General features: G+C 46.7%; 2 protein-coding genes across 2 annotated transcripts in view; one reads left to right on the forward strand and one right to left on the reverse strand.

The window, feature by feature from the left end:
* Positions 1–21,416: 21,416 nt before the first annotated feature.
* LOC133359514 (chitin synthase chs-2-like) lies at positions 21,417–36,457 on the forward strand. Its single transcript, XM_061577930.1, has 12 exons — positions 21,417–21,574; positions 21,782–21,923; positions 22,873–23,073; positions 25,213–25,497; positions 26,415–26,530; positions 29,249–29,557; positions 30,273–30,406; positions 31,171–31,337; positions 31,906–32,009; positions 33,658–33,768; positions 34,118–34,320; positions 35,335–36,457. The coding sequence occupies exons 2-12, from the start codon at positions 21,851–21,853 to the stop codon at positions 35,567–35,569; spliced, it is 1,938 nt and encodes a 645-aa protein (XP_061433914.1). The 5' UTR covers positions 21,417–21,574; positions 21,782–21,850; the 3' UTR covers positions 35,570–36,457.
* Positions 36,458–65,663: 29,206 nt separating this feature from the next.
* Positions 65,664–72,089, reverse strand: part of LOC133359724 (E3 ubiquitin/ISG15 ligase TRIM25-like) — a 16,033-nt gene continuing 9,607 nt past the window's right edge. Inside the window, exons 4-6 of the mRNA XM_061578246.1 lie at positions 72,019–72,041; positions 67,554–67,669; positions 65,664–66,619 (exon numbers count right to left, since the gene is read on the reverse strand). Of these exons, the coding sequence (XP_061434230.1) occupies positions 66,069–66,619; positions 67,554–67,669; positions 72,019–72,041 (690 nt within the window). The 3' untranslated portion in view covers positions 65,664–66,068. The remainder of the gene's footprint in view (positions 66,620–67,553; positions 67,670–72,018; positions 72,042–72,089) is intronic.

Raw genomic sequence — 72,089 nt, forward strand, 5'->3', positions numbered from 1 at the left:
ATTCCTTTGCGTGATTCAGATAATAGATTCTTGGTGCGGTCGGGTTTAAAACTTTAATTACACGGTTGTATATTCATTGGTATGTTATGTTTAAAAATTTGCAGAATATTTTACATTTATTTTTTTCCCGGGCAACGCTGGGTATATCGAGTTTATAGCACAAAGTCTTCGCCTGACAAGTGTGGGGTGTTGAGGCCTAGTAACGTGCAGAGCCTCCGGCCTCGCCTAGATTGCCCACCCAGCCGAGGCTGGGTGCTGGGGCCGCTACCCCCCCCCCCCCCCGCGCGAGAATAATACTGTCTAATCGCTATGATTTTATTATCTACCGACCCTATAATAGTAATTGCACACATTGGGGTGGGGGGGACGTGAAACTTTGATGAATTTACCTCAGCGTCGCGTGTTAATGCGTGTGCATATTTTTTACGGGAATTAAAAATGGCGTCCACCCCGCAGCGACGGCGTTGCTGCCCGTTGCCAGGGGCAACCGCCCTGGTCGGCGTCTCGCACTTTATCGATAATCGGACCACTTTAAAGGCGACGGACGAAAAAACGGAAACGCCTATTCCCACCGCGGGGCACGGAATGTGCCTCCCGGCAAAATTTTTTCGTCCTAAACCCCACGGCCCGAGCACCAAATCCCTCACAAGCGAGCGTACACAGACAGACAGATGGACAGACGGACAGACAGACAGACGGACAGACAGACAAAAAGTGACGTTTATAGGTAAGAAGAATAAGAATATTATTATTATTGACAGCTCTTGTTTAACATATTGCTGGACGAGGGGCTATTCATGGTTTGCCGATATTGGGGTTTGTTTAACCATACACGATCATGTTCGTCAGGGCGGGTTGGTAAATTTGTATAAATGTGTTTTGGGTGAACATCTTTAGCACTGTACGTAACCAATCGTGATAATCGGAGGTGGATGATGGAGATGGGGATGACTAATTTAAAGGATCACCATCCTGTATGATACAAGGTTTTTATTTGATCAAAACATTTATCATCTGAAAGGAAATAAAGTATTTGGCTACAATAAATGTTTGCGATAGCCACTTCGTTGAGCTACCATTTATGGCCAGATCGCTTCTGAAACAGAACTATATGGCTGAGTGGACCTTGCCTGGTAAAATTCACGTAGTTTTGTCTAGAAACATTGACCTTCCGTAACCCCTCACCAAGATCGATGGCGTTAAACTCACGGCTTTTAAATTGCAAACTGGCGTCCAGTTGGTGCTCACGGTGTTTTAGATTAAATATCAAAAGCAGCCTGGCTGGGCACTGGAATAGCAGTGTCCCGAATAGTTTGAGGACCATTCATAAGATTTTAAGATTTTCTATTATTATTATTCTAATCATTTATTTGATGTCACTTGTCGTTTAACTGTGATTCTTCAATATGTTTTGTTTATGTTACGTCAGAAACTCTAATTCCGTGCTGCTGTCTAGTGTCCTGGGTGTTAAGTGAGCTAGATTTTTTTTCCCAACCCTGGCCAGCTGGCTCAAAAGCAGTGATGTTGGTCGTGACCAAATAGTTGTGAGATTATCTGGTTCATAGCGCAGTTACATGAGTGCTGTTCCACACCTACCTCTACTGATCCGAACATTAACTTTCAAATTGTATCATTCAGATGTTTTCTGCAATCATGTATTTTTGTCACGTTCCTGAAAATCATGAACGTTAATATTTTACACATTATTGTTTGTTTTTGGCAATGCAGAGATATATATGATAAAAATAATATATCAGGTCCTGGTCTACATTATACCTATTACTGTATTGTGTACGGTTACTCCGTCCAGTTATAATGAAAGCGTGTTGGCTGAAGCAGTTTTAATGCCACATTGAAAATATCTAAGAAATCCAAGTAATAAATCTAACTTTTATTTATAGTGTGCTTTAATCTGGCGAGGTAGGTCTATGTTGAGGAAATCACATAGCTCACAATCGGAAAGTTTTAATCTCCAGATGAGGGGGGCATTTTAATGTTTCTACAATTAATCAAACGAGAACCACTTAGGACGAGGGTTCGAGTCGCACAAACACTGCCAGCTATGTTAAGGGACCAACTTTACGTGCGTTCCGCAGTACACAGCTCAATGTGAAGCACCAGCAATGATAATATGTCAGGAATCCTTCCATGTAATTGGAGAAGATGCAACACGTGCTACCTTCACGTCAACGGTCGCCCCTGGCCAATAAAGCGATGGGAGCAAAGCAAATGGACCACCCCTCGAGGACATACTAGCCGTCCGATTAGTCCATCGACACAAATCGTGGCGATATCCATCCACAACGTGGATGGATAATTGTCAAGCGTCAAATGCGACTATCTTGTGAATGTTTTGAGGACAGAAAACATTGATGTCCTGACGCTGCAGGATAGTGCACTTGAGAAGTCAAGGCTCCTGCTGGAAGATTCGCGGATACTGCCTCGTGACAGCAAACCACCAAACCCGAAACGCTGGCTGTGCATCCTGCTTCACAAACGACATCAGAGACACCATTCATGTGCTGGACTTCCCCGCTTTCCTGAACTATCGCCATCCAGATCAGCAAATTGGTGAACGCACATCAGTCACGACCCACAGAATGGTCACGGCCAACGCTACCATAAATAGTGTACTGCATATCGGAAGGCACAATTTTTATTATTATTAAACCATTGGACCCGAAGAAAAATATACACGACCATGGGGAGAGAGACATGTAAACTCCATATATATACAGGCATCTGCGTCGGAATCGAACCGACGACCTCCTGCATACCAGGCGAGGGGGATAACATCTCTCCACCGCAGAGTGGTGGCGAGATGCTAAAGGATGCCACTAATGCATCCTTTGGGATAAAATCCAAAGAATGTATTGGCAGGAAGAGAGAGGGTTTAAAAAGAGGTGCGAGACAGGCTGGGATACCCTGTCCTACGCGCGATCGTGTTCGTGTTGAGAACAATACAAATTCCGTGATCAGGATGATATGTATGGACTTTTCACCATTGGATTTAGATTTGAAACCAGGAATCCTTCACTCAGAGGATTAGGAGAAAACTACTCATCAGTAAAAACGACATATATAATGTAACTAGCAGCCCGCGCGTCCTGTCGACGTGACCCTCCAGTCAGCCAGCCAGCAAAACATTTGTCTTTATCTTCGCTTAAAGCTTTTGTGACTGCAGGAAGTCATATTCTTTGGGTCTTTCGGTAAAGTCACGTAGATAAGTTCAAAGAAATAACAATAATAACAAAAAAACTACGACATTTCGATCGCAGCACAAGCGGTCATCATCAGGAAACGTTTGTGTTGCGATCGAAACGTCATAGTTTTTTGTTATTTTTGTTATTTGTTTGAACCTATCTACGTGACTTTACCTAAAGACCCAAATAACCTTTGTCTTAATATTCTGCCGGGGTGGATATTCGGGGGATGGGGGAGGCGTGATGACGTTACTACGTATGAACCCGCTCAATACCCTGGGATGAGGGGTAACAATCACGCACGTCAGGATGCCAGGGAGAATTTTTTTATTATGATGTAGTATAATTCTTATGAGGCCCACGTTGTATAAACTGCTGACTGCAACTCTTATCCGCTCTATTTCTCTGGCTTCTAGATGTTCTGTGAATGAAGGCAATTGTTTAAAACGTCACCTATTGTGTGTTTTATTTTTACGGAAGCGTCATTGACCAAAGATATTCATTTGTTTTTTGTGCTTGTGCACCACTGCCAACCCGATAATACCAAATAATACGATGAAACAATCAGTATAATTGATAATTATCAAAGCAAGTTTATATACATGTTTTGGCACGAGTAAATGTAGTTAATGCAGCCTTGAACTATCTGTAAACCTCCTGTTTTATTGCCAGAAAGGGTCAAACCTATTCTGATTTTTTTAATAATTTCGAAACTGGCAAAAATGTCCCAAAATACCAAAAAATCTGGCTCACGCACTTGGGGCGATTCTTTCCATATACCCTGCCACGGACAGTAAACTTTGTATGATAGTCATACCCACTTTTTTGTGTCTCTATAGAACAGGAATGTGGGGAAATTAAGTCGAGAACTAAACTTAATAAGACCGATTGTTCGTAGAGTCATTAGCGGCTAGGCTAAAACTCTCCGAGTCCTTACACTTATGAACTCGGCTTCATCACAAGTGGCTCTTTGGATTCGAACCCAAGATCTGAGCGGTGCAACACTTTGACCTCTGCTCAACCCGACCACCTGGAGTTCAAACAAATTCAACATGAAGGCTATATTTAGTTGTGCTATCAATGTTGACCATGGCCACACAACCAACTTCCTCATCTCAAGGTCGTTTTTGGATGTGGGGATTCACTGAGCCCACGGCGTCATCGTGACAGGTAACATGCATTACACGGAAGTGTCAAAGTGCCACGAGGTTATTTTAGGAAACTTTTGTTGTTTTGATACTAACAATGTATGTATGTTGAATTTCTTTCGCACCGGACGTAGCAACTTTGCTAATCGGAGGTGCGGAAGGACAACGAATTAAACGCAAAAAAACATTTGAAAAACAAATGAGTTCTCAATCTAGATTTGAAAGTGAATAGCTCTGATGGCTTCTAAATGTCGGAGGAAGAGCATTCCAGACAGACGCAGAAGTGCATCCGAAAGCGCACAATGCAGTGACCGTCTTTGTTTTATGGCCAGCCAAAAAAAAACAATAGGTTCCTCTAAAGTGAGAACGACTCAGAGTTGCGAGGAATTACAAACATCTCGCCACAGTGGCGAGTTGTTAACTGCCTCGCTAGGTATGGAGCAGGTAGTAATTTTGATCCCGACCCTGAAGCCTGTATATTTGGAGTTTGCATGTTCTCCCCGTGGCCGCGTGGATTTTTCTCTGGGTCATCCGTTGTTTCTCTCCACATTAGAATGAACATGCGATTAGAGTATTTGGCTGCAATACATTTTCACGTGATAAGCCACTTCGTTGAGCTGTCATTTGTGAGAGCCAGGTCGCTTCTGAAAAGAGCTACATAGCTTAGTGTGTCTTACGTGGTGAAATAAAAAAAAGTTTATAGTTGTATACTTCATAGATAGTGCGACAGGACCAACAATCTGCCAATTCTTTATTTACTGAGATCATTCAGCCACTTAATTAGTGCGAGGTACGAGGTTTTTCTGTAGAAAACTCACACTTGCTGTACTTCTATATTCTTGTATGTATATTATTTGGTTATTCCGCTAAAGTCGATCGCAACACAAGCGGTCGTCATCCTGTATGACGACCGCTTGTGTTGTGATCGAAACGTCGTGATATTTTACTCACTTTATTATTACTTTTTATCTACGTGACTTTACCGAAAGATCAAAAGAATATAAATTCCTGCAGTCACGAAAGTTTTAAGTAAAAATGTATTCTATGTATGTTGAACTTCATTCGCACCAAACGTAGCCAACCATGCTAATCGTAGGTGCGGGGGAAGGACAACACACTAAACACAACAAACAAACATTAAAAACAAACTAAACATAAAAAATGGAAGGATTATCAAGCACCAAATGCAACGATCTCGCCTTTGATGACAGACTTTGAGGAGAGAAGTCGCCGATGCCCTTGCACTGCAGGATACTCCACTTGAGAAGTCAAGGCTCTTGCTGTAAGATTCATGGATGTTGCCTCGTGACAGCAAAACCACCAAACCCTTAACACGTGCCACCCAGGGTATGACGAGCTCAACGCTCAACGACCACGGGAAGGGAGTTTCACGACAATTGAGTGATCCACCAACCCACGCCTCCATAGCGTTGGATGATAGGCCACGTGCATAGCCACCTCCGCCTCTCTTGCTCGTCTCAGTGTTTGGCTACTCTCTCTGTAGCTACGCAGCGCGATCCACAAACAACACTGAAAGGATTATTTCGCTGAAGTAAATGCTGGCTGAACGGGCTTCCTCTTCAGGGGGTTATTTTCAACGTTTGTCGACGCCGCGTTGTGTTTGCTAGGTACGCGGCACATTGTACCCTGGGCACTCTTGCAAATGAGATCTTTAATCTCCAGGGATAATCCAGGTAAAATATTTCAACGAATAAAAAATATATACAAAGTAGAGAGGGATAATTTGGAGCCTACCCTTCCACACCGGTCAGACGTCTTGCGTCATGGAAGAGGTGGGGGTACCCACACTTTGCCCCACCACACGTGACCTGCCGAGCGACATAACTCTGGGGCACACAGTTGCATCGCTTGGTGGACGGAGGCGAGGGGCGGGTTCATCAACTGCCGCGTAGGGAGATCGAATAAACCTGTCGATCTGTGAATTACGAGTCAAGTCTGAGAAACGTTACACTCCAGCAGCATCGCTCGAGTATACCTTGTGGGTTCCTTTAATAAGTAATTAAGTTTACATGTATAATATATAACTGCGATTACAAGAGGCATATCATAACAAACACCAAATGAAACTTTTCCCATCTCCACTGGCTGCATGGTTTTCCTTCCGGCATTAGGAAGCCACTGGAGCGATGCACTTTTAAATTACCTACATTGAAACTGACTTCTTGAGAACGTCTTTTTGTGTATAGTTTGTTCACCCTTCCCCCACACCTCCGATTATCACGGTTTGCTACGTGCGGTGCGACAAGTTCAACATACATGCTGGACCATAGGTAGAAATTCCACATTCCTATGGCAGGGACCAGTCTTTTCATCCAGTGGGCACTGCCTCCTCTGCAGGTGCCACTCATCCGTCGACGGGTCGCATGCAGGGGAGCGGTGCTCAAGTGGATTGCGCACTGAGCAGCGATACAGGAGTGAATGTGCATAGTTGTTTGGAAGATCATATTGTTATCATTACCTTGTGTTTACTTATTGATTTGTAATACTTTCTGCGTGTTTGTCTGCTGGCCGAGTCACCCTTGGTAAGGAGCTGTCGTGCTCATTGTGTTATTGATTCGGCTAGTCAATTTTTTATTCTATTTCTGATGCTTCCACCCCTCCTCCGCCCCTTCTCCCACCCTCCAAATATAAAGACCCCCCGTGTAGCCTAAATAGACCTGTTGAGGTAAGTGATGTTAGCAAATAGCACCTATGAAGGCTGGCACGGCACACAAGGGGGTGGGTAGCCAGCACAAAGCCCGGCCGAATTGGTCTCCCTCGTGGCGATGTTTACAACACACTGCACCAGGTACTCATTTGAGGCTGAATCGACCTAGGGGATCCCCAGAACCGGTTCTGTTAATCGTCACTGGTGCTGGCCGTGAGCGGGAGTCGAACTCAGGTGGCCGATTTTGTAGCACAATGCGCTAACCGCTGCACCACCGCTCCCCACCCCTCCATCCTTCTCGTCAGGAACATTGACCAAGCGTGGTGGTTAAATATGGTCGAAATAACTTCCACGACCAACGTGGCATCGGCATTCCTTCATATTATGGTTTATTGAGAATGGTTGAGATATTTGGTTTTTTTTATTTAGGGATACAATTGATCGGTGGTAATGATCCTGATGGGTGATGCTAATTGATGCTGATGTTAATCATGATTATGATGATGACAATGATGATGGTGGTGATTATAATGAATTATGATTATGATAACTGTAAATTATATTCATTATGGCGAAGGCGCTGTTGTTGATGTTTGATGACTCAATGTCAATGATGATGACGTGTTTGATTGTGTTCATGACAAACAATGATGACAATGATGATGACGGCCCCACGCTGCTTTGAATATCAATTCACGACATCGCGACTGTGAATGTTAAGCCGCAGAGAATATCAGCTTCCTCGTTGTAAATGTATGCCCCGTGGCTCAGCTGGTCTTTCCCTCCCTCAGCTCTGTCTTTGACCGCTTGCAAATTAGGGTATCAAACTGAACCCGGGGTCATCTTTCCCTCTCGATATATAATCAGTGCTGCTACCACGCTATCTGAGACTAGTACCCCGCTCCCTAGAGGGCTCAGTGCTGATGCCTCTGTAGAAGTCTGCAGACAATATTGTTTTCAGTGTTAGATGTTTTCTTTCTTCACCAGTTGGAGTCTAATATTGCCAATTTTATAATCATTATTATAGCTAGTTATGTTACAATTATAATACACGTTGTAACAGTATATCATATGAACGCGATCGCATCTCAAAGACAAAACTATCAGTCTGATTGCCTGAACAACTCTGAGTTTAGCTGATTAGATGAGCTAAGTCTGTTAACCACACCACTGCTTATCGCGGACAGGTAGGGGTATTAATGTTTATTGAAGGGAGACGCTAGAGGGAGAATATCTGCCAACGCCGACATCTGAGCTCCCAAACGCGTAGGCGGCACGATGACGAAGCCTCAAGCAACGTCCAGGTTCTCAACGTCACTAGAGAAAGGAGAGGCAGGAGCTGTTGAAAGGAAATGCGACTGCCCGTGCGGGGATGAGCGCAGCAGGGACGTGCAGAGGAACACACAATCAGAAGTGGAGCCCCAATCCCAATGCGAGAAGTAAGTCAGCGTTTCACCACCACCAATAGAACCACCATCACCAATACAACCACCACAACCAACACCATAACCACCACCAAAATCACCACTACCAATAACACCAATACCAACAACACTACCAAGAAGACCACCACCATAACCACCACAACGATATTTACATTATCTGCATAGCTTTAACAAACTGTTGGGGGCAAGAAGCCGAAACGGCACACAAGGGGTGGGTGGCCAGCGCCACGCTCGGCCGTCTTTGTCTCCCTAGTGGCGATGTTTACAAAAATGTACTAATTTGAGGTTGATTTGCCCTAGGGAAGGCCTAGGACGGGTACAGATAATCGTTAGTGGTGTTGGCCGTGAGCTGAAATCGATATCGGGTCACCGGGCTCATTTGCTCCATCTCCCAGACGGACGATAGGTCCGTGAGGATTTTTTGACCGTCGGTCACCATCAAGGATTCGCGACGGTGCACTCCCCAAACCCGCGAACCACTCATGCACGCTTCGACGTGTCAGAGAGCGACGCAGGGTAACTCGCGCTGTGAAATGTGCGACTTGAACTCGTGCGTGCGTTCTCTGATCCGTGTGTTAGGTGTATTTTTTGTCTCTCGATGCAATTCAAACCGCGCATTGGTTCCCATCACTCTGGGCTCGGTGACTGAATACGTCAAGTTCCCTTTTGGCATGGGCGAGCATCGGTCACAAAGTGGAATCTTCCCCAGCCCACGTTGACCAGAATGGTCACGCATGGTCTTCCTCTCCATGCATCTTAGTGCAATGCCCAGCGTCCACCGATCCAGTCTTCTTTGCGCAATAATCAGAGGGTTTTTTTTCCTCCTCTCCATTTGCTTCGTCAACGTCTTCTTCCTCTTGGCAACGAATATTGTCGATTAAAGCTCTAAAGTTATTCGACTGAATCTAGCACGTGTAGACGTTTACGAATACTTATCGTCATTCGTAATAGATTTTCGGGTCAGATCGCATGTGTAAGATGTCGTGTCACAAAGCCTCCTCCATCCAACGCAACAAATTGTTGTTACGTGAACAAATGTTCCAATGCATTACTGCAGCTTCAACAGCAGCTAATGTCGGAGAGCAATGTCGCAACACAACATTCACTGTGACTCGACCGAACGTCTGTGTCCACCGTAGATCCTGGGACAGGTTCAACATTCGCCCAGACATCGATGAGGAGGAGTCCTCGACTCGGTGGCTTCGGGTCCTCAGGTTGATCCCCCTGACGCTGCTCTTCCTCGCCGTGTTCGGAACGGCGGTGCTCAGCAAGGTGAGGAGGAAGGAGGAGGCATCCTCAACCTCTCTCCCCAGCCTCACCTCACAGCTGCACCATCACCCGATTCGTTTCTCACACCTCCGATTAACACGGTTTTCTACGTACAGTGCAAAATAAGTCCAACATACATACACACATTCCCTCGATATATAAAAAAACAAAAAAATTACCAGGCAAATCCCACTGAGCTATAGACATTTTTTTTTCAGAAGTGACCTGGCCAAAAATGATAGCTCAACTTAATTACTTATCACCATCACATGGACATGTAAAGCAGCCAAATACGCGTTTAGCTATCATTTGTGGCCAAGTGGCTTCTAAAAAATAGCTACATAGCTAAGTGGGCCTTACCTGGTAAAAAAATAATTGTTTAGTTGAGTAGTTAGTTAGTCCAGACACGCGTCCCTCATTGCCAATGCCTCTGAGCCGAGTTCTCTCGCTCCGAATTGAGCTTCGAAGCGAGCTAAGACTGTCAACTCGCTTCACTGGTCAACGCCGTTCACTCGTAGTCGAGAAGATAATGGGAGGCCTTAATCCAACAGTGGATTGACCATGGCTGCTGATGACCATGATGGCATCCACATTGTGATTAATAATTTAGTTTTGGGTCAAATCGCGTGAGCAAAATGTTGTGTCGTGCACCCTCCTTCACCTGACACAGCCAATTAATGAAGTTGCCACTAAACAAACGTGCAGCCAATCAATGTGTATTACCGCTTCGGCAGTAGCAGGAGCGTTAATCTATTGATTGACTTTGAGCACCACCGGTGTTGTCGTTGCTGGAGGGCAATCCACACGCGTTTACCAACTGGGTACGAATGTCTCGCTGGGAGTCACATCCAGCATCATCAGGCAGTCGTCAGGAATCTGACGAGAGTTAACGGTACATTTATAGCTCGCAGTGTGCCACACGCTAGATTCGTGTTATTGCGGGGGCGCCGTGTGCGCTAAAGCGAAAAACGTTCCATAAACGAAAAATCCGCGTTTGGGTTTAAAATGCGGAGTAGGAACGCCGCACATTCAAAGGGGATACCCTCTCTTCTTGGTTCTTTCGGTAAAGTCACGTAGAAGGGAAGTAATAAAATAATAAAAATAAAACATAATAAAATAATTATCACGACGTTTCGGCCACAACGCAAGCAGCTGTCCTCAGGTGAAACCAGGTCTGTCGAGGCGACAGCGTCTGAATGAAACAGCACACGTGCTTGGAGCATATATATAAGCTGGGTTGGAAGGGGGGGGGAAGGGCGCCTTGACAAAATAATTTGCATATCAAGAGGAATTTAGCATATTTATGGGAAATGCAGGTATGTGATTAGTACTACTTATGTCCGTGCATTATGCAGGAATAACAGCATCCAAGGGAGGGGATATGGGAAATGCAGGTATGTGATTAGTACTACTTATGCCCGTGCATTATGCAGGATTAGCAGCATCCAAGGGAGGGAATATGGGAAATGCAGGTATGTGAATAGTACTACTTATGTCCGTGCATTATGCAGGATTAGCAGCATCCAAGGGAGGGGGTATGGGAAATGCATCACTTCCCTTCTACGTGACTTTACCGAAAGAACCAAGAAGATGAATCCCTGCAGTCACGAAAGCTTTAAATCGGGATACCCTCTATTGATAGGATCCACATAGTGTCGTGACGCTTCCCTCCATCTGGCGTGCGCAATGTGGTGGAACGCAGCTGAGCCTGGTGTACTTGGCCGAGATGAAGAAGGTCGCCAGACAGGCTGGCGAGCTCGGCCAGAACCAGTTCTATTCCTGGGTCCTCGCCTTCGTTCTCGTCATCCCCAACATCTTCAGCTCCATCCGCTGCGGCCTCCGGCTCGCCTTCAAGAATTCCGATGTCTCCAATCGGAAGATGATCGCTCTGGTAAGGGTCAGAGAGAGACACAGAGATTGACAGAGGTTGAAGCAAAGTGCAGTCTTTAATTTGCTCTGTCCATGCCTCCAGCAGAGGGAGCGTGACTCTAAGAGAGTTCCTTCTCATGGGTGTGTTGGCTGTGGGGGCCGACCTCCACCTCCCCGCTCCCCGTGAGTGGACAGGGTGCAACGTCCACCCCCTCCACCCCCCCTCCTCATCTTCGGCCGCCTCTCGCCGGGCCCCCGCCGATCGGGTGATCGCCCCCCCCCCCCGCCAGCGCCCTCTCTGACGGACATAGCTGAACGGCTGGCTTACCACCGTTGAGTTTATCCCCCACCCGCCGAGCGCTAATCAACAGAAACGGCGGCGGTATGAATACACCCCCCCCCCCCCGCAGGTGGATAAAAGCCTTTATCCGCTGTGCAAACAGAGGCTAATGCTAGCGGAAAAGGAAAAGCGGGGATAGGACAATGGGGCACGCCTCACCGTTAACGCTATTTCTACTGTACAAACGTGCTGCGTAAAGCGCGCACGCGCCTCACGCCGGGTACACCGTCTCTCCACGCAGACGCGCCACAAACAGAAATCACAGGCGCTACGCTGAGGTTCTGCCCACACACACAGAAATCACACTTCACCAATATTCTGTACTAGTGTTTATTTATGGCGCCAATACGCATTATCCGGAGGAGAAATATTTCGCGAGGAGAGCCTAGCGTAACTCTGCCTAGGAACACAGCTACTCAAACGTCCTAACATGGATCTTGAAACTGGACTCGTGGCGTCCCACGGATGCTGAGAGAGTCGGAGGGAGAAGGACGAGAGAACCCTTGCCCAATCACTGTCTCACATCAGCACTCGCTGGCATCACACGGATGCTGTGAGCGGCTTGAAGAGGCAGGACGGCAGACGGGGAGTGGGTCTTGACGGCCCGGAGGTTGTAGACAACTGACCCAATCGTCCCGGGGCTTCCACCTTGATACTCTCGCTGCCGCTTCACCCACCAATTGTCCTCCCGTGCCCAGTCGTCCTAGCTTTCGGTCTTGCTCTTTTTTCTAGTCTTCGGATCTGCTCTCTATGCCTCCCACCCATTGTTCTCCCGTGCCCAGTAGTTCGAGCCCTCAGTTTTTTTACACTCTTTTAGCTTCTTACCCATTGTTCCTTGTTCAGGATGCCTTGCTCAGGGTGGCTTGCGCAGGGTGCCTAATATTCCACGCTCTTTTCGATTTAAAGCTTTCGTGACTGCATGGATTCATATTCTTGGTTCTTTCGGTAAAGTCACGTAGAAGGGAAATAATAAAATAATAAAAATAAAATAAAACATAATAAGATAAGATTTTATCTTATTATGTTTTATTATTATTATTTTATTATTTCCCTTCTACGTGACTTTACCGAAAGAACCAAGAATATGATTCCACGCTCTGTCCTCCCCCCAATGTTGTGTGTAACTCATTGCCGTTGGCCCAGGGAAACCTTATCTTTTTGCGCCCTACAATTTTAAGCCAATTTCGGGGCACCGCAATGTAACCTGTCCTGTGGGGGTCGGCCAATCTCCTGGCATCGGGAAACCGTGGGACTCTCCCCCTAGGGGCCCTTCAGATTAAAACCCAATGTGCCAGGCAACTTCCCGCCAGGACACTATGTGGGTGCGCTTCTTGCGGAGTTGCTCCGCGCGGTCGTGGCACCACATGGCCTACTTTTCTACGCTGCAAGGCCATGTCTCTAGCCCCTGCGTTTATTTGGCATGTTTCACCATTCCAACAATTCTCAATTTATTTCTGTCTCTCAATGTCCTTGCGTTCGTTTGGCTGTCACCCAGAACTGCCTGCTGGAAGGCTTCATCGGCCTCGGCTCAGCACTTATGGCCATCGTCGTCCTCCCGGCGAATTCGGCGAACCTTCTCAGCAGCATCCTCCTCCTGAATGGTGTCACCCTCGTGCCGAGCGTGCTGCAGTTCGCTGGCAGGTGGACGAGACGCAGGAAGCCGCACCGGACGTCCAAGCTCCTCAGCCTGGCCTCCATCTGCTGCTGTCTCGTCGCCTTCGCCCTGTCGGTCGCTAAGGCGGCGTTGGTGGCGCCCGGCGACGGCTCCACGGAGGTGGGAAAGTTTGCTTATCTGGCGCTGCTGCTGGTGAGCTTGCTGCTCGTGTCCCTGTCATGGTGGGAGAATTTCCTGCCCGCCGGCTGGCTCCAGGGATTCCGCAGCGCCGTCGACGAATCGCGGAACCTCGCCGAGTTCTACGGCTCGCTCGTGCGCACGTTCATCATTGTGGCGGTTGTGCTGCTGGACGTGGGCATCGAAGGCGAGTGGAAGAGCTTCAGCGCCATCAGCGGCATCACGGAACACCGCGAGAGCGTGGCGCTCGCCCTGGCTCTGTTGGGCGTGCAGGCGGGCGCCTCCATCCTCTGCAAGTGGCTCGCGAACGCCGCCTGTAAGATCCGCCAGCAGAGGAGCTGCTTTGCCGGGCCGCTCTGCCTCGCCACTCCCGCCGCTCTGGCGGTCGTCGTCGCCCTCCACTTCGCGCTCGACGCTTCGGGTGACTCTCGCTACAACTGCGAGTCGGTCCGACGGTCGAACGGCTCCGAGTGGATGACGTCCGCAACCGCCTCATTCTTCTATAACCGCACGGCCGCTGCCGTCTGCTCGTTCGTGGGTGCCGGCAAGTATTCCATGGTGGACGCCGTGGCCACGTTCGGCGCCGGGGCGCTGTGGTTTGCGGCGCTGCTGCTGGCGGCGGCGCCCGCGTTGCGCACGGGCGGTGCGACGCGCATGGAGCGCACACGCGAGCTCTTCATACGCCGCACCCCGCAGCCCGCGTGTCTCGTCGCGGGACTGCTGCTCAACCGGCGGCAGCAGCAGGAGGAGGAGGAGGTGGAGGAGGAGGAGGAGATGAGGTCCGTCTGTTGGTGTTGGTGCGGCGTGATGTGTCGCGTGTGTGACTAGGTTTGTGTGTGACACGGTGTGTCTGTGAGTAGGTTTGTTTGTCTGAGCGGTAGTGTAGCGGTTAGCGCGCTGCGCTATGAACCTGGCCACCCGGGTTCGATTCCCGCTCACGGCCAACACCAGTGACGATTATCTGAACCGGTCCTGGGCCTCCCCTAGGTCGACTCAGCCTGAAATGAGTACCTGGTGCCGTGTGTAAACATCGCCACTAGGGAGACAAAGGCGGTCGGGCGTGGTGCTGGCCACCCACCCCCTCGTATACCATTCCGGCCTTCATAGGTGCTCGCTAACAGCACTTGCCCCAACAGCCTGCCAAAGGCTATACGGGGGGATCTTTTTTGTCTGAATAGATGCGTTTGTTACTCGGTGTGTCTGTATGTGACTAGGTGTCGCTGTGAGTAGGTGTGTGTGTTTGTGTGTAGGTGTCCCTGTGAGTAGGTGTGTGTGTTTGTGCGTGTCTAGGTAGGGAGTGGCAGTGTCGCGGTTAGCGCCCTGTGCTACGAACCCGGCAACCCGAAATCGATTCCTGCTCACGGGCCAACATCCGTGACAATTATCTAAACCGGTCATGGGCCTCCTCTCGGTCGAATCAGCCTCAAATGAGCACCTGGTGTGGTGTGTAAACATCACCACTAGGGAGACAAAGACGGCCGGGCGTGGTATTGGCTCCTTATCCCCTTGTGTGCTGTGCCGGCCTTCGTAGGTGCTCGCTAACAGCACATGCCCCAATAGTCTGATCAGGCTATACGGGGGAACTTTTTTGTTTGCTTGTTGTATCTATGTGACTGGGTGTCTGTGTGGCTAGGTGTCTGTCTGAATAGGTGTCTGTGTGACTAGGTGTCTGTCTGTGTGAATGGCCACAAATCCGCTGAAGTCTCGTTCTGGGATTCATAGGTACTAGTCACTAACAGCCCTTGCCCCAACAGTCTGTCAAGGCTATATGAGCGATCTTTGTTTTTAGTGTGTGTGGTTGTCTGGTCGATGCATTTGTCTATTTCTCGTGTTTTGGGTGTAGGAGGTAAAGTATGATCAAATAATCCAAGCATGTTTTTTTTTCAAATTGACGACAATTTGTGACGTTTGCCCCTCTATCCAAAAGACTAAAATATGTCCACCCACATTGTCCAATGCATAAAACAGAGAACCGCGCTCTGCGATTCCCTCTCTCAATCCGAATACGATGTCATGTTCTCGTTGTATCCTGTAGCAGCCAAGAGCAAGAGAGGGTGAAGATCTACCTGTGCGCGACCATGTGGCACGAGACCAAGGAGGAGATGACGAAGATCATCTCGTCCATCCTGAGGTAGTATATTCCCTACCGCCAGTTCCCATCAAGCGGCCGGATCCCAAGGACCAGTGGAGGTCCCTCGTGAATATGCAGATGGGTGTGGCCCAATCCATTAATTTTGTTAGCTCACGGCACCGCGCGCTTTCAGATGCGCTTCTGCGGCCATCTGGAACGCTTTTCCCTCCGATATTATTAAGCCACTGGGGCTATGGACGTTTAAATTATTTAGATTGACAACTCATTTATTCAGAACTGCTTTTTGTGTTTATTGTTCTTCCCCTCCACATCCGAATAGCACGGTTGGGAATGTCGAGAACATTTGGCCTCCTAACGTGACAGACAATCAGCTGATCGTATTTAACGTTAGTTCGTTCTTTGTATGTGACCATTGAGCGATGTTTATGAATAGTGCAAGCTGTAATCTTCTCTTGATTTAACACATATAGGCTGCAAATATTATTATGATGCATAATAATATTGAGAGCCTAAACAAGTTGATAGCTTGGACAGGTGAGAGCCTGGACAGGTGAGAGTCTCCTTCTTGAATGTGGATAATGGTGCTTGGTTGCTGCTGCGTGTGCAGCAGTGGGAGATAAATAGAGAGAGAGAGAGTTCCAGACGACTGCTGACTGGTGCAGCTACAGAGAAACGCCACTCACCCAGAAGCTGGTCCCAGCTGTGGGTAGAAGTCGTTGTGAGTTGAACTCCGTAGGATGCGGTGGAAGTTTGCTGTGATCAGTGGGATGAGAAAGGTGGAGGAAACGTTTCGGCGGGAGATCTTGGTAGAGCGCTCGATTGCAGAGGACAGCGATACTGTACCGTGACTTTGACTCGATGGGGAGCCAGTAGCGGAATAACATAACCGCCCTTCCCCCTTGCCGCTGCCAGGCTGGACAGGAGTCAGCCGAAGGATCTGAACGTCGGCTCTGCCGGCAGAGGGAAGATGAAAAATAATGGCAAGAAGGAAGAGGAGAAGGAGAAGAAGACGGAGAAGAAGGAGATAAGGAACGAAAAAAAGGTGAAGAAGGAAGAGGAAAAGAAGCAGAAGGAGGGAGAAAATGAGGAGGAGGAAAATGATAAAAAGGAGAAGGAAGAAAAGAAGGGGAAGAAGGAGAAGACGGTGAAGCGGGAACCATACGACTTCTCGGCTCACATTTACTTCGATGACGCCTTCGAGATGAAGGGAGATCACATGGTGGTCAACCAGTTCGTGACCAGCCTCATGGACGTCATCGCCGAAGTCTGCCGGTCAGTGCACCGGATGTTATTCTGTGGTCGCGATGAGCTGGGTGGAGGGAGGGAAGGATGGATAGAGTCACTGGTCTTCTAATAACAAAGCAAGTGACAGCATAGGGAAGTAAAGCTCAGCTCGTGGTGTGCGCGAAAACAAGAAAAGAATGGGAATAGCCTGCGCAGATGACTTCGTTCAGAAGTGGATAGATCACGGTTAACGATGACAAAGATTGGTGATGGTCACGCAGATGACCGACGTGAGCGTGGATGATCGCAGGCCTAGCAAGGCCTTCCTTGCGTCACCATCACCGTTGTTGAGTGCAGATTCGAAGGTGCACAAACTGAAAATTGGCTGGCAAACAGAAACACTGTGGTGGGCGGTGTGATAGATGAGCGTTCACGCTCGTGTTGAATTGAGCAGGCTGCCACATATTTTTATGTACGTCCGTATGTACGTTGGTCTTCTTTCACACCATGCATAACCAACCTTGCTCTAGAGTGCACGAGTCGCATGACATAATTTACAAAATACGGTGCAGCACTGGGGAGATACAAGCAGGCGGGCATAGTGCTGGCCACCCACCCCCTCGTGTGCCGGGCCGTCCTTCATAGGTGCTACTGGCTAATAGTCCTTGCCCCAACACTCTGTTGAAGGCTATACGGGGGATCATTGTCTTTTGTTCGTGCGTTGGTAAGAATGTTGGCAACGAGACGACTCAGTCCGGGCGACCGAGGCCCTCGACGGGGGTGGAGGAATCGAGCAGCGAAGTTCGTGTGAACAGTAACGATGGTTGTAGGAGCAGTAGCAATAGAAGAGCGATACGAAGGCGACTGACCGCCGGTGAGCCAGCGAGCGACTAGGAGATAATATTTGAGTGCTGGATCATTGGTCACCCACAATTGCTGCTGCTTTATTCAATTCAGAATCAGAATTTTTATTTATACTGCAGGTGGAATTCGATGAGCTGCAAAGCTCTATTTCACAGATGTCCAGCAGGGGCGGGTCAGAACATTACATCAACAAACAATACAAAAACACGATAGGAGTGCCACGTACAGGACAGGTAAGCATATCACAAAAGACACAAATTTAACTAAACTATTTTTAATTTTACCAGGTAAGACCCACTAAGGTATTTGATTTTTTTCAAGAAGCGTCCACAAATGATAGCGCAATGAATTGGCTTATCACGTGGAAATGTATAGCAGCCAAATAACCTAAATAATCTACATTTTGTCGTGTGCAGCTGTGAGGTAACAACTGTAGACTTCATCCCAGATATGACAGCAGTAGCAGCAACAATGCAACATAGTCATTAGAGCGCGTCTTCTCTGTCGCTTGCGCTGCTGCTGATGTGAAGGTATTTTGAGAAAAACTCGAAAAATCCACAAGAGGCGCCCTCAATGGAGAGGACTCAGACGCCGTACGGAGCGCGACTCTCCTACAAACTCCCGCACGGCAACTCGCTGTGCGTGCACCTCAAGGACAAGGAGATGATCCGCCACCGCAAGCGCTGGTCCCAGGTATGTGCTGCATCCCTGGGCTTCAGATCTTCTGCCCCAAAGCTCATTGGGCCACAAGCCCTACAACCACATCCACACACAGAGCATAGTAGCAACAATAACAGCTGATGTGCTATTACATGACGATGACGATTATGCACAATTGGAAAAGTAAATATCTCCGGTCAGTGTCCGGCGATGATACGTATGTATGTTTAACTTTTTTCACACCATACCTTACCAACCGTACTAATCGGAGGTACAGGGAAGGATAAAACATTTAACACAGAAAGCAGTTCTAAAGAAATTAGTTTACAATCTAGATTTAAAAGTGCATAGCTCCTATGCATTCCTAACAACTCAACGTCTGATTCACAACACGAACGAAGGGAGAGGCATCATCACAGCAGCGATGATTCTCCACTCCGCTAATCCTGACGCAATAATCTGGCTCGTCAACCACCTCGATGTAAAGTTACAACTCTCGCTCAACGAGTTGTTACCAGCATCTGCCGTACAGAGGAAATGGCAATTGCTCACGTCTATTGAAGCCATCTGTATGCTACCTCGAGTCATCCCCTCATATGAAAATTAAATCACGTGATGATCAATAATTCGTTTCATGTGCGCTGTTGAGTTACACTTGGGCAGCACGCGCGGTCGTGGCCATTGGGTCGAGAATAATAACCGAGTGGCAGCCAAAGAATGGAACTTATCCAGGAGGGTTGGCTGCCGAGGAGATGGAGCGATGGAATCAGTCGGTAATGGAGGTGCTGGGTGGATAACGACTCAGGATCTCGTGAGATATCGCGACGACTTGGGGAGGTCTTAATCCAGTAGTCGATTGATCACGGCTGCTGCTGGTGATGGTGATTGTTGTTATTAAACCCCTTGACGTGTTCTGTGCAGGTGATGTACTTGTACTACCTCCTTGGCTGGAAGATCTACCGCAAGATCCACACAGTGAAGAAAGAAAAACAAGAGGAATGGGTGGAGGTAAGTGTCTTGTAAACTGCAAAGACAACGATCCCTCATATATCCATTAACAGACTGTTGAGGCAAGTGCTGTTAGCGAGCACCTGTTAAGGGTGGCACGGCACACGAGCGGGTCGTGTGTCCAACACCATGCCCATTCGCCTTTGTCTCCCCAGTGCTAATGTTTACTCATTTAAGGCTAAGCCGGCCTTGTGGAGGCCGCTTTCCACTTCCACTTGCCAGTATAAATGGGTAAGCCCTGCACATTCTGTGGATGGGCAGTTCGCGTGCGGTGGGGTAGAGTGTGAGTACTCTCCTCTCTCCCCCAAGACGTGGGAGCAGTGTGGAAGTGTAGGCCAAATACACCCTGCTAGTGCGCCGCCGTGGCAAGATGTTAACTACCTCACTTAGTATGAAGGAGGCACTGAGATCGATCCCGGCCCTGACGCCTGCATATTTGAAGCTTGAGTGTCTCTCTCCCCTTGGTCGTATGGATTTTACCAGGGCCCTCCGGATTTTCCCTCCACATTTAGAATCAACATCACACATTTAGTGTATTTGCTATAAATATCCAAGTGAAAATCCACTTTGTTGAGCTATCATTTTTGATAGCCAGGTCACTTCTGAAAAAAAGCTAATACCTCTCTCTCTCGTGCTCTCTGCCTCCGGGTGGTGACACAGTCGTAGCGTGTACTACGCGTGTCTGTGCACGGAGAGTCGGTACATTTAGAAGTCTATCTTTGGTTACCTCTCTGGCAGAAATTTGTCACTCAACGCGCCATCATCACGTTGGTATTAAAAATTGCAATCGAACTTTATATACATTAAGAAATATCTATATACATACACTTATTACAGTTGTTTAAAATATGAGCAAAATAGGTTTGCGACTGAGAGTTAGTTGTATGTATGTTTAACTTCTTTCACACCGTACGTAGCCAACTGTGCTTATCAGAAGTAGGGGGGAAGAACAACAAACCAAACACAAAACGCAGTTATAGAGAAATGAGTGTTCAATCTAATTGATGATTTAAAAGTGCATAGCTCCAGTTGCTTCCTAATATCGGAAGGAAGAGCGTTCCAGACGACCATAGAAGCGCATCTGAAAGCGCGATATGCAGTGCCCATCTTTGTTCAATGGCTCACCAAAAGCCACTGCTGTGAGGATGGCTGGAGTTAGTTGTTGTTGTACGCAAGCAAAAAGAGCCGCGTTGTTGCTGTTGAGTTGTCACTGTTAATGAAGTTATTATGGAGTCGAGTGTGCGCACCGCTTCGGGGAGATTGTTTCCAGAGGTTGGAGCGCTGCAGATGACAATGATATCTCGACCCGCGTGGTTGTTATTAGGAATCTACTGTAACTATGCACTTTTAAATAATCTATTTTGAACACTCTTCTATTTTGAAATGCGGTTTGTGTTTAGTTTGTTGTCCTTCCCCGACTAACACGGTTGGCTACGTACGCTACGAAAGAAGTTCAACATACATACAATATACATATGTCGGGGTAATCGTCACCCACCACTCTGTGGGCTGGTAGCTTCCCTTTATCGTCAATAGGGGGCGGAAGCGCTATCACTCCAGGGCTAATGTCCATGGCCAAAAAAGGGGCCAACAACAAACCCTAGCAAACGGATCCTGGGACACATTCCCCGGGGCCCCGGGAGGGGGGAACCGGGGGATGATGTCACCTTCCAGAAAGTTCTGGAAGGGATGCATGGCTAGGGCGGAGCAAGCCACGAATCAGTATATAAGCCGGACCTCTCAGAGGTCTGGCTCAGTCATCTGCAAGCTGAAGAACAAAGACCTGGGCTGAAGATAGGACCCTGGACCCCAAGCTCCGTTGTCCTTCTAAGGGTCGGAGCTCAGTGAGGCCAGTGGTCAGGACCCACGGACCGGGTATGGTCGGGTCAGATAGCCTCCCCTAGGGCCCCAGCCGGAGGATGAAGGGGAACGGGGTACCCAGTGATAGGGCCCGTATAGTCCGGAGGCCATACCTCCCAATGGCTACGTACGGTACGAAAGAAGTTCAACATACATACAATATACATACAACATACATACATACATTGTGTGTTTGGTTGCTGGAGGTTGGAGAAGGAGCGTTGGGGTTGACGAGCGAAGTGAGCGGTTGCTTTGCTTGCTCTGTACGAGGTCGCGGCTGTAATGCCAACGCTGTTGCTGAACTGTCTCCGTGCCACTACTCCCCGTTCACCACTACAGAGGAAAAAGCGCAACACCTACGTGCTGGCATTGGACGGAGACACGGACTTCTACCCCTCGGCGCTCTCCATGCTGGTCGACCGACTCAGGAGGGATCCCACCGTTGGCGCCGCCTGTGGGAGAATTCACCCGACGGGCGTCGGTGCGTAGACAGCTGCCGTGTGTGTGGTGCAGGATGTGTGTGTGGTGTACATCCTCGTGATGCTGGACGGGCAACGTTGTCGTGGACAGTTCCGTGGGGGGAGGACCAATTCCGATTGGCCTTTCCCCTCAGGGCATTTGTAGCCACCACAGCGGCTAAATGGGGGCTCTGGACGGGTGGGAAGGGCTGGTAACTCCTGCACCTTCAATAAATTACCACTAAACCACGTCCAAAATATATAATGACTAAGCTTGTGCCAGAGGCCCCGGGGGGGGGGGGGGACAGGCGTCTATCTATTTATGAACACACAATTTAAAATTAACAAATAACAAATACACAATTAAAATAGAGGAATAATTTAAAGAGCTTGTGTCGTTTTTACTTGACCCCACCGATCCCTTTGCTCCCTGCACTCCCGCTCTCCCACTGTGGCCTCCCGGATTGCTCTTTCCGGCTTGCTTCTCTCCTTCACCTCCTCCCCTCTCTCATCACCCCCTACTCTCGTTTCCCCAGCATTCCCTTCCCTACCCTCTAGCCATCCACTTTTCCTCCAAACCCTCCCTCTACACCCCCCAAATGTATCCGATCCTCCCCTCCAGTGTCCCCCTGCCTATTCTCTCTCCATCCTCTTGTACTTCCCTGCCCCTCCTCTTGACCCATCTTTGATCCCCCTTAATCAACAATTACATTTCCTCCCAATCTCGGAATTCAAAGCTCTAACCTAGCTCTCCACGCTTTCAAAAAAAAAAACTTCCTCTCGTGGTGGTTCCAATGCAAAAACCACAGTAGTTTTTTCAACATATATACATACAACATGCATACAACATACAACCCACAAACAACATATATTTATCCAGGAAAATCACACCTGAATTGTAGGACAGCTGCATTGGGTTGTCACTATGAGTTGCGTTAAGCCAATTAACCACGATTGTTTATATACCGACAGGGCCGCTGATCTGGTACCAGAAGTTCGAGTACGCGGTAGGCCACTGGCTGCAGAAGACGGCCGAGCACGTGCTGGGCTGCGTTCTCTGCAGCCCTGGCTGCTTCAGCCTCTTCCGGGCCAAGGCCATCATGGACGACAACGTCCTCAAGACCTACACCACGGTGGCCACCGAGGCCCTGCAGTACATCCAGTACGACCAAGGTAAGTGTCGACGTGTGTTTGGATCTCGCACCTCCGATTAGCACGGTTGGCTACTGCGGTGTGAAAGAAGTTCAACATGTGTACATGTCACGGTGGCGAGATGTTAATTCCCCTGCCTAGTATACAAGAGGTCGTGGGTTCCATCCCGACCCTGACAAGTGTATATTGGATTTTGCGTCTCTCTCTCTGTGGTTGCGTGAAATTTTCTCCGGGTCTTCCAGTTTTTCCCTACGCATTTAGAATCAACAGCATGCGCTTAGAACATTTGGATTAATTTCCACATGATGAGTCACTTCGATGCACTGGTGGAGCAAGTGGGGGGTGGGGGGTGGAGGGGCGGGGTGGCATGTGCCCCCCCAATGATCTGATCGAAATCCCTAATTCAATCGGATCATTGGGGTTTATTAGTAATGCATCGGCATTTTGCAACCCCCAATGCCACTGTGTAGCATATGATTACGTGCCAGGGAATCAATGAGATGATAGGACAATAGTATGAGTCCATAATTGGCAATAAGTAACGGCAAAGCAGTTATAAGTGACTCACAGAATTGTGCGAAGCTGCGTATACAGTACACGACTTCCCTGAAGGCATACCTTCAGCGAGCGTGATGCCGAACACACGCAGTTCGAATTAGACCCTCTATCGATGGCTGCACCATCGCCGCATACGCGTCAAATAAAAATAAAGGGACAAGTCCTTTATACTTACTAAGAACTCCTATCATTTTTCATTGCTGGAGGGGTTGCTCCCCCTACCTGAAAATCCTGGCTCCGCCATTGCTTCGATGACCTTTTATTTGTTGCCAGGTCGCTTTTGAAAAAGGGCTACATGCCACACTGGGGCCTTACCTGGTAAAATAATATTTTTTAAAAATTATTTTAGACAAATCGTGGAAGTAATTGCAACATTTTCTTCAGCCACACTACGATCTGATTGTTAATTTCCTTCCCAACCCTTTTGGCTGGTGTAGGAAATGCAGATTTGTCGCATTGGTGAAAAAAAAATACAATTCTATGAACATCCCGTCGACAAAAGTGGACGTTGTATGTATTTAGAACGTCTTTCGCACCATACATCACGGTAATACATGGGTCGAGACCCCGCAACATCAATTTCATACGTAGGCTTTCACGACCAATATTCATGATTCACAATTCGTTCATGCTGGGTTAGATTATCGTGTAGGTATAGTGTTAATTTGTTTTAACTATAAGCGTCCACCAACCGACAAAGCCAATCGAGTAAAGTTGTTCGGTCATGTGGCAACTACGTCAATTGTTTTGGTTTAATTATCAAAACCCGAATATTGAAAGGACAGCAAAATATTGAGAATGTTTACATAAATATGAATATATAATATTTATTTACATTTAACTTTTTTAGAAAAAAAACTATCTGTTCACATTTGCCCAATTGACAACTTGAATTATTCCGATATTATACCTACACGATGATCGGACCCACAATGAACGAATAATGAATCATTAGAATGTTGGCCTCTGCCTTCAGAGTCTGATTTTTATGCACCGCTCCCCTCCCCACCACGCCCTCTGTATGAATGGGTTTCCCACACAGTTGGTCGGGAGGTCGCGTGTGGCGACTCTAAGGTGTGGGTATCCAGATCTTTGTCCAAAACGTCTGGCGAACTTGCAGAAAGGAGGCCAAAAATACCACGAGAGAGGGAATGTTGCCGAGCTCCTCTGCCACCAGTGGAGTGAGCAAGATGGGGAAGAGACGAACCTCCTGCAGCATTCACGATGAATATAACATGCGCACTACGCGAATTTGACGAAATGTGCCATTGAGAAATCAGAGGTGAAAGGTCAAAGTCCCTCATATACCACTCTGAACCAGGTGGGAGCCTGGACAGGTGAGATCCTGGGCGGGTGAGACCCGTGACAGGTGAGAGCATTGACAGGTGAAAGTCGGCTTCTTGAAGGCAGATGATGGTGCTTGTTGCTGCTGCTCCTGCGTGTGCAGCAGTGGGAGATACAAAAAAACGATACAAAGGGAGATAATTGCAGACGGCTACTGCTGGTGCAGCTACAGAGAAACGCCACTCGGCCAGGCTGTGGGTACAATGAGCCGGTTACCCTCTCACTCGCGGTCGTCCCCTCTCCCATTTGTGGGTGCAGGCGAGGACCGCTGGCTGTGCACGCTGATGCTGCAGCAGGGCTGGCGCGTCGAGTACTGCGCCGGATCGGATGCCTACACCAACGCCCCGCAGGAATTCAAGGAGTTCTTCAACCAACGGAGGCGCTGGGGTCCCTCCACGTTGGCGAACACCTTCAGCATCCTGGAGAACGGCATCCGCACGGCCAAGAAGAACCCGTCCATCTCTCGGCTCTACATTCTCTATCAGATCATCTACACGGCCACTTCCATCATGGGTCCGGCTACTGTCTGTCTCATGATTGCAGGTGACTTCGGGTTGTCACATGTCCTGGGTTTTTATTTATTTATCCGGGTTCATCCTTTTGATGCAAGGACTGTATCAAAAGAGAGGGCGCCATGGTGGAGAGGTGTTAACTCCCTCGCCTGGTATACAGGAGGTCGTGGGTTCTATTCTGACACCTGTATATTGGAATTGGTATTTCTCTCCTCGTGGTCGTGTTGATTTTTCTCCGGGTCCTCCGGTTCTTCTCTCCACATTTAGAATCAACATCACGCGTTTTGACTATTTGGCTGCTATAAATTTCCACGTGAAAAGCCACTTTGTTGAGTTATCATTTGTGGCCAAGTTGCGTCTGAAAAAAGAGTTACATAGCTCAGTGGGTTTATCTGGTATGATAAAACGTTTGGTTTAAAAAAAAGTTTACTTGAAACACATCTGCTCACAGTCGTGCATGGCTTCATGTCATTATTCACAGTTGTTCCTGCAACAATATTTTTGATTGATATATTTTCCGATAACAATCGTCTATCATTATCTGTTTAACGCACACAGCCTCAAAGTGATTGCTCGTGTTAATCCTCTCATCATAACGTATGCGCACTGCTTGCATGTTAATAATATTGTGAGTAGAATTGCTTGTGTGTCGGGGTATTCAAACTGCTGCATGTTTCTTTCAGAAATATATTATTTACACACAGGCTGCACGACTGTTAATCTGAGTACACTCTTTACTTTACTGCTGGTTGAACGGTTGTCGTTGTCAATCGTGGTGGTGATGATGATGGTTATGATGATGGTGGTGGTGATAAGGATGGTAATGATGGTGATTATGACGGTGATGATGATGCCTATGATGGTGGTGATAATGATGATGGTGGTTGTGGTGAAAATGATGATGATGATATACAGCTCATGTGGTATTTGTCTCGTGCCGGTGCGCAGGTTGCTTCACCTTCGTTTTCCAAATCGACCAAAGCTGGGCACTCCTCATCGCCATCGTTCCGCCCGCTCTGTACATCGCCGTCTGCTTCAAGACAAAGCCCGACACGCAGATCAAGGTGGGCGCCCACGCTTCTCCTGCAGCAGCACGCGGCACTCATTACACACAACGTGCTTTCTACAAATGAACCACAATGTATGTTGAACTTGCAATACCCATCACAACACGTGCCAACGTCCAATAGAGCAGTATGTTGCAAGAATCGTGCCTTTTTGATACAATGCTACACGTCACTGTGGTGATTATGTCACGACTCAATAGTTGTCGAATGTATCGTAGAGCCCTGATATGAAAATTACAGGACTTGACTACATTTGACACGCGGTGATCACACGACATATTCTGAATACGATGCTGAGGCTATTTAGATTAATCGAAAACTGAATCCTGGAGTCTGCAACTGCCAAATCTGATCCTCCCACAATTACATTTCTTGCAAACCACACGTGCACTGCTCGCATGCAATCTTCGAGGTTGCCGAGGCTCTCAATATTTAACGTGGCCTTCATTGCGGTTAAAAATTGTGAGTTATCGGCATATTTATATAACTTAATGTTACGCGATCAGAGAGACGTATATTGAAAATTGGAAGGGCCCGAGGATGGACCCCTGTGGTACGCTGACTAGGCACGGCATAGGAGATTACTTTTTGTCACCCAGCTTGACAAACTGTAATCCATCATACAGGTATGACTCAATCTACTCTAGTGCCATACCCGATGCAGCGAACCTTGACCTTATCTGCTCAATGAGTATCTCATGGTCAATGGTGTCGAAGGTGGGTGTGAGATTGAGACCAAACAACGCTGCGACGCACTGGTCATCCATGATCTTTTAGAGATCAACACTGACCTCTAGTAGAGTCTTCTCAGGGCTGTGGAATTGTCGGTACGCCGATTACAACGGGTTGAATTTGCTCATCGCAGTGATGTGGGGAAGTAACCGCTTCAGACACAGGCACTCTATGACCTCGGAAATCATATTCAGGTTTCAGATCGGGTGATAGTCTGGGTGGTCACTATGGCTCAAGCCAACTTTTTTTAGGAGCGGTGCTACCTGCGCCATTTTGCAATGGTCTGGGAAACAGTCCTCGCTGATTTAAATATTTTCCATGTGGACAATCAGCAGCAAAGGTACGCCCAAGCATACTTTGAGAATCAATATCGGGATGTAGTCGAGTGACCGACGATAGTTCCAGGGTCTCGAGTTTTGCATTGGTTTCAGGTTGATCAAACTCAGATGACAGAGTGGGAGAATGTGTTGCCTGCAAGTTAAAAACTTCCGTCTTAATCATCACTTTATTGGCGAAGAACGTCACAAGTACTGTGAGTCTGACAGTCTTGTAAACAGTTTTCTTCCAAAGATACCCTAGCCTCCTCCGCATCTGTTTCACAGCGATCACCTCCAGTGACAGTAAGTCACTTTGCGCTTTCCCCAATCTCTTAGTGCTTTTTTGGATGGACACGAGTTCATCAACAACAGTGGTAATGTCATTTTCTAATTGAGCTGCAAATTAATCGACCGTTGATGCAGTATTCAGACGTGCCGATGATGAGCGGATCGTGGTCCAGTCCTTTCCAGTCTCTCTGTGATGTCGTTGTGATGGGTAGGCGAATAATCGGTAATGCCACTTTGCACGTCACAAGACTGTGATCCGAATAGCCACGTTTTTGATAAGAACGTTGGTCAACGTTACGACATCTCTAAATGTGAAGATGTATTTCAGTATATTTCCCGAGCGACGTATTGTGCGGCTGACGTGCTGGGTTAAACTGACTGTTGAATATCTCGGCGAAATCACTGTTGATTTTACTACAATGACCAGTCGGTCCAGCACAGTTCATTTCACCACAGATAATGTAGCGATAGCCAAGTGACCCATAATCTACCAGACCAGAAAGCTAGGCAAATTATTTGACAGCGGTGAAGACGATGGTCGTAGACGACAGCGATTGTAAGCCCCCGCTTGCTGTTCGTTATTTTCATAAGCAGCAGCTTGAATGACATGATTGTTAAAGAGTCACTCAGGGCTTTCACACAGATTTCTTCATGGTGAATCAGTACGATGCCATCACCATGTGGGCTGCTGATACCAGGCTTCCCGCGACACTGCATATCCATTAGGTGCAGCCTCATGCTTAATTACATCGTCATATATCCAGGTATTTGGTAATGACCAATATGTCGAGTCTACAATCCTTGATCAGATCCTGGATCAGCACCGTCTTGTTAACTATGAAGCGTGTGTTGATCAATCTAGCTGCGGTGTTCTGACCACACCTGGACGCGTGTTCATTCACTTGCTTTCACTTCTTTCAATGAGCTCCCAAACCTCTTGGGTCTTCCTTCCCTTGACCAATGAGCTATCATTATTTTGTTGTTGTTTTTAAAGTGCAGTGCCTTCAGAACATTGTGGAAAAGTGTGGAATACATATAAAGTAACTCCCTAGAAGTGGTGGTGGTTGGACACAGAGGACGATGGTGACGCTGATGGCCAATATCTCCTCCATCGTCCTGCAGCGGCGCTGCGATGGCGAGATGTTAACTCGCTCGCCTGGTATACAGGAGGTCATGGGTTTGATCCCGACCCTAACGCATGTTGTATATTTGGAGTCTGTGTGTTCTCTTTCTCTTCCCTGCACGTTTAATCTGCGTTTAGAGTTTTTGGCTGCTGCTATACATTTCCACGTGATAATCCACTTCGTTGAGCTATAATTTGGGCCAGGTGGCTTCTGGGCCTTACCTGGTAAAGTAAATACATTTAATTTTTTTTAAGGTGGCCATGGTGCTCACCGTGGTCTACATGTTCCTCATGACGGGCACGCTGCTCGCTATGGTCGGCGACATTGTCAAGAACGGCTTCTTCACACCCAGCGGCATCTTCTTAATCACGCTCATGGGCATACACATCATAGCCGCGGCACTGCACCCTCGTGAGTTCTCCTGCATCGTGCACGGATTCTTGTACCTCATCTGCATCCCCACGGGATACCTGCTACTGCTCATCTACTCGCTGGTGAACATGTACAACGTGTCATGGGGCACGCGTGAGACCAAGGCGCCTTCTGAGCCCACCCCAAAAAAGGTGAGTTACTTTGCTTGTTATCGTTATTCTTGTTGTTGTTGTTTTTGTGTCCAACGCTATTTGGAGTGTTGCTCCATTCTCCTCTATTGCTCTGTCCCGCACCTCCGATAAACACGATTAGCTACGTACACTTCGAAAGAAGTGTAACATGTCCCCCACCCCTCCCAAGAGAAAGATCCCCCATGTAGCCTTGAACCAACTGTTGAGGCAAGTGCTGTTAGCGAGAAGCACCTATGAAGGCTGGAATGGCACACACGGAGGTGGCTGGCCAGCACCACGCCGGCCGCCTTTGTCTCCCTTGTGTAGATGTTAACTAACCACCGCATTAGGTACTCATTTTTGAGGCTGAGTCAATCTAGGGGAGCCCAAGGACTGGTCCAGATGTATGTTGTGGGTGTCGAGGAGGAAGTCGTACCGTGGCTCGCCAGGAGAATGCAGTACGACTATTGTGGACGCTGTCTGTTCCATCTGTATTGGACGGAATGTTTCTCCCTCACATTTTTGGGTTTTCTCCATGGTGCTCTGGTTTCTTCTTACTAGTAGACACAATGATTGCCCAATAAAACCTTCATACATGGAGGACCGCAGAGGTCGTACAGTTATTGCTGCTGGTTCACCGATCAGCTGCAGCTACCTTCCAGTTTGTTTGCAACTCCTGCTGGATTGATATCGTTGAAGGACCCTACCATCACAATGCCCCCCCCCCCCCCAGCAGAAGAAGACACGCAAGCATCGTTGCAATGGTGCGAAATGCTGTGTGCTGCCACTCGATTGGGACTGCTTCCAGTGGAGGATCAGCGTCTATCCGAAGGAATATGCGGCGATGAGTCAGGAGGATGACATTTCAAGGTACCACCACCTCAATCAGCTCCTGTAGCCATGCTTTTTACTTTGATCCTTACCTCTCGTGTATCGATAGTTCAATGTTTGTGCCATGTTATTGAGGGACTGTGTTATCTTGGTGTGGTTTGGGACTGTTGTTGTTTTTCTGCCTTGCCCCAAGCTTACATGTAGTATTGATGTACTTATGCAATTTGAACTCATATACTTTATTTAAAAAAAAATCGTAATTTGCTTACCTTCCTATACTTGGCACTCATATCGTTTTTTATCCTCTTTTTGTTGTTTTAACTTTCTGACCCATGCCCCTACTGGACATCTGTGAAAAAATATTAATTACTCATCGGATGCTTCCTGCATTGTACATACTTATTCTTATTATTGATTGGCTATGTCGGGTGGAGAAGGGTTCACAATACAACATTGTTCTCAAAAGTAAATGATGAGTCTTGTCTCAACGTATAGAATGTGATTCTGGTTGTGCTCGTATCTGAGGCGGCGTGGTGGTGAGATGTTAACTACCTCGCCTGGTATACAGGAGGTCGTGGCTTCAATCCCAACCCTGACGATGCCTGTTGCCTATGTGGAGTCTCCGTCTATTCATTTCTCTCCTTATTTAAAATCATCATGCGATTAGAGTATTGGCTGCTGGAATTTTCCACGTGATAAGCCACTTAATTGAGTTATAATTTGTGATAGCAAGGTTGATTCTGATAAAGAACTGTAGAGCTCAAAAATGGTTTAGTTTAACGGTTTGTCATCATCCCTCCCAGCCGAGTAGAGTCGTGCGCGGTGGAACTCGAAGGAGAGACGACGCTACTTCCACTCGAGGCGAGACAAGAGGACACCACGAGCACTCAGATGGAGCATCTAGAAGGAGAAGAGAGCGAAAGTCGACCTCCAGATGAATCAGACACGGACCTCGCCCCCCATGCCAAAGGTAATATTTTCATGAAACAAAGGCAAAGTTTTTGCTTGTCAGTTAAACAAGACCATGCATTTTAATCGTGCGATGCGGTGACCGTCTTTGTTCAATAAGCGGATGAACGAAGTTCGTGTGGTTGTTTATGCTCCTTGACGAGATCAGCAATGTATTGTGGTTCATTTGTGGCAAGCACTGTGTGTGTAATGAGTGCATGTCGCTGCTGCTGCTGCAGTAGAAGCGTGGGTGACTGTATTCTCTTCCCCTGTTCTGCATGGGCATCTTCCGGGTTCTCAAGTTTCCTCCCATGTGTAATTGGTATTGACCAAAATATAACAATCCTGAAAAATAAATACCTGCAAATCACTTAATTGGGACCACACTCAGATGCAACATTACCCCTCTACTACGGTAACTTGTTAAGATCCTCATGAAGACCGTGCCTTGTGACTCAGCCAGGCTTTCTTGCAGGCTACACCAGCCTAACGATAATAATAATAATCAACGTGTAATCATCGTTGATATCAATGCAGCTCTCTCCACTGGGAGCGCACCGCACATCGCTGTCCTCCTTTGTTCCTTGCAGGGCGCCATGACCACGTGTGGCAGCGCCACCACAAGATGCAGGTCATGTTTGAGAACGTCCTGCCTCAGGGTTACACTATCACGCAGAGGTGCTCCCTCGATCAGGTGGGTCCTTGTGTCTTTGTGTTTTTATGGTTGTGTCTTTGTGTCTGTGTCTGTGCGTCCGTGTGTCTGTGTGTCACTCTCTGCACGTGTGTTATGTATACATTGTGGGGTGCAGTGGTGCAGTGGTTAACGTACTGCACTTAGAATCTGGTGACCCGAGTTCAATTCCCGCTAACGGCCACCAATACCAGTGACGATTATCGGAACCAGTCCTAGGCCTCCCCTAGGTCGACTCAGGCTCAAATGAGTACCTGATGCTGTGTATAAATATCTCAACTGGGGAGACAAATGTGGTCGGGCGTGATACTCGCCACTCACCTCCTCGTGCGCTGTGTTGGCGTTCAGAGGTGGTCGCTTCAAGCACTTTCTCCAACAGTCTGTTAAGGCTACACGGGGATCTTTGTCTTTGTTGTGTATAAGTGCCCAGAAGATAAAGACAAACATTGATAGAGACGGTAGTCAGGCTACTGCACTGCAGTGGTTGTGGAGGAAAGGTAATCGTCAGATCTCAGCTTAGAAAGTACAGCAGAAGGTGTTATTGGAATAGATGGTAGCAATGGCAGCGTGTGTTGTGTTCCGGGTTGTGTGTTTAATAGCCCTAAACATGCACTTTATATGCTTGCTTTACTTTGATAAAGAAAATATCTCGTAAAAAAAAGCCTGACAGCTAATTGGGCCTTTCCCGTTGAAATACATTTACCAAAATAATATCGAGATGTTTACCCTTTAAATTTTATATGAATATTGGGGTTGTTGTACTAAGCAATGCAATGGATTTAGAAGTCATCATCTTAACCCCCCCCCCCCACCGTGGTCTGGCTCTTAATTGTTCAACGCGTTGCCCAGTTGTCCAAATTTCGCTGACCAGTCACTTGGCTGAGTGTCGTTTTCTGTGAAGATTAAACAAGTGGCGCGGTCCTTCTAATTTGTGGCTTTGAGACAGTTTGAAAAAAGGGGACCTTAGCACTAGTTCTGTGATATCCGCTTCCGTTGGGCCATTCTTGATCGTGTCGGGCTTCACTGCATTGCTCTGCGAGAGATCCACTTGCAGTTTTTATCTCATGCCAGGACACTGATAGCGCATTCCGGATAACAATTTTGGGCAAAGGGGAGGAAGTGATGTTAATATTTTGGAGGTGGTGGTGGCTACGCTGCTGCTAGACGTGGTTGGTGGATCACACACTGAGATGATGTCGTGAAGCTCCCTTCCCGTGGGCGTCAGAAAAGAGCCGTACCCTGGCTCGCCAGGAGAGGGCGGTACAGCAAATGTGGACTCCACTGTTCCGTCTCTATGGGATGGAGTGTTGCCTCCTCACATGCGTGTGTTTTCTCCAGTTGCTCCGATTTCCTGCCACATGTGAACCCTCATTGATTGGCCGAGAACACGTTTATATACAGAGGACTGCATCGCGTGGGCAGTTGTTGGCAGCACTATCACATGGTGTGCATGGCTGCGGCCTTCCCATCTATCTGTGATTCCTCCTCGGTTTATTAAGTCGGTCCCTATATCTCTCTTCGACAGCGAGCAAATAACTGTGCAGTGGTGGGGAATTACATCTTAATTTTAATATTATTCATCGGAATAAGTTGTTATTATTTGGACAATCGCACAAAGTGAACCTTCTGTCCCGTGATCGGGAATGGATAGGAGGAAGACGACTTCTGGAAGAGCATGATCAGTGACTATCTCAAGCCTCTGGAGGAAGACAACGCTCACAAGAAACGTGTGAATCAGGAACTCTTCGATATAAGAAACAAGGTACTGTCGACGCATCATCGTGAGTACCGGAGATGCTTAAATAACAGAAGAATTGCGTTCCACCGACTTACCATACTTGGTATGTGCTAGAAAAAGATTAATAGGACATTGTATTATGTATGACTTATTATTCCTACTAATTGATTGCAAATTATTTTAATCATTATTCTAAAATGTATAAACCATGAAACAATAACAACACAAGTTACAATTTGGTGTTGGGCATGGACAGTAGGGGAGGGAATTGAACTCACAAAGAGGGGGTCCCAAAACAGCCTCGGGTCACCCCCCCCCCCCCCCGGGCCAATGCAATGTAAAGCAAGCCAGGGCTGTCTGTCCCAACGTGCAGGGCACGTTCATCTACTTCATGATCAATGCGCTGTGGCTGGTGGCGACCCTGGCGCTGCAGTTCGTGGGAGCTGGCCTCTACATCGAGATCCCGAGCATGAAAGACAAAGGGAAGTTCATCGACGTGCCGCCCCTCGCCTTCATGTTCCTCATCACCTCTGCCAGCATGCTCATCGTCCAGTTCCTGGCCATGCTGTACCACAGGTGAGGGGGTGGGGGGTAGACCCACGCGTGGCCATAGGAGGTGTGTGTGCGTGTCGACTCAGTGAACAACAACAGTGACGATTATCTTAACTGGTCCTGGACCTCCCCCTCATGTGCCGTGCTGACCTTCATAGGTGCTACTCGCTGACAGGACTTGCCCAAACAGTATCTTAAGGCTATACTGGGGATCCTTATCTTTGCCTTTGTGTGAGTGTGGGCAGTGTGCTTATTACCAGCTCCTGTTTGGCAGCCGAGGTCTCACTCCGAATCACTCGGGCAGCATTATCTTTTCATTTGGCTGCGTAACGCTGTCTGAAAGTTACTTGGTCTGTCACTCGAAGCTCCAGGTTTTCTCGGCGACAGTAATGCCCTCCCTTCTCTATGCTTTTGAGAATGATGTGGAGGCCTCTAAAGGAACATCTTTGCCAGTTAGAAACATTCAGGCTGACCCTGCCTACAAAACAATCCCGAGTTTAATCAGACTGGATTGTGTGACGAGCTCGCATATCCTTGAAAGATCTGGACACATTCCCATCGGTGGACTCCTCTGGCTAGCGCGGCTGTGTTGGCTGAATCAAGTAGCCCCTATGCCCAGCCACCACATGGTAAAGCTGCTTCTGGTTGGCTGCATAGAGGGGGCTAAACGGGCACGACATAGACTGGAGAAGAGATGAACTGATGCGGTATGGTAGGATGTGGAGCTGTGTGGACTTGCCAACGACTGGAACCAGTGGTGTCAAGATCGGCCTCTATGGAGAAGGCTCGTGAAGGACGCTTCTGGGCAGTTGGAGGCAGTCACCCTCTAGCAACAACGGAAGGCAGAGGAGCAATGCTCACAACAACAGGCAGAACACCGGGCGGCTAAAACTCAACAAGTTGGCACAGTAGGGGGCACAGCTGGTGCATCTGCCAGTCATCTCAGTCAGTTAACCATTGGCCCCGTGGTCTGTCGAGTGACCTGCCGTCTCGCCACCATGGCGCCCCCGTGCCCCCACCCCCTCCAACCCCATGCAGGTTGTTCACGCTGCTGCACGTGCTCTCCTACGGGGAGTCGTCGTCATCGTCGTCATCATCGTCGCGGCAGCAATCGAGGAGTGGTGCTGTGGACCGAGACAACAAAGCGTTCGTCAATAACGGAGACAATGATGATGATCTCAGCAGTGCCGCCTCAGAGAGATCGTCTAACAGATCCCTGGACCTCGACTCGCACGCCGTACATGGACCCACACACGTCGTGGTTGATCAATGATGGTGCGGTCAGTAAAGGTGCAGCCCTGCAAGTTGCTTCCATTGTTGCCACCCCCGGATGACGGGCCTCTTGCTACATGGAGATCGAGAGAGAGCCCCTCTCGAGTGGTGTCTTTGGCTTACTCTTCCACGCTGGGCACAGACGTCTTGAAAGACGTGAGAGTTGCCCATGCTTTACATCACCACCGCCCGCGACCTGCCGATCGACCAACTGTGCTGTGTCCATTTACCTGGCTGAGTTGACAGAGGTGGCGGGATTTAAGAAGCTTGCAGCAACATGGGACCTTTCAGTGTCGCGACAACTTCAGCGGCACCGCAAGTGTATTGCCGTGTTAATTGCAGCATAGCAGCCTTTCATTACAATGGAATTCAGTCAAAAGAGCTGCTGCTCAACAATTGTGGACATCTCTCGTAACATCATGGGCTGAAGTAAATGTAGGTGCGTTGAAGTTGCTCCTGGTCACAGACAGGGAGTGAAGATGCACGCGCAGCTGGGAGAAGGGAATTTAGGTTTTGAGAATGAGCGACCTCCCTGCTGAGCGGAGATTGACCGGAGGCTTCAGCATGAGGACTTTGCTGCTGGAGCAGAGAGAGTGCAGATGGAAGAGGAGAGGCAGGTATATAATGGTCAAGTCCCTTGAAGAGTGTGAAGAGTATCAGTGGGACCTTGAGGTTGACTTGGAATAGGGTGGGGAGCCATTTGAGAAATTCGTGATGTGCGCTCGTTTACGCGTGGGGTGGAGATGTCTTAGGAGGCATCAGCGACCATTGCCAGTGACGACTATTCTATTTTCAATGTATAAAAGCCTGAGTGGTATTCTCCAATAGAAATTGATATCCGATATATAATGCATGTGATGATTTATTTGCTCACAATTATGTTTCCATTTCGACATCAGATAGAGATGGCGATTCTATGTAGCAGTGGTTAGAAGAAGGATATGTCATGTTCTTGTATGTATGTATGTTGAACTTATTTTGCACCGCACTTAGCAAACCATGCTAATCGGGGATGTAAACATCACGCACACCTAGATTGGTCCGTTAACCATAGCAGTTAATGCAATCACATTTGTATGCCTGATTTATTTAGATGCTGAGCAACCAACATTGGCAAACTTGTTTCTAGAAAGATTTCTCTACCAGACAACACTAAACAAGACCCCTCGTATAGCTTTAATAGACTTATCGGGCTGTTAGTGAGCACCTATAACGGCCAGCATGACACACGAGGAGGTGGGTGGCCAGCACCAAGTCAAACTGCCTTACTGCACCAGGTACTCATTTGAGGCTGATTCGACCTAGGGGAGGCCCAGAACCGGTTCAGATAATTAATTAATCGCTACTGTTGGTGGCGATGAGTGGGAATCAAACTCGGGTCGCCAAGTTCTTAGAGCAAAAGACAATGATTGGCACATACTATTTTGAAAACTTGTGCAGGGCTATGAAGATGCGTTTTATTGCAATAAATTGTTGGCCGTATATATCTATATACCTAAGTATATTTTTGGTATTCATAGTGTTTTTTCATTACAGAGATGTAGAGTTACATTGAGACTGTATGGATACATAAAACAAGATACAGAGAAGAAGCAGTCAGGCAAAGGGACATTCATTCAACAATGCCATTCATTCAGAGCACCACTTTCAGATGGTTTCCCCAAAATATTGGATTAGAGAAGTGAATGCATGATTGTAATACCAAGGCAATGATTATCTGCTAATTGCCACCAAGAACATGTTATCTCCCTTGCCCGGTACACAGGAGGTCATGGGTTTAATTGTTGGACCCTGGCGATGCCTGCTGTTGCACATTTGGAGTCTGCGTGTTCTCTCTCCCTGTGGTGGTCGGAGCTTGGGTTTTTCTCCGCGTTCCTTGGTTCACATGATTTGGCTGCTGCTATAAATGTCCACGTGTGGTGATATCAGTCAGTGCAGTCATGAGCTATGGCTAGGTCACCTATGAATAAGAGCACATAGTGCAGTGGACTTTAACTGGTAACTGGTAAATAAACTGTTGATTCCCTTGCAGGTTTGGATAGTTAATCCAAACGCTTAGCGATCCAAACCTTTGAGGTCCACACTTCAATGGGCGCTTGTAACGCTTACGCACACGCCAAGCTCTCTGTGTCGCTCTGATGGATGCGTTGTCGGGCTCTTCCCGTGGCACAGAAGACATTCGTAGTGAGCGGCTAAACGTACACTCCTCCCCCATCCCCCCTACTGGAATGTAGGTTACACTCCACTGCTTAATAATAAATCCTGATAGGTTCTTTTTAATTTTCGTCGCGATTTATAGCTTTTGTATAACGTGACCAGATAATGTTTTAGTTTATGGCAATGAGAATAGGGCTCGTTTGTCGTAGAACACATTTGCACAATGCTATTTAAGTATATTACATGCAACGTGCTAACACGGCACATACTGATTATATACATATTCTGGGTTCTTTCGGTAAAGTCACGTAGATAGAAAATACTAATAAAATGTATTTAAAATAAATTAATAGAAAAATAAAAGCAAAAAAACACGACATTTTGATCGCAACACAAGTGGTCTTCATCAGGTGGAGAGAAAAGAAGGGGCAAGCCTCTAAATCCAACTGCTTCTAATGGTTTTCAAAGTGAGCAAAGCTGTGCGGCGTCAACAGCATGGGCAGGGCAGCCAGTGCTAATGTGGGAGTAAAGCACTTGTAGTAAAGTGAGTGTGTTAGACAATGTGGAAGGGAGGGGGTAGAGATAGGGGGAGATATATATATATACAAAGTGTGTATATATTAGAGGCCAACCGAAACTGAATTTTTGGTTTCGGCCGAAACAGAAAACCAGACCGAAAGTTAAATATTGACTTTCGGCCGAAACCGAAGCCGAAACCTAAAGTTTAACTACATTTTCGACCGAGACCGAAACAGAAAAGTATATAACCGAAGTTACCGAATACTAGATTTATCAATATGTCATGATGCAATGCTACTTTAATTCAACATAAATCTAGAACTAATCATTCAGAGCCTGCAGTAAGAGTCGCTAAACATCAAATATTTAGGTGTTACTTAGTAATTATATCCAAACAAACGAATGTTGTAGTTAAGAAATACCAGTTTTTTCCGCATTCTCGCCCAGCAAGTTGCTGCGTCTTGCTTTGATCAGAATCGACTTTAGTGAAGGAATCCCACACGGCATGTTTCGACATTCTTCACGGTGATTAACTGCTCCGTTTATTAACTTTAATTTTCTACTTCACTCAGATTCGTAATTTCGTTATCATTAATTCGCTATGGAACTATTAACTAACTGAATATCAATATTGTCAGACTTAGAATCTTGGTATCAACACCAGGGGCGGTTTCTTCATTAGGGCGATTGGGCGACGCACCACCAATGTCATTCAACCACAGAGTCACGCTAGCCGTCACTGCAGCCTCTGGATATAGTCCAATCAGCGTCATGTCACGTTCTGTGGAGTACCGCCTCTTTTTGGGCGATTTCACTACGGCTGAGAATCGCCCCGAGTGGCCCCATAGACTTACATTCAAAGATGTTTTTTTTCGAACGGGGGCGCTGCAATGCATTCTCTATGGCTTCCGGGAGGGCTCGCCCTAGCGTGCTTACGTCATCATACGTGCTTGCGTCATCATACGTAAGCACGTTTCATCCAACAATATGATTTGTGGCCACCTAGTGGAATCTTTAATAAAATAAACTTGAGTGGTTTGTTTTAATAGTGAGTATAGAAACAAACAAGATGTATTGTAAAAGTCACTTTATTTTTCATTAATATTAAAGAAGTGAAGTTGCCTTTACATGCTTAAGCTGTTAATTTATCCATTGCATGGGTGGACCTTATCCTTATCAATCATCCAGACATTTGCCCCCCCTGAGAGATTTTGCAGGAGCCGCCACTGATCAACACGCGTGTACACTTAAGCGAACGCAACACACAAGCCAAGGCGGACAGGCGGCTGGGAACAGACAACAGAAGCACTTTGTTGTCATCCCGCCAAAGAGACTCCACCCGCGGATGCAGATGCAGGCTGCCATCTGTTGACATTAGCAGACTATCGTTGCGGCTGTAACCTTGCTCCCAAGCTGCTGCTGTTGACGTGTGTGTGTTTGCAGCCTATCGCATAGGATTGCCTAGCGCCGACTGACCGGCCGATAGGCAGAAATAGGCGTAGAACTAGCGTTATATTCTAAAAATAGATCTTGACGACCGAAAGTCAATATCAGTTTCGGCCGAAACCGAAACCAGACCGAAAGTAAAAAATTTACTTTCGGCCGAAACCGAAAGTAAACCGACAGTTAAAAAATTACTTTCGGCGCCGAAAAAGAAACCGAATTTCGGTCGGCCTCTAGTATATATACACTTTATTGCCTGTTTTTGTTTTATTTTTCACTAATAAAGTTTACTGAACCTCTGTTGTGCCGTTATCAGTCATGTGTTCTCGACTGCTTGCAAAGAGATAATGGCACAGCCCTTCAATGAATCACCCCTCTGGGCGATTGAAACAGCCTGCCACCTACAGATTGCGCAACAGTGCCCCACACGACTTACAGCGGCGTTTTGAACTCTTTCGTTGGTGTAATTTGCATTATTACCTGTAACCACCCACCGCTAAATTTACATATCGCTTGGTTCACAGTTTAGTGCAATAATCAATACCCCAACCACTTTAGCATTACCACATCCAAATACGTAAATAATTGCGTATGCATCACCCACTTGAAATAATGCCACTTTGCATAGTTGTCGAGATTTATGGAGGTGGACGGGTTAATCAGAAAACAACGCTGGGCTGTCACCAGTGAGAAACTGGGTTCAGCTACCGAAACTACCTTTTATTTTACCCAGGTAAAACAATGTCGTGGAAGGAACAACTGCGAGTGACGACATGAGGCCATGCACGACTGTGAGCAGAAGTCTTCCAAGTCAACTATTTTGTTCATTTAATAAAAGCAAGTATTTTATTATACCACATAAGGCTCACTAAGCTATATATATTGTTACATAAACGACCTGGCCATAAATAATAGCTCGAGGAATTAGATTATCACGTGTACATTTATAGCAGCAGACAAATTCTCTGAAGGCACGTTGATTCTAAATGTGGAGGGAAAAACCGGAGGACCTGAAGAAAATCTACGCGACCACGGAGAGAGAGACATTCTATCCTACAATGGAAGCCCACGGGCGGTATACAAGGGACAAAAGGAGAGCAACGGGTGGGGTGGAGCGGCTGTCAGTAAGGGAGGTGATGGAATGGATGGAGAGACAGGGGCTGGGAATTGAGCAAATGTTGCTGTGGTAGGGAAGGAGGAATACGGTGGAATGTGATGGTGAGTGAGGGTGACAGATGGGTGCAACGTGGATGAGAGGCAGTGGGGTATGGGGCACATACGTGAAGTGGTAATAATTGGGATGGATGACAATAGGTAAAGGGTGGTAGGGACAGAGGTCTGGTGGCGAGAGAGTTGAGCTGATTGAGAAGCACAGCGGGGGGCTGGGGGAGATATGTTTAGGTGCACATAAAAAGCAAGACGTGGGAGCCAGGTCATGAATTAGGGTCATTGGAGGAAAAAGACCCGGGGACTGGGAGTGGGTTAGGGATACTTGTAGGCAAACTCCAAATATACAACAAGCGTCAGGGTCGGGATCGAACCCACGGACTCCTGCATAGCAGTCGAGGTAGTTAACATCTCCTAGCCACCTGCCTGTGACTGACAGGGCTCTCCCGGTGTAGCGAGCTGAAGGCCTCACCAAAGCAATTGGAATTGGTTCCCACGTGACCACTTGATTTGATTAGCTCTGACAGATGGTGGAGATTATATCTTTATACCCACTCGCGGAGCCAGTGGGGGTGGGTGGCACGTGCCCCCCCAAAGATTCGATGGAAATCCCTAATTTCGATCGGATCATTGGGGTTTATTAGTAATAAATCGGCATTTTGCGACCCCCACTGCCACTGTGTAGCATATTATTATGTGCCAGGGACTCTATGAGATGATAGGACAATAGTCTGAGTCCATAATTGGCAATAAGTAACGGCAAAGCTGTTATAAGTGACTCACGAATTGTGCACAGTTGCGTATATACAGTACACGACTTCCCTGAAGGCAAACACCTTAAGCGAGCGCGATGCTGATCACACACGGTTTGAATTCGACCCTCGATCGATGGCTGTGCCATCGCCACACACGCGTCGAATAAAAAGCAAGGGACAAGTCCTTGCTAACAACTCCTATGATTTTTCATTGCTGTAGGGGTTACCCTCCCTACCTGAAAATCCTGGTTTCGCCATTGTTTATTCCCACACCATTTAACCGAAAGTATACAGACAGTCCTCGACTTACGAACGCCCGACTTACGAACGCCCGATCCCATGAAATATGAAAAAACAATTACTTAAAATGCATACGGGACTCAGGAACGTACTAGGATCATAACCCGAAGACTGTCCGTAACCAATTACGAATGATAACTAATTGATTTTTTTCTAAATAGGTTAGTGGACATATATAGTTACTAATAGTTGTTAACATGAGCATAGTAAATTCGTGTGATGCAGGTGTGGGATGTGGTCATAGCTGGGATCTTATCTTGTTTTATTTTTATAGAGCGCCTTCGATCAAGGCACGCTTTACAAAGTTTAAAAGCTATAACAAACACTAAGGGATTAAGATGGCAAGGGCAATGCAAGGGCCGAGGAATGACGCCACCATGTTTCGCTCCATTGAATGAGTCATGCACATACTCCTGCCTCTCTTCCATGAGTTCCTCAGTCTTGTACCCGCGTATCCCACTCTGTTGCACTGCAGTTCTGTGCTCTCCTCCTTCATCAACGTTTAATTATTATTTTTTAAGCAGGTAAGACCCGCTGAGCTATGAAGATATTTTGTCAGAAGTGACCTGGCCACACGTAATGATAGCTCAACGAAGTGGCTTATTACGTGTAAATTTATATCAGCAGCCAAATAGTCTAAACGCGTGACGTTGATTCTAAATGGGGAATAAAAAACCGGAGGACTTGAGAAAAATACACGCGACCACGCGTAAAGAGAGAGAGAGATGCAGGCTCCAAATATAGAGGGGTCAGGGTCGGTACCGAACCCACCACCTCCTCTATACCAGGCCAGGGAGATAACATCAGGCGGATCTAAAATAGGCACTGGAGCAGAGAGTAAAAACTGTAAATACAGTACTTGTAAAGACAAAAATCCCCCATATAGCATTACCAGACTGTTGGGGCAAGTACTGTTTGCGAGCAGCACCTATGTAGTGTCCTCCTTCATCTCGGCGTGTGTGTGTGTGTTGTGTGCGGCGCACACACTCATTCGGAGACGAGATAGTTGCAGGAAACACCGTCTCTCTCTTTATTATCCGTTCACACCAACTCCGGCCTCTCCGTTCTCTCTACCACGCTGCCGTACAGCCCGGCCTCGACACAACCATGTCCTGATTGCACCGACGGCATCGACCGAGACAGCCAACTACTGTCCCGGCCGCGCAATTATCGGGCGAAGGCGACAGCGACGAAGGCAGCGAATATGACAGCAACGACGAGACAAGTCCACTCACAGAACCGGCAGCCCGGAACTCTCGCTCTCCGCTGCTTATATTCTACTCGGCCCGGCCTGGCTCCCTTCTCGAACCCACCAGAGGTTTCCAGGGGCATCCCTATGAGGTCTACCGTGACCCTTGCCCCAGTTCCTCCGCCCTGCCGGCACACCTGTGTATATGCTTGACGGTGTGTGCATTAACTGTCCACCGCAGTTACCGCTGCTGGGCAGCATTCAGCGCTGTGTCACTACACTTATGAAGGCCGGCACGGCACACGAGGGGGTGGGTCGCCAGCACCAGGCCCGGCCGTCTTTGTCTCCCTCATTACAAACTTTACAAATCACACCAGCAGAGGGCATTGCACAGTAAACCATTGTTGTACTGTACCTCTATGCTTTTACGTTTATTAACCCAACCTTACCAACTTACACTGAAAAGAGTAGTGAAGTAAGGTAAAATAACCCCCAAGACCTGCACGGCATGGGGAGGATCACATCCAGCAGTGGATTGACGAAATAAATGTACGTGCATGTTACTGTGCGAGACTGTGGTTAATATTTTACGTGCGTCGTTTTTATAAAGAGATGCCACAAGAGTTTCATAAACATTGTTGTGCTGGCATCACCAGTGTTCATGACTACTGCGCACACATCAATAGTGCTATTAGTACTATAATTACCCAGATAACAGACCGCTTCCCTAAGCATACGGTCAAATAGACAATCAGGAAGTAGGCCAAGGCCTCCCATTCGTGCAGAGAGGACTCCACAGTGATTAGTTTGAAGCAAAACTGAAAGGATTGGAGGAAATATTTTAAAGGTAAAAAGGCGGGAAGCATGGGTAGACTGTAAAAGTATTGGTTGGCAACCATTAGTGGGGAAGATTAAGGATTGTCCAAAGGGAGTGGTGTGATAGAAAACTTACAGAGAGGGGACTTGGGAGGTATAATAGGAAACAGCACAAGGAGAGGGGACGTTCGGGAGGAGACGGAGCTCAAGCCTCAAGAACCAGCCCTGGGCATCGTTAGTGCTGTGTCTAAATAAAGGCTCTTAAAAAGTCACCACGTATGTTGGCGTTACTGCAGACTGATGTGAGAAGTGGGGTGACTAAAGAATGTCGTGCTCAAACCGATGGAAGAACCCACCGACGATGTCTAACGATGAAGAGATCTTAATACAGAATGTCCCGTACGACGAGAATCTGGAGTTTCGATGTAAAGCTTTCGTTACAGGGATTCATCTTCTTGGTTCTTTCGGTAAAGTCATATAGAAGGGAAATAATAAAATAATAAAATAAAACATTATAAAATAATTCTGACGACGTTTCGGCCACAATGCAAGCAGCCGTCCTCAGGTGAAGAACAGGTCTGTCGGAAAGACAGCGTCTGAATGAAACACCACCAGGCTTGGAGCGTATATTTAAGCTGGGTTGGAGGGGGAAGAGCACCTTGACAAAATAATTTGCATATCAAGAGGAATTTAGCATATTTATGGGAAATGCAGATATGGGATTAGTCATTACTTGTGGAATGCGTAGGAGGTGGGCGGGGGGTTTCAAAGTCATAATATTCCCGTGCATTATGCAGGATTAGCAGCATCAAAGGGAGGGAGTGGGGTTAGCATTAATAAAGGGAAGGAATGTTAATAGTATGGAGCTGCAGCAACTAATATGCTTATAGACTATACATTGTAATATTACACTATATATTATTCTACCCACCCTACTGTATACCACACTGCTGTATATTCACTATACAATTATGATACTATATATTTCCTTATACATTGTATTAAACATTACACTTTTATACTATTTATTATTATAGAATCTGCTATACACTATACCATAGACCCTCGCGTGAAAAGTACTAAGAGAAAGCAACGAAATATGTTAATGGAAGAGTGGTGGTAGGAGACTTGCAACGGAGAAAGAATCCATTCCCTGCGGAGAATAAAAGATATATAGTCAATGCCAGTGAGTGGACTGCTGTCTAAAAGTCACCGTAAACGTGAACACAATCAGTTAAGATCCGAAATGGTTGATTACGTCCTTCCAATGATTGCTGAGCCAGAATCCATCTTCTCGGTTGAAATTGTCTCTGTCTTGGAGAAGTCAATGTCATGTGAGCCCACTGAATTGTAACAGTGATCTGCCACGGCTGAGGTGTTTGTCCTACTATGTTTCAGGTCTGCTTTATGTGCACGGATGTGGTCTGAGACATGTCGTTTGGTTTCTCCAATGTAACTGCTACCATAGATGCAACTTAGTTTGTTGACGCCAGGGTACTGTATGTCTGGAACCACATCATTTACAGACGGGACCAGATCACGGATTTTATGTACTGTGTTGAATAGGACCTGGATCTTGTGTTTAATCAGAATTTTGGAGATCTTTTTTATGACCCCAGAAATGTAGGGTAAGGTGATGGTTTTGAAAGGCTCCTCAACAGGATCCTTCTTGATGGTTATTTTATTATGTTTTATTTTTTATATTTTATTATTTCCCTTCTACGTGACTCTACCGAAAGAACAAAGAAGAAGCAGTGGGAAGATAAAGAGGGTAAAGAGTGGCATTGTCCAACATCCGCTTTATGTACTATGTTGGCCGTCATTGTTTCTCGCTAATAGCACTTGCCAAAGTCTGTTTAAGGCTTTGTATTCATCTTCGTGTCCGTGTGTGTGTGTCTCTTTGACTGTCTCCATGTCTATCTCCGTATCTCTATGTGTCTCGTGATGAGAGCAAATGCCCAGTCGGCTGAACCTGAAGAGTGTCACTCAGGGGTGGGGCCTCAACCATCACTCGGACCCACGAAAACAAAGCACCTATTTGGGGAAAGGTTATTGATTTTTGTGTATAGGTGCGTGTGACTTTTTAAATAGGGCATTTAAAAGTGTAATAATAGACTCCGTCAGGCACTGCTGGTCTCTTTTATTCAGGTTCTTCTCCGCACCCCACTGGTCTCCTCCTCGGACCAGCGTCGTCTCGCGCGCTTGCCCCGCGCACGCTCCCTCTCGTGGGCCACACACGCTCCTCTGTTAGCTCCTCTACTCCCGCACTCCGCGCACTGCTGGCCGACGGCGTGCTGAGGTCCTTCGGCCACGTGGCCGATGGCACGGGTATCTCTCTCACCTCCCAACGTGGCTCAGACCCTTAACTTCCCCGACTGCCCCGATCTCTTTCGGGTTCCCACTTATATACATTCCGCCCACGTGATCCTGACTCCTCCCCTTCCAGATCGTCAGATCCAGCCTTCCCATACTACCCCGCTGGCTCTGCCCCCATTCACCTCGCCTCCTATTGGAGCCGAGGTGATCGGTGGCCCCTCCCGCACGCCCCGCAGGCCAAGCTCCGCCCCCCAATACCCCGGGCCGTGTGATTGGACCAGAGCCCAGCAACAACCCTATTTATGCTCGCATTACAAACGCAAAATTATTCTAAAAATTTGCCACATCAAAAACTAATCAAGGTGTTTTTTTAACCAGGAAAATTGGGATTTCTTCTTCTTGGTCATGGGGGTGCTGCTGGTGGCATTCATAGCGGTGGTGGTGGTGATTGTGTTGGCATTGGTGTTGGTGTTGGCGGTGGTGGCGTTGGTAACGGCGTTGGTAACGGCAGTGGCGACAGCAGCGGCAGTGGCCAGTTGTAGCATCTCCATCTCCTGAAGGAGCGTCTCCTTCTTTCGACGCAGTGTCACGTTCTCCAAATGCAGCCTCTCATTTCCTTGATGCAGCATCTTGTGTTGCCACAACGCTCGCTCTTGTAGCATCATATCTGCGTGCATTGCCACAAACTCCTGATGCGTCACCTCCATCCCAGCACGCAGTGTCGTGTTTTCCTCATGTAGCTTCACTCTTCTTCGGCCCAGATTATCTTTCTGCTGTCGAAGCGTCGCGGTGTGCACTTCAAACGTTGACAAGGCTGAGCAGTGTGAAACAGGGATCATTATTAGGAAAGAGACTGGCATAGAAAATGTACTTTCTCTGCAATGCAGTGATAATTTCACTTGCAACTGTACAATATTTCACATATCTAAACGTCTATTTACATACCAGTGCAATAATTACCCTAAATCAAATTTGAGATTTGTAGTCTCTTCAGTTAGCAGGGGGTAAAATAAAATATAACTTGACAATTAAAGCATGTAATGTGTAACATATACAGGCACATGATGAGATGTGTTCACTTTTTTTCTAAACGGCTTATTGCAAATTAATTTAAATCAACGAAGGTTCCAAGAACACAGGATGAGATGTTACTATCCTTTGTGCAAGCACTTCCAAGAGTTCATGAACAGTGAGCCTGGTGAAATTTGGGGAGCGCATCGTCAGTAGTGTACCTTTGGTTCCTAGGGTGTTTCGGCCTTTCACACTATACACCCACCCCAAAGGCGGCCAGCGACAGGGTGATCAATCCTACGCTTGCGTCCCATTCCCAATTAGTCATAGGAGTTGCCTTGTTGTTGATAGCCAACATCCCGTGGGACTATGCATGGCAGGGGCGTCCTCCTGCCTGAGTCAAGCATTGTTGACCGCATACCTCCTGGCCCTCTCACTTCGGGGCCCAGCTGGGGTCTATCCTCTTCATCCAGAGCCACTGACTGCTGCCTTCTGCCGCCTCCGATACAGCTCTGATTGCCGAACGCTGGCTCTGGCCCTTAATTAACCAGGTCTCTAAGCAGTCTGGTTGTAGATGTTGCCACAAAACCTCTGCAGCCAACCTCCACTGGCGGACTTCTGTGTTCCAGCCATGATGCCGTGCTTCGGCAGCTAGATCGGCATAGCGCAGATGTTTTCGCTCATAAGCCTCATCTACTGAGTCCTCCCAGGGTACTGTGAGCTGAATGATGAAGACCTTCTTGAGCGAACGGGACCAGAGCACCATGTCAGGTCTTAGGGTGGTGGTTGCGATCTCCGGAGGAAACACAAGTTGCCGGCCAATGTCAGCTAGCATTTTCCAGTCGCGGGCCAAGCGCAGCTGGTCTCGCTCTAATGGTGTAGAGCCGCTCTTCGGTGGTTTAGCCCCTTCGCGGACAAAGGTCGTCCGTAAGGGGTGTGATGCTGCTGGGGGTGTTAGGGAGTTGGTGGCAGCTCGCTTGTCCTCCATGGCGGACGCAAGGTTTTTAAAAAACTTGGTTGTGACGCCAAGTGTAGCGTCCTTGGGTGAGGCTTGTTTTAAACCCTGTGAGAATGTGCCTGAGGTTGGCTGACATGGAACAGAAGGCACAGTCCGGATCTTCACCATACCATTGGTGAAGATTAACTGGTGTTGGAAGGACGGCATATGTTGCTCTGATGGAAAAGCTCAACCGCCTCGCTTCCGTGGCCCACAGATCCTTCCAGCTGATCTTCCTCTTCTCCACACTGTCCCATCGAGTCCACTGTCCCTGTTTGGCAAGAGAGACTGCCTTGGCCCACCTTGCAGCCTCCTCCTGATGGCGTACTTCCTGCACTACCATCTTCCGCCGCTCTGGTGCAGTGGCCTTACTCCAAGCAGCACGGCTAGTTAGCCCAAGGCACCATCTCCCTTGCTGAACATGACCCACAATGTCAGCATGTCTGAGGGCTGCTGTTGCCTCCTGGACTGCTTTTCCTGGCCTCCATTTGCGCCCAGTTGCCAAGGTCGGCGCGTTGTTGCTCACCACTGGGTCTCGAGATTCATTCAGTGTCATCTGGAGCCTGGTTTTTGCACACTTGAATTCCTCTGTTAGACTGGTGAGCGGCAGCTTGAGAACACCATCTCCATAGAGGCCTATGGTGGTAAGGCATCGTGGAACTCCGAGCCACTTCTTTAAGTAGCCTGTGACTCCTCTTTCCATCTTCTCCACTGTTGAGATTGGAACCACATACATTGCTAGGGGCCACAACACCCGGGGTAGGAGACCAAACTGCAGACACCAGGCCTTTAACTTTCCAGGTAGCTGGGTGTTGTCGATGGACTGTAGGCTACTACTGATGTCTTTGCGCAGCTGTTGCACCTGGTCTTTGTTCTTCAGGCTTGCATCATACCACCTTTCAAGGCTTTTTACCGGCTGCTCAGACACTGTTGGGATTTGGTCATCTCCGATGAAGAATTTCAGGTCAGAGAGTACTCCCTTCACAATCGAGATGCTGCGTGACTTGGATGGTTTAATCGTCATACGGGCCCAGCTGATGTTCTCCTCGAGTTTTCTGAGCAGTCTCCTGGTGCATGGGACAGTGGTGGTCAATGTTGTAACGTCGTCCATGTAGGCTCTCAGTGGAGGGAGGCGGAAACCAGAGTCGACTCGCTGTCCACCAGCAACCCATTTTGAGGATCTGATGATAACCTCCATTGCCATTATGAATGCCAACGGAGAAATGGTACATCCCGCCATTATACCTACATTCAGGCACTGCCATGAGGTGGTGAACTCTGAGGTGGTGAAGCAGAACTGCAGATCCTGGAAGTACGACTTCACCAGGGTTGTGATGGTGTCCGGTATGTGGAAAAATCTGAAGGAAGACCACAGGAGTTCATGGGGCACAGAGCCAAATGCATTGTTTCTCTTTGACTGTCTCCATGTCTATCTCCGTATCTCTATGTGTCTCGTGATGAGAGCAAATGCTCAGTCGGCTGAACCTGAAGAGTGTCACTCAGGGGTGGGGCCTCAACCATCACTCGGACCCACGAAAACAAAGCACCTTTTTGGGGAAAGGTTGTTGATTTTTGTGTATAGGTGCGTGTGACTTTTTACATAGGGCATTTAAAAGTCTAATAAAAGACTCCGTCAGGCACTGCTGATCTCTGCTTGTCTTTTATTCAGGTTCTTCTCCGCACCCCACTGGTCTCCTCCTCAGACCAGCGTCGTCTCGGGCGCTTGCCCCGCGCACGCTCCCTCTCGTGTGCCAAGCATGCTCCTCCGTTAGCTCCTCTACTCCCGCACTCTGCACACTGGTGGCCGACGGCGTGCTGAGGTCCTTCGGCCACGTGGACGATGGCGCGGATATCTCTCTCACCTCCCAACGTGGCTCAGACCCTTAACTTCCCCGACTGCCCCGATCTCTTCCGGGCTCCCACTTATATACATTCCCCCCCACGTGATCCTGACTCCTCCCCTTCCAGATCATCAGATCCAGCCTTCCCATACTACCCCGCTGGCTCAGCCCCCATTCACCTCGCCTCCCATTGGAGCCGAGGTGAACGGTGGCCCCTCCCACACGCCCCGCAGACCAGGCTCCGTCCCCGAATACCCCGGGCCGTGTGATTGGACCAGAGCCCAGCAACAACCCTATTTATGCTCGCATTACAAAAGCAAAATTATTCTAAAAATTTGCCACATCAAAAACTAATCAAGGTATTTTTTTTAACCAGGAAAATTGGGATTTCTTCTTCTTGGTCATGGGGGTGCTGCTGGTGGCATTCATAGCGGTAGTGGTGGTGATTGTGTTGGCATTGGTGTTGGTGTTGGCGGTGGTGGCGTTGGTAACGGCGTTGGTAACGGCAGTGGCGACAGCAGCGGCAGTGGCCAGTTGTAGCATCTCCATCTCCTGAAGGAGCGTCTCCTTCTTTCGACGCAGTGTCACGTTCTCCAAATGCAGCCTCTCATTGCCTTGACGCAGCATCTTGTGTTGCCACAACGCTCGCTCTTGTAGCATCATATCTGCGTGCATTGCCACAAACTCCTGACGCGTCACCTCCATCCCAGCACGCAGTGTCGTGTTTTCCTCGTGTAGCTTCGCTCTTCTTCGGCCCAGATTATCTTTCTGTTGTCGAAGTGTCGCGGTGTGCACTTCAAACGTTGACAAGGCTGAGAAGTGTGAAACAGAGATCATTATTAGGAAAGGGACTGGCATAGAAAATGTACTTTCTCTGCAATGCAGTGATAATTTCATTTGCAACTGTACAATATTTCACATATCTAAACGTCTATTTACATACCAGTGCAATAATTACCCTAAATCAAATTTGAGATTTGTAGTCTCTTCAGTTAGCAGGGGGTAAAATAAAATATAACTTGACAATTAAAGCATGTAATGTGTAACATATACAGGCACATGATGAGATGTGTTCACTTTTTTTCTAAACGGCTTATTGCAAATTAATTTTAATCAACGAAGGAAACATAATGAAAAAAATAAAAGCACGTAATTTCATGCACTCCCACACAAGTAGATACACACACCCACTTTCAGACTCCCATCGAAATCCAAAGACTCACACAGAGACCCACAAACTCACATCAAGACCATACACCCACACCACCTGTTTCTACTTACCATTTTTCCAATAACGCCGCTTCATGACCTGAAAAAAAACTGTCATGACCATTAACCCCATCATGAGCAATATCAAAGTCCATACCATTGAATCCGTGCCAGGGTTCGGGCATGGTGGCTTTGGGATGAGATCTGCGGCATTGCATCTGTTGCCCACGAAGAGGGAGAAGAGGAACCGCACAAAATTCGATGCAGAACTGCAACAGCAGCAGCAGTAGCATCAGCATCTTGCCGCTCGTGTTGTCAAAGTCCGTGTGTGAGTGCCAAGTGCGAGTGTGCCTGCTTAGAACACTCCCAGTGGTGACGTCATCAGTTCCGGCCGGGACGCATTGTTACAGATTTCCTGTTGTGACACGTGGTGAGATAAGCCTGTGTGACGTTACCAGCACCACTGCACAGTAATTATTTAGTTTAGGGAAAAAACATTTACTTTAATGTACATTAGATTTCATTGCCGTAGCCTCTGCATTGCAAATTCTACTTCATAATCATTAAATAAAATGGGAATATTTATTTAGCACTGGATTCAAATGTTTGTTTTTATTCCATTTAACTTGTCAGCTATCGTGACCAATGTTATCCATAAGAGGTTTTTAGGTTAGATATCTTTAAGATAAATGCGTTGTTAAACTCGCCACCACTATTGATTAACATTTGTACTCCCTTCTCTTGCTCTTCACGTTACCTTTACACATTTACAAATATGCTTTTAGATTACTTGGTTGCTATGTATTCCAACTTGATAAGCTTCTTCGTTGAGCTATCAGTTGTCACTGGGTCACTTTTGAAAAAGAGCGAATAACTCAGTAGGTGTTCCATTGTAAATACTATTGTTTAGTTTAATAGTTTAATCGTTCGACATCCTTTTCAACCTTTATCAATCAACATTTACAATTTACAATGTGTCGTTAATTCTAAATATTATGGGGTATGTTGGAGCATAAACCCAAAACATTAACAACTGTAAATGCATTTTTATTACTATATATACTATGTTTTACTTTATCATAATTTATGGAAAGTTTTTTTCATATTAAGTTAATAAATTGTACTGAAATAGTTTTTGCACTATACAGGGAATGCAAGTCAATTCACCTGATGTTTTAATCTCTTTTAGCTGTTTGAAAAACATATTGGCCCTTAGGATTTCAATTTGCGCATATAAAAAAGAAATAATATGAAAGTATTTTTACAGATTTTTTTAAAAACATTGTCGTAATTTAAATGTGCTAACAAGACATAAACCTTGAATTACATCCAAAAAAGAAATCTGTGCCTGTAATGCCCACAAATTATAAATACCTCCAGTATTGTATCCCTATTGTGCACATACATGATTTCTGTCTTTGTTTTGTACTTGTAATATGTTGGATAAACATGTTGAGACAAAATTTCACGAATAAATGTTAACCTTTAAATTTCGATTTAAAACTTTCGTGACTGCAGGGATTCATCTTCTTGGTTCTTTCGGTAAAGTCACGTAGAAGGGAAGTAATAAAATAATAAAAATAAAAAATAAAAACAAAATAAAATAATTCTCACGACGTTTCGGCTACAACGCAAGCAGCCGTCTTCAGGTGAAGAATGAGACACTACCAAGCTAGGAGCTTATATATAAGCTGGGTTGGAGGTGGAAGAGCGCCTTAACAAAAGAATGTGCATATGAAGAGGAATTTAGCATATTCATGGAAAATGCGTAGGAGGTGGGTGGGGGGGTTTCATAGTCATATTATGCCCATGCATTATGCAGGATCAACAGCACCAAGGGATGGTGCATTAACAAAGGAAAGGAATGTTAATAGTATGTAGCTGCAGTTACTAAACAACCACGTAGAAAACTAAAGTAAAAACTACATAAAAAACTAAAGTATAAACTGCATAGCACCATCAGTATACTTACTATACTCTACAATAAGCTGAGTTACTAACAGCAAGTAATACATTACAATTCTACGTCGTAAAAATTATATAATATGCTTCCATCTAAACTTTGTTCTCTTACATCACACGAGCATACACCGTACTGTATACTGTCATAGATAAACCCAAAATTAAATTATATACTGTATTGCTATAAACTACTCTATACCTTATACATTTTAATATAACACTATGTATTATTCTACCCACCCTAATGTATATCACTCTGCTATATGTTTACTATACAATTACGATACTATATATTACTTTGTACATTGTATATAAATGTTATACTATTTGTTATTATACGTTGTACCATTGACCGTCGTGTCAATGGGTGAGTCGTGGGGGGGAAAACTTGCAGCGGAGCAAAGAATCCATTCCCTGCGGAGAATACAATGCCAGTGAGTGGAACGCAGTCTGAAAGTCACCGTAAACGTGAACACAATCAGTTAAGATCCGAAATGGTTTATTACGTCCTTCCAATGATTGCTAAGCCAGAATCCATCTTCTCGGTTAAAATTGTCTCTGTGTTGGTATATGTGGATCGCCTCATGAACGAATCTCTCATGATAGCCAGATGGCTTGCAGAGAACCTCTGTCTTGGAGAAGTCAATGTCATGTGAGCCCACTGAGTTGTAACAGTGATCTGCCAGCTGAGGTGTTTGTCCTACCGTGTTTCAGGTCTGCTTTATGTTCACGGATGCGGTCCGAGACATGTCGTTTGGTTTCCCCAATGTCACTGCTACCACAGAGGCAACTTAGTTTGTAGACGCCAGGGTACTGTATGTCTGGAACCACATCTTTTACAGACGGTACCAGATCACGGATTTTATGTACTGTGTTGAATCGGACCTGGATCTTGTGTTTAATCAGGATTTTGGAGATCTTAGTGTTATATTAAAATGTATAAGGTATAGAGTAGTTTATAGCAATACAGTATATAATTTAATTTTGGGTTTATCTATGACAGTATATAGTACGGTGTATGCTCGTGTGATGTAAGAGAACAAAGTTTAGATGGAAGCATATTATATAATTTTTACGACGTAGAATTGTAATGTATTACTTGCTGTTAGTAACTCAGCTTATTGTAGAGTATTGTAAGTATACTGATGGTGCTATGCAGTTTATACTTTAGTTTTTTACATAGTTTTTACTTTAGTTTTCTACGTGGTTGTTTAGTAACTGCAGCTACATACTATTAACATTCCTTTCCTTTGTTAATGCACCATCCCTTGGTGCTGTTGATCCTGCATATTGCATGGGCATAATATGACTATGAAACCCCCCCCACCCACCTCCTACGCATTTTCCATGAATATGCTAAATTCCTCTTCATATGCACATTCTTTTGTTAAGGCGCTCTTCCACCTCCAACCCAGCTTATATATAAGCTCCTAGCTTGGTAGTGTCTCATTCTTCACCTGAAGACGGCTGCTTGCGTTGTAGCCGAAACGTCGTGAGAAGTATTTTATTTTATTTTGTTTTTATTTTTTATTTTTATTATTTTATTACTTCCCTTCTACGTGACTTTACCGAAAGAACCAAGAAAATGTTAACCTGCTGTTCCTTTTCATGGTTCTTATCTTTTTCATGGTGATCGGTTGACTTAACGTAAGTGAATTGTGGCACCACGAAGGCATGATATTGGGTGGATTAGAAATAGAAAAGTTATGGCAACAGACATTCAATATAAGTATTTTATTTAGTAAATCCAAATCATTTTGATCCAGATATTTAGTAAGCTTATATCAATTTCACCCAGACAATTAGTAAATGTAAATCAATTTCAACCAGATCATTAATAAATATTAATCAGATTCCACCAGATATTTAGTAAATCTAAATTACCATTGCTCAGATATTAAGTAAATATAAATCACTTTTCCTTGTAAAATCTATTTGGATTTACACTATTTTTTTAGGCTATATAACTCATTATTTGGAATCCTATTACTAAATCCAACGCATTTTAACTGTTGCTTTTATTACCATGTACTTATTTTTTATTATTATTTTTTAGTTAATTTATTCAATACTTTTTATTAAAAGTTGTAGTGCTTAAAATCTACTCAATTATATCACGTGTCACTTTGTTACCATAATTTTTTTAAGTAACAATGTGTCACATTTTTTACAGTGAGGAAAATAATACAAACTTGATTTGGAGCTTTCGTGACTGCAGGAATTACTCTTTGGTTCTTTCGGTAAAGTGACGTAGAAATAAAAATAATAAATTAAACAATAGCATACTACGTTTCGATTGCAAAACAAGCAATCATCATCAGGTACGAATGAATGAGAAAACAAACCTCGTAAACTTAGAAAAATAATGCAATACAAAACAGAGAGTCGGCTAACATAACAGTCAACACCCTATCTGGTTGATTACGTTCTTCCAAAGATTCCTAAATTTGAGAAAGAGACAAAACACAGACATGGAGACACAGAGACAGACACAGAGATCACTGAGTGGCACCACACTCGGCGTGCAGTGCTGTCTCCTATAGGAGGAGTTGTGAGGGTGCCAGCCATGAATGGGATTAATGTAGGCCATGACACTCTGGTTGACCCTGGAAGGCACGTGACGGGTAAGATCTACACAGGGGCCCAAAGTGGGGGGCTAGGGGTGGTCACGTGTCAAGCGAGGTCCTGCTAGAGGATTCGAGAAGGTGGTCGTAGCCAAGTGCGGGGCCAGCCACGACCAGTGAGGATATAAACCGGGTCTTTAGAGGGACCGGGGGAGAGCGTTGCTGTTATTATCCTGAAGATCTACCTTCTACGTTCTACGTCCGGGAAGAGTAACCAACACGTGGACCTGGACCCAAGCCGAGGTCCTGTCCATTGCAGCTACTCCCAGTGTGATTAGTGTAGTTAGCGTGGTAGTCCACGACCGTAGGTTGTTATCTGGTAAAGGGGCAGTTACCCCTTTTTGTTGGTGTTAATAAATGTGTTGCTTCCAAAGAGTACGTCTGTAACTCAGTTGAATCCACTACATATGCAGCAGGTCGCGGGCTCGATCCTGACCCTGACACCTGTATACTTGGAGTTTCCATGTCTCTCTCTCTGTGGTCACGTGGCTTTTTCTCCATGTCTTCCGGTTTTTCCCTCCACAGCAACATCACGCATTTAGAGTATTTGGCGATCACCACCCCGCGTTCACTCTCGTCGTGTGTTCCCCCACCGCTACCCAGGACTCAGCTGGCACACGTAGTGGCTCCACACATAAATCGCAGACACCACACCATATTCTCTTGCGAGAAAATCCTAGCCTACTGCTATCTATGATCCCACTCACTCAAGTGTCCTACCAAGTACCTCGTAGCTGTTCTCGCGGCGTCACACCGACACTGTGAGAGGCGGATGGACGAGGAGAGAAAGCCTTGGCTAATACCTCCTTGTAGTGGTACTCACTATCGTCACACGGATGCTGCGAGCGGCTGAAGCAGATGTTGAAGATTCATTTCTTGAACGGCCCCCGGGCTCCCCTATGTATCCCCCCAGCGGGTCCCATGTATGGCGTGATGCCATCAGGCATGGGGGGGTCGGGGTTTCAGAGCATCCGAGAGTCGGGCACCTCTCTGACAGGGGCCGCCCTCCAGGGTTCAATCAGTGGACGTTAACCACAATCTCTAGACCAATCTCCCCGCCTTAGATTGGCACCGTTCAGGGGGAGATCTGCGCACCATGGTCTAGGCTCCACGCCAGTAGGTGTTTAGTCTCCCCACCTGTCCAGCCCCTGCATGTGGGGTATGCAGCCACACCTTTATAGGCCGCCAAATAAAAGGAGGGCTCCATACGGGGACGGGCACCCTGCTCTTGCCGCTGGTGGGCGGCCTCCCCCTGCTGGTAGGCCCGGCCACGGGCCACGTGCCACATGCAGGGTCTCCATCAGTTGCTCCACGGGCTGGCTCCCCTCCGGCTGTGGCAGGGGAACACCAAACAAAAGGTTCCAGGGTCCCTGCAAGGCGGCCTTCTCCTACCGCAGGGCTGCCTCAACTGCCAACAGGCATGGGTCCAGCTGCTTTGCCTGTCACAGCTGTTCGTTGTCCAGGCTGTGAAACACACAGCCGACATCCACTTGGATCCGGTCAGGTTGGTCAGAGCATCTTGTCAGGCCCATGGGTGCGAGATCCATGCCCGCTGGGCGGCCCCCGGCTCCCTCAGCAGGGACCTTTGTGACACACACTGTATTCTCACTCAACTCAAAGGGGGGTTCGTGGGGACGTTGCCACCGGCAACAGCACCTCCACGACGGGGCCAATGGTGGCGGGCGACTCCAGGGTGGCGACCATGGGCCCGAAGAGGGGGAATTCCCGCTCCTGGCCCAATAATAGAATCCTCTCACCGCTGCCCTCCATGGTGGCGCATTGCTGGTGGGGATGCATGTTGAGCCCCATCTTTTCCAGGTGGTCGGTACCTGCAATGCACTCGTGGAATAACATGCTCTGTAAGGTGGAGCCTGAGCATCTAACCTGGTCTCGCGAGTAGTCCCTTGGCTAAATGCACTGTAATGAAAATATTTTAAAATAAATTAATCGTGACCGCGAATCGTGATAATCGAATCGCGGGGGTGGAATCTGATTGGATAGTGAACGATGAGGGTGGACACAATTCCTTGTTCATCTCTGTTGTGTATTCTCATCTGTTGTATATATGTCTTTTCCAAAAATGTATAATGTGACATCACCTATTTTTTACGTAATTTTTTTTTTACATATCTGGATTTAGCACGTTCTAAAAAAACAACAGTAGGTGGCCTGTGAAAGTCCTCCCTTGAGACAACAAAGGCCAAACGATCACCACCTACTGCTTCAGCTGTGACCATCACACAAAAGAAGCACTCGGCATCTGGGAGGCTAATTATGTACAAGCATGGGATTGGAAAATTTTGTACATTTTTTATTTCTAGATTTGAAGTTTTCGTGACTGCAAGGATACATACTCTTTGTTTTTATCAGTAAAGTCACGTAGGTAAAGAAACATGAAAACAACTAAATTAAATCACGACGTTTTGGGCGCAACACAAGCGTCCATCTTCAGGTGGGGACAACGCAGTGAAAGCACAGTGAAAGCACAAACTAATTGTGTGTTGTCAGTGACGAGTTGAAAGTTAATCACACCCATTGGCTATTCTCTGGTGTCAATTATAGCTGGTGGGATCGTTTTTAGAAGTATGGGTGTGTGGAAGCCCAATGATACTAATTTAGCAGCTATAAAAGGGGCAACAAAGAAGGGGTAGGGGGGACGCGATGGGAGAAAGAGGAAGGAAGCCAAGCGCAGCAGGAACCAGCAACCAGCCACCAGCAAGAGAACCAGGCCGACAGGTGTCACCCTGTCATTACATCACCCCCCTCCGTAGTTAAAAGATAGCCATCCCAGCTAATAATAATAACCAAAACACACGTGAAGCAGAAAAAGTTCCCGCCATAACAGGAACAACATAACAAAATTAGTTTCTAAATACGGCTGAACAATCAGCAATACAAAAGGATTCAAAAGCAACGTAAGGAGGTAAGAGAACAACCATAAGAACAGAGAGGGGAAAGAAGAGAAAAAAAGTGTCCCTCTATAAAACACGCGAGCGCAACCCCCTCCAATCCACAAATACACACGCAATCAACAATTTCGATTTAAAGCTTTCGTGACTGCAGGGATTCATCTTCTTGGTTCTTTCGGTAAAGTCACGTAGAAGGGAGACAGCGCTGTCTCCCCGACAGACCTGGTCTTCACCTGAGGATGGCTGCTTGCGTTGTGGCCGAAACGTCGTGAGAATTATTTTATTATGTTTTATTTTTATTATTTTCTTAGTTCCCTTCTACGTGACTTTACCGAAAGAACCAAGCAATCAACAGTGTTATCGAAATTTGAAACATTTGGACCGAGTCCTCGATGCCTGTCCGTGACAGAAAATGTGGGCTCTGCCTGAAAACCGAAAGAAGGTGGTTTTACTCTTGGCTTTGCAGGTGTCGCGGCTTCTATCTCGGTCAGCGATTCCGTGCATTTGGCGAGATCACTGGCCCCATGGGTTAGGGGTTTGGAAGCTGTGGGTGGCACGATACAGTCCTCCTGACGCACGCTCTCCATTGGCGTCTATCCCGGCTTGTCGGACACAACAGACACCTGCCGTACACAATTTCTGTCAGTCTGTGGAGGAATATAAGGCTTCAACCACGACGGATGAACAAACCATTGGCGACGGCCAACTCGCATGCGCACGCACAGCGACGGTTTGACTTCCACCACTTCCACAGGACCCTGCCATGGCCGATTCAGTTTAGGGGACGTTCCCAATGGCACTTGCGGGCAATGCAACCATGCCCGATCCCCCACAGCCCAATGCAACTCATGTTCCTTTTGCCCCGAATTTAGTTTGTTGGCCGCCTGTGCTTTGATGGTGTTTCATTTTTCTGCTTCTGGAGCTGCCGAGACACGTTCCTAAGTAATTTCTAAGGGTGCAGGCAATTTAAATTTTCCACACAGTGACGTTGTTCAGCCATAGACAAGAAGCAGCCATCGTATGCAACTACTCTTTAAATACCATTCTTAACCTGGGAAAGGACAGCACCTATATCTGTATCGCTAGCGTCTGTGTCAAGAATAAAGGGCAGGGATACATCTGGATAATCAAGTGGGGGCGTGTCAGCCAAGCGTTCACGAAGAGCTATAAATTCAGCGTCTTCCTCCGACCCCCACTTAAAACATCTGGTTCTTAGCTGTCAAGGCATGTAGCAGTTTAGCCACTGTAGCAAATTGTGGCACAGTATCCATTCATCTTAATGGCTTGGTGTACGTGCTCCACTTCACTGGCTAGGTGGCGCTGGTCGGAGGTACAGTGGGCCCTATGGTCGTGTTTTGATGAGAGAGTTCTTCTGGGCCAGATGGTGGGAATCAGGCTTTAGGTAGGAATCCGTGTGGGTGGCTTTCCTGTCGACGGAATGTCCCAATAAACCATCAGGCCTCCTCTCGATCAAAACATCCAGGAATGGTAGCTTACCATCATTTTTCACTTCCATGGTGAATTTGATGGATGCGTGTGTAGTGGGTTCGAATTAGGTGCACACACACGCAGCTTGGAGGCAACACTATTTATTAAACGGTAAGTAATATAACACTGTACATGAGGTGGTGACCACCTTCCTCAACTCACTAACACTCTGGAACACGACACAGACTGGACCAGGCAGGCAACGGCCTGCCTGGCCCAGGACGATACCTCGGGACTTGACGACCAATGATGTCTTCACTTTGGAGTACAGTACAACAGCCTCGCTCTGCGTTCACACCACGCTTATATCTGCTTTGGCGTGGCCGGCTCCGCCCAGGCGTGGCCGGCTCCGCCCAGGCGTGGCTGGCTCTGTCCAGGCCACGCCTCCCTTCCCAGGCCACGCCTCCCTTCCCCCACCTCTGGGAAGGTCCGGATCCCTCCACTACGTGACCCCCCAGGCACCCCCTTGGGGCCCCCAGCCCTCGTACGGGCCGACACAGTAGTGACCGTTCTATGTCACTACACGTGTATGGTTTTGATGTGGTTGAAAAATTGGTTCAGTGCTGGCTGGCCATGTGGCCAGATGACGAAAGTGTCATCTACGTATCTCTTCCACAGGGAAGGACGTAGGGTGGATTTCAGGATGGCATCTGTTTCAAATTTCTCCATGAAAACATTCGCTTCCACTGGTGATAAGGGAGAACCCATAGGGGTACCTTCATTTTGTTTGTAGAATATACCTTTCCAGATGAAGTAAGTGTTGGTAAGGCAGTGCCTCACCAAGTTGGTACATCAGGATTGCTATGGTGTCAGTTACAGGTACCTTTGTGAACAGAGAGACAACATCGAAGCTGACAAGCTAATAATCTGGAGACATGGAAATGTCCTTGATTAGAGAAACCAAGTGAGCTGAGTTAAGTACTGCTGAGTTGGTCTTGCCCGTGAATAGAAGCAGGGTCTCAGACAGAAATCGGGCCAGTTTGTAGGTAGGTGAGTTGATTTAGTGAGTTGATTTTGGAAAAGACGTAGTGGAGTACCTTCTTCGTTGGATTTTTGGAAATCCATAAAATCTGGGTGGTCTAGCAGCCGAAGGTTTTAGAGAGAACTGCTTGGTCCGTTCGATTAGATAATTCGAATTAGTGATGATATTGTTGGTTTTTGTAGCCAGGCGGTTGGTAGGATATTTGTTAATTTTGGTATGATTGCAATCTATGATGACCGTGGCGTTGCCCTTGTCGGCTGAAAGGATGACAATGTCATATCTCGTTTTCAATTGAGTGAGTTCAGAGCGGTCGATCCTGCTGATGTTTGCTAATGATTTTTTTTTAGCGTTTTTGAGGATGGCGTTGATTTCAGATATTTCCACGTCTGCTGGAATGTGACCCACACATTTGAGGGCTACTTCAAGCTGGGCAATGATATCATCCACTGGGATGTGTTTGGGGGTGACTGTAAAATTCAGCCCTCTAGCTAGTACCGATTTTAGGCTATCAGGAATTGGCTGTTACTCTAATTGATGACAATCTTGTTAACATCTAAATTTTTAATGTGTGGATCTGGTTTATTTTTTGACAGGATGTTGAATTTAGCAATCAGGTTAACTTTGCATATGGTTGACATTGTAGTGGCAGAAGAAACAGTCATGTTATCTCCAAGGTTCCAATCAGATGTGGACATTTTATCTGTTAATGCTAAGTGTGATTGTAAGAGACATTTGTCTAAATTATCAAGTTCAAAACGGAGCTGTCTTATCCTCTCTGAGATTAGCGATAGACTAACTTTGAACAAATTCCATTTAGCGTTAAGAGAAGTCACAGCAGCACATGTGAGTGTAAATGCGATCAGTATTACATTGTTGTCGCGGCATCTGTTGAGAAAGGTGAGCGACTCGATCAGGTGAGCTTTCTTGTCTCGCAGTCTGTTAAAAGATCTAACAGATGTGTGGAAACCCTCACCGTAGAGGCGGTTCAATCTTGATTTGAAGCTTTCGTGACTGCATGAATCCATACTCTTTGGTTCCTTCGGTAAAGTCACGTCGGTAAAAAAATGAAAATAAATAATATATATATCACGACGTTTCGATCGCAACACAAGCGGTCGTCCTCAGGCGGAAAAAAATAATCCAGCAGTCAAACTGCTGAACCAGTAAGAACACAGCAAGAGAACTGTTACAACAACAGGTTATATATGTGAAGAAGGGCAAGCAGGCGGGGTCTGAGCGGCGACGGAAGCTCATTTCATGCTAATCTCTCTCCCTAATCTCCACCATTAACACAAATGACGTGCTGGCATGCGGGGATGGAATTCCTTTCCAGCTCAGACCCCGCCTTCTTGCCCTTCGCCACATATAGAACCACTTGTTGTAACAGCTCTCTCGCTGTACTCTTACTTTTTTAGCAGTTCCACTGCTGGATTATTTTTTTCTGCCTGAGAACGAACGCTTGTGTTGTAATCAAAACATCGTGATGTATATTTTTTTCTACCTAAGTGACTTTACCGAAAGAACCAAAGAGTATTAATTTTTAGGTAGTAGCTGTTTGTTTTTCTTTACATCGCATAACCTTGCTAATTAAATCGTTGACGTTCTTCGAACTATTTGATAAGCATTACATTTATCAAATCACATACCTGCATGAATATGATCATTTTTGGATAGTCGCGGGTTTGTTTTCTTTTAATCGCATTATCTTAATTCGATCGTTGATGTTCTTCTAACCATTTGATAAGCATTCAATTTTGAACCCATATGCCTGCATGAATCCTATATTTTTTTAAATATTAGCTATTTGTTCCTTTCAATCTTATAATCTTGAAAATGATTGTTGATGCCTCTAAACGTTTGATAAGGATACGTTTTTTTTTACCACGTATGCGAATGTAATAAATCACTTCGACGACGAACTTTGAATTGCGTCTTCTTTATTTAATTCTTTATTGGCTGGACAGCTCCACGTTCCTTCCCAAGTAATAACTGTACGTTCTTCGCTGCGCGGCGTAAGTTGGTGTTGTCCCGCACAGGGCTCGCTCATGCTTCCCGCTCCTGCGCGCCACCAGTTAGCGGTGCGCAATGAGGCAACCTCCGGACCGCCACGTGGCCGCTGGCGTTCCGAAGGCGCGAGACGTGGTCCCACTTCAAGACTTCCCACACTGACCTCGAGCCTCTTCCTGGTCCCCTTATAACCCTCTCACGCAGAGCCAAGCCCCGCCTCTAGCCACGCCCCTTTTAGAACCTTCCCGATGGTCCCCCTCGAGCACCCTTGAGCTCCGCCCTTGAACTTTGGCCCAGATGATCCCACTCAACCTGATTGGCTAATGGCTGATGCAGCGGAGCCTATCCAGCCGGTTGGCGACCGCCAGTGTACTCTCTTGTTACACTAACATTGATACTATTGTTGTGGGTTAACCTGCAAGTATTCTTTCATCACGTGATCGTGAGATCTGACTGTTGATACTTCTAACCAATTGATACACATATTTTCGGACATGCTTTCCGTACGAAAATTGCTATTTTAGAATATGCCTATCGTTTATTATCACATAATGTGAATATTTTCCAATACTTGTTTTTTGTTATTTAATACGGATTGATGAGTACGTATATGTGCATGGGTATTGTCGTTGCTATGAATTATTGTTGATAGAGTCAGTGAGATTAAAGTTTCTTAAATAAAAAACAGGTTCCGCGTGCTTCGTTCCTAAATTCGTGCATAATTGTCATAATGATTAACTGTATCCTGTGGTGAGATCTAAATCCCGAGACCTGACATAATTACACACATACTTGTTAAAGCGAGAATCATGATTGTTAAAGCGAGAATCATAATTGTTGAAGTGATTATACTTAACACACGTGTTTTTAGTTAATTACACTTAATTACATACATGAACAAAATTGTACAATAATTTTAAATATTAGTATTATTTTATTATTATTTAATAATATTTCATTTTTGTTATAACAATATATGTAGTGACATCGCGGATGTCACTGTGTGGTGCTGGCCCTAGAGGGGCACGGCGTGCGATGTACTCACATCGCGGACATCACGTAGGTGGGTGTGCTACCAGCCCTAGAGGGGGCTCGGTAAGCGCTGGCATAGCGCAGTGGCACCACGCGTGGCTTGTAGTGCTGACTCCAACAGGAGGGAGTATGAGTGTCAGCCATGGGATGAGGTTACCCGAGGCCATGGCACTCTGGTTGACCCGGGAAGGCACGTGACCAGTAAGATCTACACAAGGGCCCCAGGTGGGGGCTTGGGGGTGGTCACGTGTCAGGGTGAGATCCTACAGGAAGGGTCGAGAAAAGACAAGAAGTTTCTCGAAGATGGTCGTGGCCAAGGGCGGGGCCAGCCGCGACCCAGGAGCATATAAACCGGGTCCGCACAGGGACCGGAGTTCAGCGTTGCTGTTGTCATCTGAAGATCTCTGATCTACATTTTACGTCCAAGAAGAAGTCACCAACACGTGGACGAGGACCCCAGCTAGGGTCCTGTCCATTGTAGCTACTCCCAGTAACAAGCGTAGTTAGCCTGGTGGTCCACCACAATAGGTTATCTGGTAAAGGGGCAGTAACCAGTTTTTGTTATGTGTTGGTGATAATAAACATGTGTTGCCTCCAAGAAGTACGTTTGCGACTCAGTTGAATCCACTACATATACAACAGTGACATTTTTTGTTTAATCTTTTTTTTATTTGATTGGTAGTGCCAGTATGTAGGATTTGGTAGGCATATTAAATTAATGTACAGTGTTGTGGGTGTGAGGGTGGAATAGCTGCCCTTAGTGGAGGAGTTTAAGTACCATGGGGTCTTTTTGCGAGTGGGAGTGGGAGATCGGCCGGCAGATCGGTGCGGTGTCTGCAGTGATGCAGGCACTGTACCATTCCATGGTAGTGAATTAGGAGCTGAGTTCCCAGACAAAGCTCTCAGTTTCCATCTAGATCTACGATCGTGGATACAAGGGGACGAAATTAGTTTTCTCTGCAGGGTTGCCGGGTTCACTCTCAGTGATTAGGTGAGGATCTCAGAAATCTGGGAGAGCCTCAGAGTCTGGCTGATGCTCCTCTGGATCGAGACAAGCCAGCTGAGGTGGTTCGGGCACCTGGTAAGACTCCACTTGGAACTCAACCGGGCATGTCCTGCTGGGAAAAGACCACAGGGGTCGACCCAAGACACGCTGGCAGCACTATGTCGCTTGGCTGGCCTGGGAACGCCTGGGAATTATCCAGGAAGAGCTAGAGTCTGTTGCCAGAGAAAGAGAGGTCTCAACATGCTGCCGACGTGACCCTCACCAGGACAAGTGGATTGAGAAACGAATGAACGTTGTGAGATGCAATTGAAATAAATGACGCTAAATAAAACGAAATTATTTTTATTTGTATTCCAGATTTTTCTAGTAGAATCAATGATAGAAGCGTTATAATGCCATTTCCGTACGTGTACATTTCTACGTTTGTACCTTAGTATTGTATTTCTCCAACAATTCATTACACCACAAGTGTATAAAGACATCCCATTTCACCAAAGATAATTATAATTGCACCCCTATACTATAATCACACTCCTCTGGCAGCGTGAATACATCCATGTTGATTCTACACACCGAGTGGTACTTCATTGTCAACCACTAGAAAGGTTTTGATCAATTATGCTCAACCCACATTCTAATCGAGAGCCACACACTCATAACCACTGCACCCACCAACCAATCACAGACCCGGCACTACACATAACGGTGACGATGGCGCGAGTGTCATGTGTCGTGGTGTCTGCTCTTTATGGTGTTTATGTTCACCTCTCTCAGGACGCATGGCTCAGATCCAAAATCGTCACAGAGTGACCAACTTCACCAAACCCGATGTACAGCCCAAGATGTAGGGGCTGAGTGAAAGTTTGGTGAACAGAGTATAACAGTGCCATGGAGTCGGCGCTGTAAAACGACAGGAGCCCCGCTTCCCAGTCCAGATGAACCCCGACTCTCCGTGGAGGCTCCGGCACCATCAGTGAGGTCTCTACCCCGCCATGCCACACTGAAAAGCTGCTGTTATATTTCCGTAGACTCCAGGAGATGTCACTCCCTCCCAAGAGGCACTCAATACCACTCCCGCTCCGTGGGATCGTCCCATATGCGATTCCAATCCGACACCGCTGCACATTCTCCACGTTCACCTCCCAGTAGTGCTGACCCGACGAGAAGCTCTCATAGCACAGGGCTTGTAACTTCCTATCAAACCGGTGTGGGTGATCGGCGCGACCCTGCGAGAAACCACTCAGTGTCACCGTCCTAAGATCTGAGGAAATCTGGAGTTTGTTGTGGGCTGAGTTTGTGTCCAGAGTCGGTGACCGTCCATCTGTGGTAACAACAGTGAAGACGATCGATGTCGCAGTCACAGCAACGCATGCACAGTAGCAACACAAGCACTACATGTGCTGTTTACAAATACACATTGTGTATGGCATTATCATTTATGTTATTGCAATAATGCAATAAACAATAAAAGTACGTAACAAATTCACATTGATTATAACATATATTACAAACGCTTGTTATTATGTGTACACAAATTCTAACGAATATTTTTAGGTATACATACATACTAATGGATACTAGTGTAGTGACGCCGACAAGCTTTCTTGCTTTACTAAGAGCCTTTATTTTGGACACAACACTAATTCTCGGACCAGGCTATTGGTTCTTAATGCTTGAACTTCGTTTTCTCTTTAACCGTCCCCTCCTCTTGTGCTATCGACCTTTTAAATCTTTCGACCACCCTTTTTGGAAGCTTCGCTCAACCCATTTCCCCCAGCCAATCCTCGATCTCCTCCAATGGTTGTCAACCGTCATCCATACAGTCACACGTATTCCATGCCTGTTACGTTTGAATCTCGCCTCCAATGCCTTTGAATCTCTTAGCTTCACCAAACGTCTTTGAGGCTTCCCTGCAACAATTAGAACCCTTGATTGAATTCCTGACTGTCTATTTGCACGTATGTTACGTCAGGTAAGTGGTCTGTTGCCTTGGTCATTACACTTGTATGTGTAGACAAATAACATTTTGCTCCAAGAAACACTTTCCCACTACTTTATGTACCTATTGATGACTGAGGCTCTCATTGTTATCTTCAAATTTTCAACCATCACCTGAGTGACTGCATTTCTCACTGAATCCACGCGACGTCTCCCTGCCCAGTGGCTTAAATACACGATACAGGCCTGCCTCGTGGTGCTGATCTTGTGTTTGTTGTTAATGGGGCAACAGCTATCAGTGAAGCAGAGAAACCTACACACAACAGCCAGAAGATTCGTTGGGATGCCTCCCACTGAAATGGCCTTTGCAAGGTTCAGGCGGATGGACACGGGGGCAGGGTTATCCTGAGTCCCCTGAGAGACCGAGCTGCTCCTGCACTCACAGTACGGGACACATGTACAGTCTAATAAGGGCCCATGTCCCTCTACACATATCATGTGGCACAATGTCGAATGAGGGTCCAAATCCCTACACAACAACAACGGCCATTCAGCACTTAAGTGGTGGTGATGTCACTATCGTGCTTGTGCCAGGGTATATGCCCTTTAAAGCCTCATGAAGTGTCAAACGTCCACTGGCAGGAGGTCACTGGACAGACCCATGTGCCATGGGTTGATGATTCAGATGATTAGCCAATGGTCCACCTGTGCTCATTATGCTAATTTGCTGTTTTATAGCTGCCCGGCGCTTCACACATTGTTGTGAGCATCGATCCTTTGCCCTCCATTTCCGCTGGAGGGCATCTGACTCCAACTGCCTAGTAGCATCCTTCACAATCCGCGTTCCACAAAGGCCCATCTTGACACCGCTGGTATTAGTTATTGGCAAGTCCACTCAGCTCCATATCCACTCATGCCACGCCATTCCATTTCTTCTCTAGGCCGTTCCACGCCTATTTAGTCCCCTCTATTCAGTCAAACAAAAGCTATTTGGGCATGTGGTGGCTGGGCATACGGGCTACATGACCCAGCCAACGCAGCCTTGCCTGCCAGAGGAGCTCACCGATGGGACTCTGTCAAAATCTTTCGAGGATCTGTGTGCTCCTCCCAAATTAAAGCCTAGTTAAACCCAGGATGGAGCATAGGCAATCCAGCCTGAATGCTTATAGTCGGCGAGGATGTTTTATTAGGGGGGTCTATGTTTCGCAAGAATAGAGAAGAAAGGGCACGACCATAGCCGAGAAGACCCGACACTGCGTGGGGATTCATATTCTTAGGTTTTTCGGTAAAGTCACGTAGGTAAAACATTAAAATTAATAAAAGTAAAATAAAATAAAAATCACGACGTTTCGGAGGCAACACAAGTTTCTGTCTTCAGGTGGAACCGTCACAGCCACGACAGCTGTATCAAGTAAATGAGAGATTGCAGGAGCTACCACTCCGTTTATATAATGGTTGGATAAGGGGGGGGGGGGGTAAGGGCCAAGTGCAGCACACTTTTTATTAATATGGTAAGGTGAGGCTTAAGAGGGTGAGCCTTTATTATGGAGAGGTACGGTTTGTGACTCAAACTGTGACAAGGAGACAACCACTAAACATGGTAAACCTGTAATAGTTGTCTGTCAAATAAGATTGGCAAATAAGTGTAGTTAAATCTTTTTTGTATGGTTAATCACATCTTTCCAATGATTACTCAGTTTGTAACCGTGATGACTTGGCCCTTACCCCCCCCCCCCCTTCTCCAACCATTATATAAACGGAGTGGTAGCTCCTGCAATCTCTCATTTACTTGATACAGCTGTCGTGGCTGTGACGGTTCCACCTGAAGACGGAAGCTTGTGTTGCCTCCGAAACGTCGTGATTTTTATTATATTTTATTTTATTAATTGTAATGTTTTACCTACGTGACTTTACCGAAAAACCTAAGAATATGAATCCTTGCAGTCACGAAAGCTTCAAATCTAGAATTAAACTGCGTGGGGAGCGACAGACCAGGGAGCTTCCAGGCAGCGTTATGCAGCCAATGAAAATATAATTCTGCTCGACTTGAGACCTCTGCTGTCAAACCAGAGCTGGTCATTAGCACACTGCTCAGGTATGGAAACCTCTCCACTGTATCCACAACTACCTCATCAATGGAGAGTTGATGGAGTGGAGTGTTTGATGATAAAATACACAAGTAGGTGCTTAGTTATTGAGGGGTTGAGGGTAAAGCCCCACCTCTGAGTAGCACGCTCCAGGTTCAGCAGCAGCCATTGCTCAACCGCACCTAAGCATCGATCAACCTCCCATTGTATCTGTACCAGATGAAAAATCCTCCCGTAAAGGCATGAAAAGCTTGTCCAACTACGTGGTCGAAAAAGATGTTAAATAATATAGGTGCCAGAGGATATCCCTGTCGCACCCCAAGGTGAACAGGAAATGGCTTTGATTCCCGGCCACGTAGCTTGACCCGAGCCTGACCACCATCACGAAGGTCCTTAATCATTGTGACCAGAGAGTCAGGGACTCTGAAAGCACTAAGAACAACCCAGAGCCCAGGCCTATTTATGGTATTATAGACCTTGACCAGGTCAGAGATGTTGGTCCTGTGAGAATTCCCTACACCCCTGCTGTAGCAGACGGACGTAAAATATGACATCTGTGCAGGACCACCCTGGACTGAAACCACATTTGGGCACTGCAAGCCTATCATCAGCGTGCTTGGCAAGGTAATGTTGAATCATCTCCGCCAGGACCTTTCCTGGCACACTGAGGAGATAGATGCCCCTGTAGTTTTTACAGTCTGTGCGGTCCCCTTTCTGAAAGAGGGATACCACCAGGTCATCCTTCTAATCCTACAGATCCTGTCCAGTGGTGCAGACTGTTATTATGATGTCATACAGGGCAGTGGGCACCGAAACGCCACCCTCCCTCAGCTGTTCGCTTGGGAGATCATCTCTGCCTGGTACTTTTCCTGGTCTCAGACTCTGGATTGCCTTCCGTACTCGCTCAACAGATGCAATTCAACCAGCCACTCACAGGGGGAGACTACTTATTCAAAGATTTGAGGCACCACAGTTCCAGCAGCGCCTTCCCCACTTTTCCTCACAATGTTTTCTGGACTGAGGGATTTCCCCTCCCCAAGACCTCACAAAAACGCTCTGCAAATCTCCAAACTTGTTCCTGGTGGTCAGAGATCAGATTACCTTTCTTTACCCTCAGAATGGTGATAGGTGTGGCACTGCAACTTCCGAGCCAAATCTGCAGTAAGCCCCCTCATCCTCCGACGTGGGATGCTGTCGACGGTGGGAGTGGGCCTGTCGCTTTTTCTCAGCCAGCTGAAAAACCTTTTCTGTCAGCCAGGGTCTCTGGACATATTTATACCACGTACCCAAAGCAGCCATTGTAGCTGCATGAGCCACAGTCCAAAACCTCGCCCATTTCCCCTTAGCATTGGGAGGAGTTGGGGAACAATGCCAACCCCATGACGTTTATAGCAACTACAACAGCCAATGGGAGCTCTAGACGGTTGCGAGGGGCTAGTAACCCTTCCACCTTCAATGTAATCATCACTAAACTACGTCACTATGCACGCAGCACGAGACACACATTCTAATGAGGGTTCATGTCTCTTTACAAAGACTTAGCCTTAGCAGATTGCTGAGGAAAGTGCTGTAAGCAAGCACCTGTTAAGGCCGCCACTGCACACGAGGGGGTGGGTTACCAGCACCACGCTCGGCCGCCCTTGTCTCCAGTGGCGGCTTGTGACATTTCGATTAGGTGGGACTGTTTTGAGTGACCTCTGAAATAATGGAGTTTTAATTTAAAACATCTCGTCATGTTAATGGCCTTCCCGTGAAAGTGATATAACAATTTAATCTACCATCGGTAGGCATTTATAAACAATATGAAACAAAACAACAAATCACTCAAATGCTGTCCCCATGACCCTCAAGTCCACACTACACAACCCCTTCGACGCTGCCAAAAGCTTAAAGCGTGTAGGCCATGACCTGCTATATTTGTACAGTGAAAATTACGTTGTGACATCGTCATTACAGCCATGGGCGCCTTTTTCACTGCCCTGAATGGGTCTCAAACGGCGTGGCTAAAATGCCAAGCTAATCACAATGCATGAAGGAATATCTCTTATTTGGGCACCTTTATCGCCGCCCCGAAACATCCCCGAGGCACAAATCACTGTGTTGCAGTGGGTTATAATATAGACAACTTAAAATGGTATCTTCGTTAGGCAATTCACCTTGAAAAAATATTTATATTTCGAATGTATTAAACACAACAAAAAATTTATAGCAAAGTATTTTTTTTATTCGAAAATTTCTTTCTCATCTCCAGCTGCTTGGTAAGGCAGCGCCTCAATGCCCCTAGTAGACGAACCACGCCTGTTTGTCTCCCCAATGGCGAGGTTTACATACTGCACCAGGTACCTATTTGGGGCTGAGTCGACCTAGCGGAGGGCCATGACACGTTCATATAATTGTCACTGGTGTTGGCCGTCAGCGGGAGTCGAACTCGGCTTGTCGGGTTCGGAATACAGCACGGTAACCTCAACACTCCACACAGCACGGGAAACACAGAGTCTAATTAGGGTCCATATCTCTCTACATACACATAACTGGGCACACAAAGTGTAAGGAGGGTCGAGGTCTCTCTACACATAGACAATATTGGACACAACTGCATGCAATGGCATTTATTAAGAAGCACATCACGATCGTTCACTTATTTTTCCACCAAGTGACAGACAGAGCTCGAGTTTGAGTCTGGGTTGGTACTGACCTGAGATTCTCATGCACAGGATCCTGAAAAACACAAACCCACATTTTATGTTAACATTGACAACCTAAACA

Source organism: Lethenteron reissneri, chromosome 65, assembly GCF_015708825.2.
Source record: "Lethenteron reissneri isolate LAM-NWPU_2019-01 chromosome 65, ASM1570882v1, whole genome shotgun sequence".
NCBI classification, from domain to species: Eukaryota; Metazoa; Chordata; class Hyperoartia; order Petromyzontiformes; family Petromyzontidae; genus Lethenteron; species Lethenteron reissneri.

Bases quoted from the DNA above. Each gene is read 5' to 3' on its own strand.
- LOC133359514 (XM_061577930.1), top strand. From the start codon at position 21,851: ATGCTGGTCGACCGACTCAGGAGGGATCCCACCGTTGGCGCCGCCTGT. The intron at 23,074-25,212 runs GTAAGTGTCGAC...TTGTGGGTGCAG, and splicing joins GTACATCCAGTACGACCAAG to GCGAGGACCGCTGGCTGTGC. The intron at 29,558-30,272 runs GTGAGTTACTTT...CCCCCCCAGCAG, and splicing joins CTGAGCCCACCCCAAAAAAG to AAGAAGACACGCAAGCATCG.